This window comes from Hordeum vulgare, chromosome 5H, assembly GCF_904849725.1.
Source record: "Hordeum vulgare subsp. vulgare chromosome 5H, MorexV3_pseudomolecules_assembly, whole genome shotgun sequence".
Lineage (NCBI taxonomy): Eukaryota > Viridiplantae > Streptophyta > Magnoliopsida > Poales > Poaceae > Hordeum > Hordeum vulgare.
Genome location: NC_058522.1, coordinates 542,979,426 through 543,051,514, shown reverse-complemented (window position 1 = coordinate 543,051,514; position 72,089 = coordinate 542,979,426). Strand labels below are relative to the sequence as shown.

The 72,089-nt window shown below is 42.8% G+C and overlaps 3 protein-coding genes and 1 non-coding gene across 6 annotated transcripts; 2 read left to right on the top strand and 2 right to left on the bottom strand.

Moving 5' to 3' along the window:
- Positions 1–15,507: 15,507 nt before the first annotated feature.
- Positions 15,508–21,726, top strand: LOC123452605 (calcium-dependent protein kinase 11). Its single transcript, XM_045129285.1, has 8 exons — positions 15,508–16,345; positions 17,340–17,483; positions 17,585–17,737; positions 17,841–17,956; positions 18,041–18,208; positions 18,744–18,968; positions 19,041–19,169; positions 21,033–21,726. The coding sequence occupies exons 1-7, from the start codon at positions 15,523–15,525 to the stop codon at positions 19,161–19,163; spliced, it is 1,752 nt and encodes a 583-aa protein (XP_044985220.1). The 5' UTR covers positions 15,508–15,522; the 3' UTR covers positions 19,164–19,169; positions 21,033–21,726.
- A 297-nt stretch (positions 21,727–22,023) lies between these two features.
- Positions 22,024–22,095, bottom strand: TRNAC-GCA. Its single transcript has one exon. It is a non-coding gene; the product is annotated as a tRNA-Cys (tRNA).
- Positions 22,096–34,594: 12,499 nt separating this feature from the next.
- On the bottom strand, positions 34,595–42,891 carry LOC123452604 (casein kinase 1-like). 3 transcript variants are annotated; one of them, XM_045129283.1, is made up of 15 exons: positions 41,360–42,891; positions 38,553–38,834; positions 38,409–38,449; positions 38,177–38,246; positions 37,948–38,096; positions 37,404–37,499; positions 37,183–37,253; positions 36,635–36,696; positions 36,379–36,442; positions 36,202–36,286; positions 35,991–36,117; positions 35,798–35,874; positions 35,659–35,719; positions 35,453–35,586; positions 34,595–35,253 (listed from the first exon to the last, which is right to left on the bottom strand). In XM_045129283.1, exons 2-15 carry the CDS (start codon positions 38,626–38,628, stop codon positions 34,939–34,941), a joined length of 1,428 nt encoding a protein of 475 aa, XP_044985218.1. In that variant the 5' UTR covers positions 38,629–38,834; positions 41,360–42,891; the 3' UTR covers positions 34,595–34,938. The 3 variants fall into 3 exon arrangements, with proteins under 3 accessions (XP_044985218.1, XP_044985219.1, XP_044985217.1); XM_045129284.1 differs by lacking the exon at positions 41,360–42,891 and adding an exon at positions 38,983–39,286 and having other exon boundaries at positions 35,453–35,583; XM_045129282.1 differs by lacking the exon at positions 41,360–42,891 and adding an exon at positions 38,983–39,282.
- Positions 39,562–43,213, top strand: LOC123452603 (fasciclin-like arabinogalactan protein 16). Its single transcript, XM_045129281.1, has 2 exons — positions 39,562–41,181; positions 42,898–43,213. The coding sequence occupies exons 1-2, from the start codon at positions 39,819–39,821 to the stop codon at positions 42,969–42,971; spliced, it is 1,437 nt and encodes a 478-aa protein (XP_044985216.1). The 5' UTR covers positions 39,562–39,818; the 3' UTR covers positions 42,972–43,213.
- The last annotated feature ends 28,876 nt before the right edge of the window (positions 43,214–72,089 follow it).

Sequence of the window (72,089 nt, the reverse complement as noted above, 5' to 3'; positions counted from 1 at the left end):
CACTCTCTCTCTGGGCCATTGAGAGTTCGAGACCACACACACTCTCTCTCTCGACCATTGAGAGTTTGAGACCACACACGCACACTCTCTCTGGGCCATTGAGAGTTCGAGACCACACACTCTCTCTCTCTCGACCATTGAGAGTTTGAGACCACACACGCACACTCTCTCTGGGCCATTGAGAGTTCGAGACCACACACACTCTCTCTCTCTCGACCATTGAGAGTTTGAGACCACACACTCTCTCTCTGGGCCATTGAGAGTTCGAGACCACACATTTGGATAACTATGAAGCAAAATCAATCCAATCAGGTTGACGATGCTTTAAAGATACGAAACCTTCAAAAATCATGTAAGATTTCTCCGAATCAAAGGAGCCCTCAAACCTCTTTTTTTACTTTCCTACGCACAAAGAATAAGACAGAATCATACATCGCTTAACAACGTTAACTTCATTTTACTTTGCATATGGTTTGACCTTACTTTGACCATGCCCTTCTGGATTCTTGTGTCTTCCTATTCATACGAATGAAATGCCCAACTTTGAAGATTCACATGTTTTCACAATCATTTGTTTTGCACATGCAATCTTATCTAATTCCTGTATTTTCCTTATTCCTATGTTTTTGAGCTCCTGCAAATCAAAGAGGCCCACATGACATGCATGATGTTCACAGGCGTGTCATCGAAGATTCTGGGTACTATGAAGGTAGTATCATACAATAGTAACATATGCATGATACTACTATACTCCCCACTATGAGCAACCTAAAAACTTGCGTGCATACTCACACAAATGTAGTTCTTAATGCTACATATCATGAACGGCCGAAGACCCAGAATTAGCTTGGCAAGCCATAGCCCATAGGTAACTTTAGACGTACGGCCTAGTCGTGGCGACCGGATCCCTTTTGACAAAGTGACAAGGGCTTACTTTCTGCGACTTGAACACATGCATGGTCGCCCTCTCCACCTTAATTTGTCCACGGACTGCGTAAGTTCGTTCCATATTCTACGTACGTACCGCCGGCCGGCGCCGCGCGCCGAAGCTTGCAGCAGATCGAGATCAGGTCAAAGAACGCACACGAGACGACAGTTATAAATGTCACCCAGCGACGTCTAGTCCATAGAAACTTGAAAAGACCACGTACGTAGTACTTCGACCGGGAGGTTTCGGACGAAGAAGTCAGCCGACCTGGCTGCATGGAAACCGGCCGTCCGTCGTTTTCAGACTACGAGAGGCCGGCCGGCCGGCATCCTTCTTTGCTGTATTTTCTTGGCTTGGTGGCGCCGTCACATTGCTTGCCCGGTAGGACTAGTGGTGCTGTATTGGTAGTGCATTGATTTAGCAGCAATGACGGCGGCTGAACCATGGCAGCTAGCTACGAAATTGTTATTATATATACTAGCAAAAATGCCCGTGCGTTGCGACGGGGAGAAAAAGTCACCACTCATACACACTATCAAGACACCAGTAAATCCTTTGAAATCTTTGATGATGTGACATGACAAATAACATGTTAAGTGGTGTTGCGCACAAACAATAAAAATGGAATGATTTTTGAAGTATACTCAATATATTTTTAATTTATTGAACAACAAAAATATCTACCTAATTGGAGATATCTCATTACTCATTTTTTGCCATTCCTCCTCGTGACGCCCAACAAATACTTGCAGTACGATGAAAATAACATCGTACATTTTTTATACACATCAGAAAGTTTTGTACTCAAGATGTTTTTAATTTATTAGATAACAAAAAATATCTACCATTCCTCCTCAGAGATGCCAACAAATACTTGCAGTGCAATGAAAATAAAAAGTACATTTTAGTTATTAATGATAGCATATTTTTATCGTTTTTGTTTTTTCTTTATGTTTTCTTTCTTTCTTTGGTATATTTTCAGGGTTTATGTTATTTTTTACTTTCTTTGTTTTTTGTATATACCAAGAATAAATTTTATATACAGGATTCAGATTTTCCAAATATATAATTAACATTTTTGATAACTTATATTTGTATGTCAACTTCTCTCAAATACATCATACTTTTTTTGTATACATCCTTTTTTGATATATTTTATGTCTACTTATATTTTTATATATTTTGTGTCTACTTTTGTCATATATATTGTACATTTTTTAATTTATATATTTTTTATGTCTACTTATTTTTGTTATGTCTACTTTTCTCATATACATATAAGTTGTTTTATATACACATTTGACAATTGGAAAATACATGATTAACATTCTGAATATACACAATTAATATTTGGTAAAATATTTTTTATGCTTACATTCTCCATTAACATTGTACATTTTTGTATACTTTAAAAACAATTAGATGTACACATTTAACATATTCCAGTTTCATGGTCAACATTTCTTTTAAACATATAGTTTTTTTTGTCTAGTTTTCTTATACACATTCAACATTTCTTGTATACATCATGATCAAATTTAATACACACATTTAACATTGTCCAAATACATGATTCTTGAAAATTTATAATTTTTTACGTCTGCTTTGTTCTATGCACATTATCTATTTTTTGTATACACCAGAAACATTTTTATGACACATTTAACTTTTTTTTAAATGCATTCTTATCTTTTTTAGAAAGAACCGAAACTCGCATTATTATTTTCCTAATTTTATTTTCCATACACACTACCCATTTGCTTGTATAATAGTAAAAACATTTTTTTCTAGACAAGTTTAACATTTCTTTAACATATAATTAACATATTTTTAAATTTTTCATATATATTAATTTTTAGTAGAAATATTCGGAGTTTTTTCGAAATAAAACAAAAAGAAAGAAAACACGAGTCTAAGAAACCACAAAAAAAAAGAGGAAGGCCCATGCTGTGCCGGCCTATTTTTAATACAAATATTCAGAGTTTTTTCAAAATAAAACAAAAAGAAAGAAAACACGAGTCTAAGAAACCACAAAAAAAAGAGGAAGGCCCATGCTGTGCCGGCTCAATTGGGCAGCTGTCAATAATGAAAGCGAAAAGGTAGGTAGAAGAAAGAGGAAGAAATGGGAGTCAACCCTGCGTCTCTCGCGTGGGAGGGCAAGCTTCTAACCGTTGCGCTAAGCATCTACATGTGATGAAAATGGGCATAGATTCCAATTGAACAAGAACAGTCGGCTTTATATAAGAAAAAACGAATCGTTTTTACCACTTATGGATGGCATTGGTGGATAATTTGTGCCAAACTCTAGGGATATTTTCTATGACGTACGGCAGAAGCATTAGGTGTTTTATTATTAGGGAAAGACTTACAGGTTACAGCCAGTTTACGGAATTTTTGTTACGGACCTCTGCAAGAGAATAATCTTCCGTGGAAATTACGTTAGGTTGAAACCGTAAGAGGCTCTACGAAGATCGTAGAGATAATGCGAGGCTTGTGTTTGAAAATACACCTATATGATCCGGCTAGCCCAGGATTATCCTCTCTTTTTTTTCAAAATACATCTTTCTCTATTAATAAAGAAAGGAGTGATTCTGTCTGTCATCAAATTTACCACTAAAGTTTTAAAATACTAGACGATGCCCCACGCGTTGCTGCGGAAACATGTTAAGAAGTATATGGATAAATGTTAGAAAACTAATGTTAATGCAAAAAACCATTTTAAAAATGTTTTGCTTAATTATCTAGAAAACAAATTCATGCATGAGGGTATGTTTTGCATGAAGAGATTAATGAAAAAACTAACTTTTGACTAAATGCATGACTTAATGATGTGGCATTGTTGCATGGAGAGAAAAATTGGATAGTGGGTTCTAGCTATTTAAGAATAAAAGATTACTCACCAATGTCACCTATGAGTGGTAATAATGTTTCACACAGAAGGAACCTCCTATATTACGCTCTGCATGTTAGGAGAAGACACAATGCACCTCTTTGGGCCAGTCCGTGTATGAGCGGCCTGTTATAAAAATTTCATTTTTCTTTTTTTCATTGTTTTTCCTACTTTAAATAATGTGCAAATTCAAAAAAGTTTCGAAAATGAAATAAATGAAAATATTGAAAAAAATGATTAGTAATTCATAAATGTTTGTAATTTTAACAAATTGTTTGCATATTAAAAAAATGTTTGTTAATTTATAAACAAAAATTTGGGAAGTTAAAGTATTAAAATATGACAACGAAATTGAACAATATTTTGCATTTTCACAAAAAAACATGAACAGAAAAAAAAATCAAAAAAACTTTGTATATTAAAAAATATTTTACTGATTCATAAAATGTTAGCTAATTCAAAAAAGATCTTGCATTTAAATAAATCATCAATTTCGAAAATTGTTCCACCAATTTCGAAGAAAAAATGTCCGTCCACTCTAGACATGTTTGCAGATTCAAGAACAATGTTTACATTTAAAAAAATGCCGACAGTATAAAAAGTTCATGAATTCAAAAAATGTTACTGATTTTTGAAATGTTTGTGAATTTAAAAATTATTCACAATTTCAAATATGTTCAGGAGTAAATTGCATGTCTTTTCTTTCCTAGAAAGAAAGAAATTAACCAAATAAAAATAAAGAAGTTACGCCGTAATAAGAAGGAAAAAGAAGGAAAGGAAATGTGGGATTTTTTTTCGATTGACGGAGAAATGTAAGAAGGAAATTAACGAGAAAAAATTAAGAAGCTGCCCCGTGATAAGAAAGGAAGGAAAAAGAAGGAAAGTGTGGATTTCTGGTATTGACACAGAAAAATAAGAAGCCCATGTTTGCCCCGTTAAGAAGGAAAGTGCCTTAATATATGGAGAATTTCTGGGATTGACAAAGAAAAATAGGAAAAAGTGGGGTTGTCCCATTATAAGAAGGAAAAATAGAAAAATAAAGAAATTCGTCCTTAGGTAGCTAGGTCCATGGACGCACTATTTTATCTGGTCCACCACACGCTGTTGACATCAAATTAATTAGAGAGCAAATTATGTTGAAATTGTTGAAAACGTGCAAAAAAACTGTCTAGATCACAAAAGAAAAATATTCATTTATTGCCAGTCATGTACAATATTTTTCTGACAAGTATAATGAACGTGAGGACACTGGTTAAAATAGACAGTCATGTATTACTGCCCAAGGGCAAAAATTATTATTTATGGAGAACCACAAAAATCTGTAAATTAAAGAGGACGGCTCTGATCATTTTCATCCAACGGTAGATAAGGTGGTTTACGTTTGGTTTGCATCACCTGATTTTACGCGTAGGAGGATTTTCTCAAATGCGTACATGAGGGATTCTAGGTTGGCACGCAATGATTCATTTATTTTAGGACTTCATTAGAGAGCGCCGTCGAATTTTAGTCCCGAGCGGCGGCTAGCTTTCATTCATTCCTTGCATGCATGCAACATGACACAAGTATGGTATTATTAAATATTCTTTTGATTTTGCATTTAAAAAATATTTATTTTCTAAACCGTTATCTTAATTAATGATCCGCTTTCACCGTTGATTTTTTCGCAACGATATCTTCAAAACTAGATCCCGTGTCGATATGTTTCGATAACTTTTGTTTTCATCGGTACTTGTCAGATTATTATCACTTACTTGTCACATTATTTGTTACATAGTTCTCACATTAAATCAACTTGGTTATCGGGTTTATGAATGTCGATATACCCCACAAAAAAACTTGATCCATTGTACTTGTGCTGATTCATGCATTTACTTGCTTATTGTTAGTTTTTTAATACCCACTTTTTAGCTTCACATAACATTGCAATGCGTAAAAAGTATAAAAGTATTGTCCTGATAACTATGTACAATTTTTGTGACAACTATACATTCATAAGATGACAACTATGATGACATAAATATGACAACTAGGAACGATGAAAAAAAATCAACGAAACATGTCAACATGGGATCTTATTTTAAAGGTCTCGTCGAGACGAACCTAACGGTGAAAGCGAATCTCGAATCTAATTATTAATCTATGAGATAAATCATTTTTAAAATTCAAAAAAGCATTTAATGCGATGATGCAAGCATGAGATGAAAGATTTTTGCATGCACATGAGGCTGCGCGAGCCGCTGCATGGAAGAGATGTAGTGTGGGGCTTCTCTTTATAATTTCTTTTTATTTTAACAATATATAAGGACCAACAACTCCGTCTAATAATATATACACATCAATGTATTCTTGAGCTGCAAACAGGTTCTTCAAGTTTGACAAAAATTACATTCATACTTGAATCAAGCTCTTCCTATATCTTCATGTTCATATCAGCCATAGTTTTGAGATCATCTACGCACCGATCACACAAGTAACATTAACCTGCGAAAAGCAAGAAAACCTAAAAACTATTGCAAATTTGAGAAAGTTTTTCCCTAAAAAAACAAGAATCTAGTTATTTGTATCTTTTATTTTGATGAAACAATTTTACTTTCTCAAAGTTACTAGAGATAATTGTAATTGTCTTCGTGACATTTTTAGAATTGAGTACAAAAGGCGGCACATTGTGACACGCGCTATAGGTTTTATGTTTTATTCTGTCCTTCACCAAAGCACAAAGTGTTGGACTTGGAATCCATGTTGCGTGCGACACAAATTCCACATTTTTCTCTATTATATTAGTCATGGGTGAAGAATCTTTGTACAATGCTTCTAAATATTATTGGACATGAATAGTGCTACGCTACCCAGTCCCTCAACCTAGCTAACACAGGCTCATGGAAATTTATGTTGCCTCGATAGTGAAGCAAAGACATTGTATTAAAATGTTATTTATTACTTTTGCTATAATCTGATGTTCTTGGGCATCACTAAGCAACGCCAACAAAGGCGTGAAGAAATACTCGCAACAAAGTAGATATTTCTATGATTTAAATTACACACTCCTTTTATACAATTATGAATTATGTTCATGTTTATGTTTTTGCGTAACACGCCTTTTCATGGCAGCATGGACGATTTCAAAGAGTTTGTTGATGTCACCATGTCTAGCAGTGGGTTTTTTTCTCGAGGGAAGCCTCAATGGGTTATGAGGGAGGGGACAAAGGGATGATACATCTCCAACGTATCTATAATTTTTCATTGTTTCATGCTGATATATTATCATTTTAGAATACTTTTGGGGTATTTATTTATCAAATTATATTATTTTTGAGCACTAACATATCGACCCAGTGTTAGTTGTTGTTTTCTGCATGTTTTTTACTTTTCAGATTTTCCATATCAAAGGAAGCCCAATTGACCTGAAAAAAATTTGTGATTTTTTCTGGACCAAAAGAAGACCGATGAGTATCGGAATAAGGTTGGAGGCTGCACGAGGGGCCCACAAGCCAACAGGGAACGACCTGGGGGTCACGCCCTGATGGCTTGTAACTCCCTCATGCCCTCCCAACTCTGTTCTCTGGCTTATAAATTCTCTTATACCCTAAAAACATCAGAAGGAGTCCTGAAACACTTTTTACGCCGCCTTAAGTCTCTCTTCTGTCGGGAGGCCATCTAGAGCTCTGCTCCGGCACCCTGTCGGAGGGGGGGTCGATCACGAAGGGACTCTTCATCAACCTTGCTACCCTCACGATGATGTGTGAGTAGTTAACCATAGACCTATGGTTCCATAGCTAGTACCAAGATGGCAATCTCTCTCTCTCTCTTTGATCTTCAATACAATGATCATCGCATCTTTGCTTTGATCCACATGATGTAATTCCTTTTGTGCGGTGCGTTTGTTGGGATCCGATAAATTATGGGTTTTTTTTCAGATTATTCATGATAAATATTTGAGTCTTCTTTGAATACTTATATGATTCTTATGTGCATGATTATGAAAACTTCATATTTCTCTCCAATCTACTCAAATAGTTTGGCCAACTAGATCGATATTTCTTTGGTGAGAGAGGTGTGTTGTAGTAGGTTCAACCTGGCGAATTTCTATATCCCAGTGACAAAAGGGGACATGATGTGTCTTTGTGTTCCTGCTACTAAGGATAAAACGATGGGGTTTATTCATACTGCTTGAGTTTACTTTGTATACATCATGTCATTCTTCTTCATGCATTACTCTGTTTTACTTAATACTCTAGATGCATGCTGGATAGCGGTCGATAGGTGGAGTGATAGTAATAGGTGCAGGCGGGAGTCGGCATATTTGTTTATGGACATGATGCATATATACACATGATCATTGTCGTGAATATCTCATAACTATCTGTATTTCTGTCAATTGTCCAACAGTAATTTGTTTACCCGCCGTATGCTATTTTTCATGAGAGATGCGAGTAGGGAAAGCTATGCCCCCCGGGTCTAATCACAACATATTGACAAAACCTTTAATACATTGTTGCTATTTACTTGTTTTTATTTTATCTTGCTATCTAAAATTATCTACAGGCCTCACTTGCTTGCAAATAACAAGACAATAGGATTGACAATCCTCTTGCTCGCGTTGGATGCAAGTTGTATGTTTTTTTGTGTGCGGCCGCTGAAAACGTTTGTAGTTGATATAACTATTGGTTTTATAAACCTTGGTTTCTTTACTGAGGTAAATACTTACCCACAGTATGCTGCGATAACCCGTTCCACTTCATGGAAAACCCAACGTAGATCACGAGTATCAAAAAGGATTTCTAGCACCGTTGCCGGGGAATATCATCACCAACTACCAAGTAACTCCACACAAAACTTCATTCGCTTGTTCCTTTTTATTTACTCGTATATTTAGTTTGTCTCATAAAAAATAAAAATACAAAAATATTTACCTTTGCTTGTTTTTCTTGTCACTAGATTACATCTTCGCTCTGTAGTTTGTTGGAAAGTTGCTATCATGTCTGAGTTTGAAATTAGTGATGCCTCCGTGTCTAGTGCCGAAACCCTTGGTTTGCCAACTTCACCTTGCGATGAAAATGATAACATAAATTTGATGAAGTTGATAATGAAAAACTTGATAATCTTGTGAAGGATGATCCTCCTAAGGTAGAACCTATTATGCAAACTAAGAAACTCCACACTGGTAGTGGTATTATTATTAGAAAGAGTGTGATTCGAGATTTTTTTTCACTTGTGCGGGATCATTACCTTTTATAGGAGGTTATATTGTTGCTAGAACTACAAATTGTGTGTATGATATATATTTTCTTATAGTACAATTGGCGAGACAATTTGTGCACATGCATCCTTTTATACAATGGTTGTTCCTAGAATTCTCTAATATCCATGAAGCTTCCACTAAACAATTAGCTACTATATTCCTTTGTCAAGAATATAGTAATATCATACAAGAAGCTAAGGATATATTTTCTCATTATAGGGTTAACGCTGAGTGCCCATCCGTAGAGGGAATTATTTATGAGTAGGAAGAAATAAGAAAACTAAGATCCATGGATTATGTTGCTTATGATGAGAACCTTGGAAAGAAGGTACTACTTAATGTCTTAATTGATAAGATTTCTGAACAAAATGATCAATTTGCTATACAAAAAATTGGATTGGATTATGAGCTTCAAACAAAATTAAGGAAATACCTCCATAGAAATTTATACAATGAGGAACTAACTATTAGTTATGAAAAACCTAAGGAACAACCTCATGTTCCTCCCAAAGTAGACCTTTCGGATCCTCATGTTGTGTTATTTAGTCCCTTCAATTATTTTTGCTTACCTATGAGAAAGCTTGCTTCTGAAATAAGGTAATATGATTATATCATGATGGGTCATTCTTACAAAGATGACAACACTTGAAACTATGCAATCTACCTAGCTAGGGGCATAAAACAATAGCGCTTGTTGGGAGGCAACCCAATACTTATCCTTATTTTTGCTTTTTAATTTTTATTTGTTTGTGATAAAATGATTATTCCCTCTGTAAGATTGTGTTTTATGTTTAAATTAGTGTTTGTGTCAAGTAAAGCCTTTGGGGTGATTTGCATGATGAGTAGAATTGATACGGTGCAAAAACAAAAACTTGGACGTCGAGTGTAGAATTTTTCTGATTTTACTAAAACATCATCTTAAGCTAACTTTTGTATGCAGTATTGATGTACAAATTCCCCAGGTCGTCCTATTTTTCAGAATTGTTGAAATTACATAAGTACAGGTTCATTACAGTTTACTACAAACTGTTCTATTTGAGTCAGATTTTGTTTTTGCTTGCGTAATTTTCTTGTTTTGATGATGATATGGATTGTGTCGGGGGCATAAGCCATGAAGGAGTTAGTATACAGTCCCTTATACTAAAATAAAATAAGAATCAACTTATAACATCACCGGAAAGTATTTGATATGTTGTGTATACTAAAGGATCTCGCGAAATTTTGTTGAGTTTTATGTGATTGAAGTTTTCATGTTTTGGGTATTATCCCGATGGACAAAGGATCGAGGAACATAAAAAGCCTAAGCTTGGGAATTCTCAAGGCACCCCAAGGTAATATTTTAGGAATACTCAAGTGTCTAAGCTTGGGGATGCCCCGGAAAGCATCCCCTCTTTTCGTCTCAATCCATCAGTATGTCACTTGAAGCTATACTTTATTCATCACATGATATGAATTTTTCTTGAAGCGTTGTTTTCTTTTACTGTCAGTTTGCACAATCAATGTTTGATGGACACACCTATTTGAGAGTGATACCACATCATCTCAATTTGTTAGAATACTCTATGTGCTTCACTTATATCTTTTGAGATTAGTAGTTGCTCTAGTACTTCACTTATATCTTTTTAAGCACGGTGGCGTGTAGATTTTATAGAAATAGTATGCTCTCGCTCCTCACTTATATTTGTTTGAGATCTGTACAAATAGTGACGATAATTTGCATGGGTCATAAGACTAGATAAAAAATAATGGGTATTCAATGAGTGATAATTAAAACCATCATGTAGCACATATGGAGAAATTGTGGGTTCATGATATTGATGTGGGGATATGAAAAATGTGTGAGTGCATTATTATTAATTCAGAGAGGTGTGATATTAAGAGATGTTAAACTTCTTGTTCATCTAATTAAACTAAAAGGGCATGGTGATGATGTGTGAGTATTTCTATTCCTAGTTGAATTCCTAGTGTTGTTTTGAGTCGGAGTCGCGCGATTGTTAATGATGTCTGCTACACAACTTTATTCTTGTACACTATGTTGGGCCTCCAAGTGTAGAGTTCTGTAGGAAAGTAGTAATTTTCCCTCAAGTGAATGACCTAAGGTTTATCAACCCATGAGAGATGTAGGATGAAGATGGTCTCTCTCAAACAACCCTGTAATCAAATACATAAAATCTCTTGTGTCCCTAACACATCCAATACAATGGAAAATTGTATAGATGCACTTGTTCGACAAAGAGATGGTGATGCAAGTGCAATAAGAATAGTAGATATAGGTTTTTGTAATCTAAAAATATAAAAATAGAAAGGTAGCAAGTGTAAAACAGCGAGAAAAAATGTTGTATAAATGCTTGGTAATAAGGCCTATGGTTGATACTAAAATTTTCCACAGATTTGTCAAGATTTGAGGCACCCCATCCAATCCAAGTGTTCACAAAGGTTAGCAACATTTTCCTTTCATATCTCATTGCTAAATGCTTCATAATTATATAGTGATTTGTGGGTTTTAGTTTGGGAGTAATTATGTGGGAGTTTATTTGATTTATATGCAATTTGAGCTCAAATTAATTTCTTAGTTTGCATATGTGTAGGTGTGGTTTACTTAGTGCCTTCCCATCTTCGTCCTAACCACCGTTGATCGTCTACACCGTCTCGTCGTCGGCACCACTTTGGTGATCCTCTTGTTCTTATCCTTTTTATTCCAAAAAAAACTTATTTTTGTATAATTTAGATAGTTTTCTTACTTGTATGATTTTGGTATACATAGTGTCATGGTCTTGATATCCGCCCCCGTCGGTCCTCGTCTGGTTTATGATTCGGATGTGGTATATTATCTTCTATAACTATTTGTTGCATTTCTCGTTTATATGACAATTATGTCCATCAAGTTGACATAGATATTTTTTATCTAGGAGGTGTCTGAAGCGGAAATTGCAACCAGCCCTCTTGTCGAGAAGTTAAATTTAGTTGAAAAAGAAAATGAGTATTTGAAAGAAAATTGAAAAGAATTGAAGAAGAGAAGATGAAATTGGAGTTGTATGTTGTCGATGTCGTCGATGATCACAAGAACAAGATGGACGCAATGCGCTTGAAGATTAGAAGGATTAGAAAATATGCCCTTAATAAAGAGGCTTGGTATCACTACTACGTTGGATCAATTGTTACCTTAGTTGCGATCTTGATTGCATTTGTTGTTGCATTTAAATGCTTTAGCTAGAAACTCTTCTATTTTTTTATGAGAATAAGTGTGTATGAACCTTATGTGTGAACTTGTATTAATTTGGTCTTTTCGGTCTTGTGTAATAAAGATGAACCGACAATGGGTGTACGATGACCGACGCTCTCCCCAGTTCATTAATGGCTTGCAGAGTTTTCTGCGTGCGACTGAGGCAAACCAGCGAGATGGTTTTATGTGTTGTCCATGTGCTATCTGTAAGAATGATAAAACTTACTCTAAGTCAAGAGTCATTCATGTCCACTTACGTCTGGTTTCATGTCCGGCTATAACTATTGGACCAAGCACGGAGAAATAGGGGTTCTAATGGAAGAGGATGATGACGGCTATCATTCGTTCCCCGAATACGATGGTACTATAATGGGGGAAGAAGCTAAAGTAGAGGCACCAGATGAGCCCGTTGATGATCTTGGAAACTAAAGTTGAAACTGCGCAAGTGAAAAGGAGAAGCTGAAGTTGCAGTGCATGTTAGAGGATCACAAGAAATCGTTGTACCCAAATTGCAAAGATGAGAAGAAGAAGATGGGTACCACACTGAAATTGCTACAATGGAAGGCAGAGAATGGTGTATCTGACAAGGGTTTTGAAAAGTTGTTGAAATTGTTAAAGAAGATGGTTCCAAAGGACAACGAATTGCTTGATAGTACGTACGAAGCAAAGAAGGCTATCTGCCCGCTAGGATTAGACGTGCATAAGATACATGCATTCCCTAATGATTGCATCTTGTACCGCGGTGAGGATTACGATAATTTGAATGCATGCCCGGTATGCGGTGCCGAGCGGTATAAGATCGGCCGCGATGACCCTGGTGACGTTGTTGAGGTCCAGCGCCCCAGGAAGAGGATTCCTGCCAAGGTGATGTGTTATGCTCCTATAATACCACAATTGAAATATTTTTCCAAAACAAAGAGCATGCCAAGGTGATGTGATGGCACAAAGACAAGCATAAGAAAGACGGGAAGTTGAGAGTACCCGCAGATGGGTCACAGTGGAGGAAAATCAAGAGAGAGTGGCCAGACTTTGCAGATGACCCAAGGAACTATTGGTTTGGTTTAAGTGTAGATGGCATTAATCCTTTTGGGGAGCAGAGCAACAATCATAGCACCTCGCTCGTGACTCTATGTATCTATAATCTTCCTCCTTGGTTGTGCATGAAGTGGAAGTTCATTCTGATGCCAGTGCTCATCCAAGGCCCCAAGCAACCCGGCAACGACATTGATGTGTACATGAGGCCATTTGTTAAAGAAATTTTACAGCTATGGGATATCAAAGGTGTACGTGTGTGGGATGAGCACAAACAGCAGGAATTTGACCTATGAGCGTTGTTGTTTGTAACCATCAATGATTGGCCTGCTCTTAGTAACCTTTGAGGACAAACAAACAAGGGATACCACGCATTCACACACTGTTTAGATGATACCGAAAGTATATACTTGGATAAATGTAAGAAGAATGTGTACCTAGGACATCGTCGATTTCTTCTGATCAAGCATCTCTTAAGAAAACAAGGCAAGCATTTCAAAGGTGAGGCAAATCACTGGAAGAAGCCCGACCACCGTACTGGTGATCATATACTTCATATGGTCAAGGATTTAAAAGTAAATTTTGGAAAGGGTCCTCACAGACAATCGGTTCCGAATGACGTTGACGGACACGCACCCATGTGGAAGAAGAAATCTATATTTTGGGACCTACCTTACTGGAAAGTCCTAGAGGTCTGCTCTGCAATAGACGTGATGCACGTGACGAAGAATCTTTACGTGAACCTGCTAGGCTTCTTGGGCGTGTATGGGAAGACAAAAGAAACACCGGAGGTATGGGAGTACCAGCAACGTATGCACGAAAAAGACGACATGCATCCAAAGCAGTATGAAGGTCCTGCAAGCTACGCTCTTACCAAAGAAACGAAGGAAATCTTCTTTGAATGCCTACTCAGTATGAAGGTCCCGTCTGGCTACTCGTTGAATATAAAGGGAATAATAAATATGGCACAAAAAAATTCCAGAACTTAAAGTCTCATGACTGCCACGTGATTATTACGCAATTGCTTCCGGTTGCATTGAGGGGGCTTCTACCGAAAAACGTCTGATCAACCATTGTGAAGCTATGTGCATTCCTCAATGCAATCTCTTAGAAGGTAATCGATCCAGAAATCCTACCAAGGTTACAGAATGATTCGGTGCAATGTCTTGTGAGTTTCGAGTTGGTATTCCCACCATCCTTCTTCAATATCATGACGCCAACCACGTGGAAGGGTATTAGTCCCGGTTCATGGCAAACCGAGACTAGGGGGGGTCTTTAGTCACAAGTTAATAGTCCCGGTTGGTGAACAGAGACTATATGCCCTTACCAACCGGGACTATAGCCCCGTTTTCTACTAGTGACTATCGAGTTAGAATCTCTATGCCCATGAATTATGAAACATAGTCATCAACCGATTCATATATGTGGTTGCACAACCTTATCAAGTGAGGACCACTAGAACAATCTCCATACAATATATAGTATACACATGCTTATTGATACATATTAGTGATGATATTCAAGGACGATACAAATAACTCAATAATAGATTGAGAATTTTCATTGTCACATGATTACGCCTAGGGCATATCTCCAACATTTGGTGGTGTTCGGTTTATTGCTTAACAATGATGGCCACCAAAGGTGTTTGGTTGTACTGTTGGGAGAAAATAATTGTTTTCAAAAGGATAGGATCGAATAATATGAATCAAAGAACCCACGCAAAAATATTTTTAAGGATTATAATCCTCCAAAATTTCCTATAAAAGCTCGAACAAAGAGACCTTGCAAAACGTATGCATTCGCGCTTTAGGGTCCGTATTACTAGGAGTATATATATAATATAAAAAAATAACTAGGTTTATTTAGTAAAGCCAAAAAAAAAACGATTATTTAGGCGTTGGGAAACAAAATAGGCGCTGATCCGTGGAAGCTCCCGCCACCCTCCCTTGCCCACTGACAACCAGTCCTACAGGGCAGGGCAGGGCAGCAACCTGGCCAGGCCCACACGGCAGTCGCAGGGATCTGCCCCGCTGGGCCCACACCACATTTGGGTTCTCGCTCCGTCCGTCCTTTCCCTCCCCTTGTCTCTCTCTCCGCGCCTCTCCGATCCAAGCGAGCAACCGCCCGCGTCCTCGCGGCCCCTCCACCGCTCGTCTCCAATGCCACCGTCGCCGCCGCCGCGGCCGTCCCCGTAGGGTCTCCCGGCGATGGGGAACAGCTGCGTCGGCCCCAACGGCGCCGGCCGCAGCGGCTTCCTCGCCTCCGTCGCCATCTGGCGCGCGAAGCCCGCGGAGCCGGCGCCGGCCCCCGACGCCCTCCAGGCGTCCACCTCCGAGAAGAAGGCGCCCGAGCCCGTCACCATCCCCGCCGGCGAGCACTCCTCTTCGCATGGCGCGCGCTCCGCCGACCCGCCGCCCCCCAAGCCCGCCGAACCGTCCAGGCAGCAGTCGATGGCCCCCGTGGCGAAGAAGCCCGTGCCCAAGGTCAAGCGCGTCCAGAGCGCCGGCCTCCTCGCCGACTCCGTCCTCAAGCGCGACGTCAACACCGCCCGCCTCAAGGACCTCTACACCATCGGCAAGAAGCTGGGGCAGGGCCAGTTCGGGACCACCTACCTCTGCGTCGAGAAGGCCACGGGGAAGGAGTACGCCTGCAAGTCCATCGCCAAGCGGAAGCTGCTCACCGACGAGGACGTCGAGGACGTGCGCCGCGAGATCCAGATCATGCACCACCTGGCAGGGCACAGCAGCGTCGTGTCCATCGTCGGCGCCTACGAGGACGCCGTCGCCGTGCAGCTTGTCATGGAGCTCTGCGCCGGAGGCGAGCTGTTCGACAGAATCATCCAGAGGGGCCACTACTCCGAGAAGGCCGCGGCGCAGCTCACCAGGGTGATCGTCGGCGTCATCGAGGCGTGCCACTCGCTCGGCGTCATGCACAGGGATCTCAAGCCGGAGAATTTCTTGTTCATCAATAATCAGGAGGACTCGCCGCTCAAGGCCATTGATTTTGGGCTCTCCATATTCTTCACGCCAGGTATATATATTATATAGTCGCCTCAAATAATGCAATGCAATGCAATGCCGTGTATTCCCTGATATCTGTCTTTTGATGGTGCGATTCCTGGACGTAGTCGAATTTACAATTGATTTAGCGAAATGGGGATTGTTTATGCGAAAATTGCCATCTGCGAGTATCGGCTATGTATCATATAAGTTCGTAACGGAAAGGTAAAACGGGTGAAATGCTTGGCCTCTTGTTGTGCACGGGCTGCCATTGCTGCCGTTAGCATCATTGCCTTGGCCATGTTACTTTGGTGTCCTTTGGAGGTTGGGAGTAATCAGGATGTAAAATCCATTACATTGATCTGCCGGTTCCTTTGAAAAATTGACGCTTGTAATCATAATTTTATAAGTGAAATAGGCAGTGTCATGCCATTTTCCTATGAAAAACTGACTCCAAATCCAAATTCATCGGCTCTCCCATGATACAAGTTCTTCTCTGGGCTTTCACTGCACAACTGCCATTGGACAACCGACAGATTCGCATTCGAGATTTCTGTAGTACAATCCAATTCTATAGCATATCTTTATTGCTTTCTACTACCAAACATTTCAGTAAACTTAGAGCATTTTGAAGTGCCTGATAACAACTGTAGACCATTTTATTAGGCATCCTTTGGTCAGATAATGGAAGGTTGCTCCTTTGACCTTTATGGCCCACCGGGTGCCCATAACACAACCTGATTATAGGATGAAAAAAAAATCATTGCCAGTTCCTTCTGAGGCATGAAGTAGTAACTTAAGTAGATTTGCACCTGCAGATCCTTAACACTTTTCTTAGAAACAGGCTACTAGATATGAAAAGTGTGGTATAGATGTTATCTGTGTTCTGTCCCTGAATGACTGACTACAGAGAACAGACCATATGAATGTGCGATGAAGCCAATGATGCTCTCACACTCTTTACCAAATTATTTTCAAACGCTATTTTGTTTTTTTTCTGACGCATAATGTAATTGATTTTGCAGGTCAGATGTTTACAGATGTAGTTGGAAGTCCATACTATGTTGCACCTGAGGTTCTTCTAAAGAACTATGGACGAGAAGTTGACGTCTGGAGTGCTGGTGTAATAATCTATATCTTGTTGAGTGGGGTTCCTCCATTCTGGGATGGTGAGGTTATGTGTAACTGTTTCAGTAAAATGCCGCATTACGATTTCGCGTAATGTATGAAAGCTGCATCCGACTGATTTTGCTTGTGGTTTCTCGAGCAGAAAGTGAACAAGGGATATTTGAACAAGTTTTGAAAGGTGAGCTGGACTTTACAACTGAACCCTGGCCTAGTATCTCAGACAGTGCGAAGGATTTGGTCAGGAAAATGCTTATTCGTGATCCAAAGAAGAGATTGACTGCCCATGAAGCGCTATGTGAGTAGTATGGTAGTGCAGCTATAAGTCGGTACTAAATAATAATTACTTGTCATTACTCTATTTTCAAACAAATGTCCTCTAAGCACCCATCTTGTGCTAGGTCATCCTTGGGTTTGTGTTGATGGAGTTGCTCCTGATAAGCCTCTTGATTCTGCTGTCCTGAGTCGGTTAAAACAATTTTCTGCAATGAACAAACTAAAGAAAATGGCCCTTCGGGTGAGTATCGGTATCAAATTTGTAATTGGTGTTACACAATCTGTATTCATGTTGATTCTATTTTTACCTGACATACAATTGCAGGTTATTGCCGAGAGTTTGTCTGAAGAAGAAATTGCAGGATTGAAAGAAATGTTCAAAATGCTGGACACTGATAACAGTGGTCATATCACGTTGGAGGAGCTAAAAAGTGGCTTGCGGCGGGTTGGTGCTACTCTGATGGACTCAGAAATTGATGCTTTAATGGAAGCAGTAAGTATTTTAAGATGATCTCTGTACATTTGTTCCTCAATTACACAGGAATTATTGATCACTGTTCAAAATAATTTGTTCCTCACCTAGACAATCTCCTTACTCTTCAATTGAGGTTAAATAAATTTCTATCATTTCCATAAGTTGGAAATAAAATATATTTGTGGTGGAGATAGAAACTTTTTGGAGTTTAGGCAAGCACCACTTGGCCAAGAATCCTGTGCCTTAATCCTACTCAGCAGGCAGTGGCTGCCCCGGCTGATGCCCACGCTGCCCAAACGCCATCTTGATCTCACTTGAAATATGATTTTTTTTGTTAAACCTGCTTCATTTGGAACCGTGAGTCAGCTTATATTACATATATCATTCTGTGTAGGCAGAAAACAAGGGTTGTTAGGAGGCTTATTACTGTATTTTCAGATACGCAATAGTTGCGAAAGTTTATCAAGTAGTAACGGTTACTCTTACGATGACACTGTTTTCATTTTTGACTCTGCTCCAAATGAAATTCAAGCTCATTTCATGAATATGTCAGGCTGATATTGACAACAGTGGTACCATTGATTATGGGGAGTTCATTGCTGCAACAATGCATATGAACAAAGTTGACAAGGAGGATAAGCTCTTTGCAGCCTTCCAATACTTTGATAAAGACGGCAGTGGTTACATTACTCAAGATGAGCTCCAAAAGGCATGCGAGGAGTTTGGTATTGGAGACACCCGTATTGAAGATATTATCGGAGATGTCGATAAGGACAATGTAAGTAGATTCATTGTTCAGGTTTTAAATTGCCAACAACAGTTTTGTCTCATTGTCCACCACCTTTTGCAGGATGGAAAGATCGACTACAATGAGTTTGTCGAAATGATGCAGAAAGGAAATAATCCACTGGGTAGAAAGGGACAGCAAAGCAATGTGAACTTTGGTCTTGGAGATGCACTGAAGCTTCGGTAAACGAAGGTAACATATGGGTGTCTTCCCTGCTAATTGATAATATTATATATTCTTCCCGAGTTAAAATCGTATGGCTTTCATTTGCCTTGCCAGAGTTAGATGAGTTGTTTCAGTCTATGATCAGTTATCTGTATGATTGGATACAATCATATGATTGATAGCAATAACACTCATCTAGTTATTTGGATTATATTGTTGTATCAAATCATGCGTCTACACTATTACAGTTCCAATATAAACCATGGGAAGACAAAATTTCTGGTGAACTAATTGTGATGGTTGTGGTAGACTATTAGTGTGGTGAATGTTATGCGGATCCTCCATAAGCACTTCAAGCTGCAGTAGCCCAAAGCCCCAAAACTCTAAAGTCCATTCTGAATCCTGAACTATTGTGCTTGGTACGACTTGTACCCTAAAGTCCTAAACTATGAGACCATCTCTATTATCTCCTGAACTTTATAAAACCATTTTAAAACCTGGACGATTTTAAAAGGTGGTTTTGCATTCTAGCCTTTAAGAAAATGTGCAAAACCCAAAAAGTATAATGGATGAAGATAATGTTGTTCCATAACTCATATCGGTTGATGATTATTTTTTGTTCTTACTTTATAGCTTCTGCACACCCCTTAGTTGTTTCAATAGAATTTTAGAACCTCGGAATATGAACCACCCACCAAACCCTAACCTGGTTATTTAGGGTGAATTCAGTTTTTTCAAGATTTGGAAATGTTGAAATTTGTGAACACGGGGGATGCTACAGATGGGGAACCTGCAAAAATTTACTACTCCCTCTGATCCATATTAATTGATGCTGGTTTAGTACAAAGTTATACTAACCTTATACTAAACCAGCGTCAATTAATTTGGATTAGAGGGAGTACCTCTGTTTCTAAATGTAAGACATTTTGTCTGTTTAAACTGAATTGCCAAAATGTCTTATATTTAGGAACAGAGGGTATAATAGAAAAGTATAACAATTCATCTTTTGTAGGAAAAAAGACAAGGCAAATCTATCTATCTTTGTTGTTTTTGCACGACATAAATAAACATATCTTTTATGAATTGCAGGTTATAAATTGCTAACATTCTCTACGTCTGTTAAAAAATACATTTTTTGGAAACACTAAAATACAAAAACGAGCTATTTAACTTGAACAGTTCTAGAAAATTCACACTTTAATAAGGATAGTTGGTTTAACAATTCAGGGTTCAAATCGGACTTGACACCATAGTTCAGCGTTTAAAGTGGACTTGCTTCTGTTTGAGAAATAGATGAGAAAATAAGTTTCTGAAATACAAAAGCGCACATTCCAATAGGTTGTTAATGCCTTCAAGCCATCATTACATGAAGCAACATGCAGTGACTTCCACTATGTGGTAAGGTTACGAGCAATTTGTTTCACAGGTCTTGAAGTGTACAAATCATACATAGCCAGCAGACTTATACAGACATGCATATTTGTGATGATGAATAAATTAAAGGTTCGTTCTTCCGTTAAAAAAAAGAAGATAAAATGTGGAAGAAATAAGTGGCGTAAAGTGTTTGACATAAAATAAAGGGTACAGAAAATCATGATAAGCTTCTGCTATCATGTTGAGGTTTGTTTTGCTTAATAAATGTGCATTGTATGTGATTTCTCTGCACTAAATGGAATATTATGGGTTAATCACAACTGTTGTTTCTGTTCAGGTAAAATGAGATTCAAGTACATGCAAAACGAATACTTGCTGAACTCAAATAGTTTCCGCATTCTTGTCCTAGTTGGGCACTGGCTTACAGCATTTTCCGGTCGCAATACCTTCAGTTGCTAAACTGGAGGTGGTGAAGATGCGCCATGTGTGCTGACTGTTTGTTCTGGTTTGTTACAGGTGTAGTTAACCAAATTGCCGTTCAGCGACCCGCAAAAGGTAAACCCAGCAGCAGAGTAGCTCCCACAGCAAGCATGTATTCAGATGATCGGATCTCAAGATTCCACGGCGCCTCGGTCCGAGTTTTTGGGGGGTCTCTGAACTCTGAAGGCTGAAGCGAAGCCAATTTCGGCAGGAGTACCAAAAGCCTCCCACAAGAGCTGACATTAGGGTGTTCCCAACTTGACATTATACGATTCTCTTAATTAATTTTACATCCACAAGAGCACGGGCCGCCATCGCGCCGGTAAGAAATGCTGGGCGAAACCGCCATGTACACGTGTTGTAAGTAAAAGCATGAGAGTTGAGTAGGAGAGGTGTCCTTTTCTTCTTCAGTTTTTTCCCCTCGTTCTGAAACCAGCGGCAGGGAGACCCTAAGCTATGGGAGAAGGTGGAAACTCCAGCTGCTACGTTTGATTCTCTTCATCTGTATTATTGGATAGCGGCATAGTATGTCTTGGCTTTTGTAAGGGTAGGTTGTTGTCTCCGTGTGTGTGTGTGTGTGTGTGTGTGTACTGTAGGCAAAAAGAAATGTCTGACCAATGAAAACCGATCCTCCTGCTATTATTGTCCGTTTTTCGGCGTTGTAAGAACAGTGGTGGTACGGACTAATTAAAGCCTGATGATGATGACGACGGTGATTTTTATGTTGTTAGCCTGTGACCTATTGGTCTGTTGTCTGCCAGTTGCTCTGCCGGAGTACCTTTTTCGCTGCCGGCTAGGCTTAATGTTACTGATTCTTTTTCTGAAGGTGCTGTTAACTCATGCACGAAATGGTAGCAGTGGGCAATGGTATATGCCGTATTGCAGTCAGCCAACGCACAATCCCAAGACTAGAAGGTCCAAACTGCGGTGGGCGACCGTGGTGAACTGCACGCACACCTTTTTTTAGTTGTGATTAAGAGCAGTGGGCATCAAAAAATTGATAAAATAAAAATAAAAAACAATAGCAAGGGCCCAACCGGGTTCGAACCGGTGACCTATTGATCTGCAGTCAATTGCTCTACCACTGAGCTATGGACCCTTGGATGCTGGTACCCATTTAACAGAGAATATATCGAAGGATGGTTATGTTAAAGTTGTAAGGAACTGTAAACTGAATAGGTTCACTATAATTTCAAATAGACCACGAGGCAGAACATGCTTCCATACAAGATACTCCTACAAGAGAGGTTATAGCAGTACTTCGGCGCGGTAACACGACAACAAGTTATTTATGATTGTGGAAAAAAACATTTAGACAATCTGTGTTATAATAAAACATACCCCATAGATTTATTCTTTCTTGCTCTCTGCACCTTATTTGCAAACCAACTTTCTCGTCTCAACTTCTAGGTCTAACTTCGATTTGGAAATTTATGGTACTATCAGAACTTGTGCCAATTCTGAATTTAATGGTCCCCGTAAAAAGGTTATGAACTTAATGGAGTCAAGCATATATGGACCTCATGTGTTCTCAAAAAAACGTTTGCTTCTAGACCCGGCAAAATTCAAAATTGGCAACATTTAGAGGATCGATTGAAAAGTACCTTCTCGTGAAACCCTAGCCACCATAGAAGATCCAACGAGAGGAGCAAACAGGCACCATGGATTCTAGTGTCGTCGGGGTTCCCTCATCTTCGTCAGCTGCTACGGCAGCAATGGTAGGGAGGAGAAACCAAGGACCTTGTTTTCACATGCATTTAGTACTCTTGGTGCCTTAGTTTGGTCTATAGATGCCCATGGCTTCGACTTCGGCAATGGCGATGTCGGTGGTTAATAAGTTTCCTCTGAATCTCTCATAGAAGCAAATGACTCTATGGGCTATCGTTGTCGGATATGGGAGGTGTTGTCTACACCGTCTTGGGTCCTTCAGATCTAGGATGGCGCTTCATGTGTCTTCTTATTGGTGTTGAGCTAATAGTTTTCTTCTCCCTTCTCTCTACGGCTATGACGCTACGTTCATCCAGTGGCATCGAGGGTGGAAGGCAGGCCCTTGGGCATTGGGGTGACGACATCTACGATGTAGCGGCAGCGGCAACTCACCTTCGGCTCATTCTGAAAATTGAGTTTGTTTGTCTCACTTAGACCGCGTTGTGTAATCTCTTTTGTTTTTAGGATATCTTGTATCATGGAAAGCTATTGATATAAATCCAGAGTATTCACAAAAAAGTATAGTTTCTAAAGTGACACATGATAAATAAGAATGGCCTTTTGTTGCATTTAGCTTAAATATATTAATTTACAAAATCATACCTGTATTTGTATGTATCGACTTTCGCCAGATATGGATTATCTTTATGAGATCTTTTTCCATGGAAAGATCAATGAGTTCTTGTCCAATTGCTGAAGAAGCTTCGTTTAGACTTTAGAACATGGTTGGAAATACACTAGCCGCGCTCGTAGCACATGCTGCGTGTCATCCACTGCGAGTTGAATAGGGCACTTCCCCTGTTAGATAACCCTTTGTATTGTTTACTTTAATAATGGCTTAAATATTTTATCTAGTAATAGTACTACTTTTTAAAGAAGGGATAGTATTACTTAAACCAACATGTTGCCACAACAACCATGTTTCTCCACACAGGGAGAAACAACACACCACCCTCTGCCTCTCTTGTACAGAACATATATTTAAGAAGAAAAACGTACGTATCTTGTTGTTATGGGTAGTATTGAGCGTTGGAAAAAGAATTGGGCAGTTCCAAAATCACTGTGTTTAACAGAAAACTAACACTTTACATGGGACACATACATGCAAAGTAATGTTTTTTTTTAAATACGCCCAAAATCGTGGTTGATTCTTTTGTGGGGAGAAAAAGGTTCCCTCATGCATGGCTCCCTCAGGACTAGGTTAAAACAATATGCAGATGGATGTATGTGCGTTTATTTATTTATTTTGTGGGGAGAAAGAAGGTTCCCTCTGGACTAGGTTAACGCAATATGGTCTCAGGCACGTTCCAAACATGCGTGCATGGTTCCCTCGTCGCCATGATTTGGCAGCGAAACAGCAGAGGTCGAGAATCACACCATGTCCCACCAGCGGAACAGCTGCCCACGCACGCAGTAAACCAGGCGATCAAACATGCCATACTCCATGTGCACGCGCAGGTGATGCCCAGCTCAACCCAACCCAACCCCTCAAAAAAAACTCAACCCAACCAACAAAACAAACCCACACACACGTGCGTGCGCCCGCCCGCCCGAACATGAGAAAGAAATGCGCTACAAAAAAGAAGAACGTGAGAAAGAAATGTGATGGGAGAATGAGAGCCCCCGTATACTTAATAATTGGTCAAAGCCCGTCCCCGTCCCCGTCCCCGTCTCGATCGACCGACGGAAGCCAAGCCAAGCGTAGACGTGCGACCCGACTCCACCGACACCGACACCGACCGACGCCTCCGTCCGTCCGTCCGCCCGCGACACCGCACCGGACGCATGCGCTGCGCGGGGGGGCGTAATAATTAATAACAAATCAACGCGGCAGCGCATCCGCTGGCCTATAATAACAAAGCAAAACGACCCGGCGCCCTCCGCTGCTGGCTGCGTGCCGCCCACCCGTCCGTCGCCGTGCCGTGCCGTGCCCGCGCCGGATCGCTGGTCAGCCGGTAACAAATCCTGGCTGGTACCCACCGGCTTTTCCCCGTCTTTCTCCCCCTACCTTGCGGCCTGCGTGCGTGGGTGACAGTCACACGAGTGCAGGACTCGGCCTCAAAGTGGACGCCGGGTGTGTGTGTACTACTCTTGGCAGGCTGGTAGCGAGCCAGGAAGTAGTAGCATGTTTGTACATACAATGGCACGTTGATCACACGATTCAAAGATCTAGGGACAATTCCAACCGCACGATCCTAAGTAGACGTCCGATTTTATCCGGATTTCTTCCGTTCAATCATGAAATGAAGCCGTGTTGGATCGGTGCTGTGTTTGTATCGGCCGGACGCCCAAAGCACAGTTGCGTCTTCGACACTATCTCGTCCGCGTCATATGAACATGGATAGAATAAACGTTGTTGGACGCGGTCGTGGTTTGCACTAGTTCACGTCGGTCAGTAACACAACGACAGCCTACAAAATACTCATCCTACAGTCTCACGTCGGCATTAGAGCAAGCGGCCGGCACATGAGTCAGCCTTTAAAATGAACATGTTTGACGCCGGCAACAAAGTCAGTGGCCGGCACAGGAGCCAGCCTTTAAAAAAGACATATTTGACGCCGACAACAAAGTCAGTGGCGGGCACAGAAAACAGCCCTCAAAATAAACAAGTTTTCTACGCCGGCAACAAAGCGAGCGGCCACACATCACCCAACCTTCAAAATGAACGAACATTGTCCACGACCCGAGGTGTCACCTAGTTCAGGTCGTCGCGGGCCAATATCTTTTTTTGCCCATTCACAAACCAAGCCTTCCTCTCCGGGGACATGTTGTTCTTGTCCACGCTCATGAACATGAGTGCCACCTCTTTAGCTTTGATGCCCGCTATGGTGGCCTTGATCTCGAGCTTCTTGAGTTGAGCGACCTCCTCAATGTCAAGCTTCCTCCTCTTCGTTGCCTCCTTCATGTCAAGCTTCCTCCTTCCAGCGGCCTCCTTCATGGCAAGCTTCTTCGTTTCGAGCTCTAGATACTTTTCGTTTGCACCTCCTTTTCTTTGCTCCTCCTCTCATCTCTCATTTTATTTCGGCTCGTCATGATCTCCAAAGTCCCTTGCAAGACAATGGAAGACGCATCACACCTCTCGTCGGCCTTCGGACCTGTCTTGCCCCTCGACCTCTTGAACAAGTCTCCCTCATCAGCCACGACCTTCTTTCATCCTTTCTTCTTACGAGCAGCATATTGGATTTTGAACTTGGCACAATCTTTGATGAACACCCAACAATGCGTGAGGGTGAATGACTTGTTCTTGTGTCGTGACTTGAAGGCTTTCAAATATTGAAATGCCTACACAACATGAATGAACACAAAATGCCTACACAATAAACAACATGCCAACATGAAAGGACACAAAAAAGCGAGAGGTTCGTAGCAAGCCAACAACACCTAGGCCACTCACGGGACGGGGCTTGGATGCTCTCAAGCACGACACAATACGTATTGCACTCTTGTTGAATGAACCCCCGTCTCTTTTGCATTGAGTGGATGACGAGTACTCGCAAATTGATATGGGGCAAACTTCCTTCGCTCATGGAAGGTTTTGTGAACCCTGTTGGAATTATGCCCTAGAGGCAATAATAAATATGGTTATTATTATAATTCCTGTATCAAGATAATAGTTTATTATCCATGCTATAATTGTATTGAATGAAGACTCATTTACATGTGTGGATACATAGACAAAACACCATCCCTAGCATGCCTCTAGTTGGCTAGCCAGTTGATCGATGATAGTCAGTGTCTTATGATTATGAACAAGGTGTTGTTGCTTGATAACTGGATCACGTCATTGGGAGAATCACGTGATGGACTAGACCCAAACTAATAGACGTAGCATGTTGATCGTGTCATTTTGTTGCTACTGTTTTCTGCGTGTCAAGTATTTATTCCTATGACCATGAGATCATATAACTCACTGACACCGGAGGAATGCTTTGTGTGTATCAAACGTCGCAACGTAACTGGGTGACTATAAAGATGCTCTACAGGTATCTCCGAAGGTGTTAGTTGAGTTAGTATGGATCAAGACTGGGATTTGTCACTCCGTATGACGGAGAGGTATCTCGGGGCCCACTCGGTAATACAACATCACACACAAGCCTTGCAAGCAATGTAACTTAGTGTAAGTTGCGGGATCTTGTATTACGGAACGAGTAAAGAGACTTGCCGGTAAACGAGATTGAAATAGGTATGCGGATACTGACGATCGAATCTCGGGCAAGTAACATACCGAAGGACAAAGGGAATGACATACGGGATTATACGAATCCTTGGCACTGAGGTTCAAACGATAAGATCTTCGTAGAATATGTAGGATCCAATATGGGCATCCAGGTCCCGCTATTGGATATTGACCGAGGAGTCTCTTGGGTCATGTCTACATAGTTCTCGAACCCGCAGGGTCTGCACACTTAAGGTTCGACGTTGTTTTATGCGTATTTGAGTTATATGGTTGGTTACCGAATGTTGTTCGGAGTCCCGGATGAGATCACGGACGTCACGAGGGTTTCCAGAATGGTCCGGAAACGAAGATTGATATATAGGATGACCTCATTTGATTACCGGAAGGTTTTCGGAGTTATCGGAAATGTACCGGGAATGACGAATGGGTTCCGGGAGTTCACCGGGGGGGGGGGGGCAACCCACCCCGGGGAAGCCCATAGGCCATAAGGGTGGCGCACCAGCCCTTAGTGGGCTGGTGGGACAGTCCAAAAGGGCCCTATGCACCAAGGATAAGAAATCAAAGGAAAAAGGAAAAAAAAAAGGAGGAGGTGGGAAGGGAGGGGGACTCCCTCCCACCAAACCTAGTCCAACTCGGTTTGGGGGGGAGAGTCCTCCCCCTTGGCTCGGCCGACCCCCTTGAGGGTCCTTGGACCCCAAGGCAAGGCCCCCTCCCTCCCACCTATATATACGGAGGTTTTAGGGCTGATTTGAGACGACTTTTCCACGGCAGCCCGACCACATACCTCCATGGTTTTTCCTCTAGATCGCGTTTCTGTGGAGCTCGGGCGGAGCCCTGCTGAGACAAGGTCATCACCAACCTCCGGAGCGCCGTCACGCTGCCGGAGAACTCTTCTACCTCTCCGTCTCTCTTGCTGGATCAAGAAGGCCGAGATCATCGTCGAGCTGTACGTGTGCTGAACGCGGAGGTGCCGTCCGTTCGGTACTAGATCGTGGGACTGATCGCGGGATTGTTCGCGGGGCGGATCGAGGAACGTGAGGACGTTCCACTACATCAACCGCGTTCTCTAACGCTTCTGCTGTACGATCTACAAGGGTACGTAGATCACTCATCCCCTATCGTAGATGGACATCACCATGATAGGTCTTCGTGCGCGTAGGAAAATTTTTGTTTCCCATGCGACGTTCCCCAACAAACCCTTGTCCAAAAGATGGATCCCTTTTGCTCGGCACCTTTTATCGAATCTCCCCTATCTCAATCCAACTCTCGCAAATCAATTTATCCTCATTTTGGGTGTATGATCTCGTGTGAATGATTTGCCTCCTCTTTTGTGCCTCGACCCTTTGGGTGAGCTCATTGATAAACACCAATGGCTCTTGCAAAATATCGACCTCGGTTTTCTCATCTTCACAATACAAGTCATCACATGCCATGAGTTGCCATGGTCGTCCTCCTCTTCGTCATGGCTGTCGAATTCAGTGTCCTCATAGTGACCACAACCGTCCAGGCTCTGGGTCTCATCGGGATCGACAACCTGGCCTTGGCCGTCATAGTGGAAGGCCTAATCACGGCCCTCGAAGATGACGCTCTCCATGAAGGCTGAGCAATCGGGGTGGTCGGCTGTAGGTGTCGGTTGTGGTATTGCGTCGAACATCTTGCAGGGCATCGGCCATGGTTGTCGTCAGAAACGACTAGGGCTGCTTCCTTTGCGTCCCATCGGTCATGTGGCCAGCGCCACTGTACCCCAACGTCACATTGAGGTTGATGACACCCGCGGCCCCGCGAGCGTGGCCGGAGCGACCAAGTTGTACTCCGGCGACGTGGAGAACCGTGTCCGCCCATGGATGTGCGGAGGGCGACACCCTGGCGTCTCGGGTGTAGTGGACCTGTACTGTGGAGGACGAGCGGCCGATGATCCCTTGCTCGCCGCGGCCATGGAAGCGACCAAGAAGATGGTTGGCTATGGTCCTGCCAACCCTAGCATGAGTAGGGCCTACGCCTTGGAGACAATGGATTCCCTGTCGCCGATGCCGGCAAGATGCTACGCTTGATGCCATGCGGCGGCCTTGACGGCGTAGGCCGCAACCGCCTTCATCTCCGCCATTTTTAGAGGTCAGCCCCTTCTCTTCGCCAAGTCGGTGTCGATTTTGGCGATCTCCGTTGGTATGAGTACAGACCGAGGCTTCATGGGACCCTTCTTCTTCGTCGCGGGGGGGGGGGGGGGCACGGCCGCTGCCGCATAGTCGGGGTTCATCGCGTCGCCGTCCATGGAGGAGGGAGGGGAGGGGCGTGCGGGAGTGTTTGAGCGAAATGGAGGGAAAGTGAGAGGAATGTGTCCCCGACTGGCGGGGCAGGGGAGGACAAGGGTGCGCGTCCCGCCCGTCCGCGCGACGTCCATTTGGTTGCAAACGCGACCCAAACTTGGCCCTGGAATGATCGAAAGTGGACCGAAAATGGACATTCCTCCATTTGCTCGTGCGTGTTAGACCGCGGTTTGTATTCGTTTACCCTCAAACAGACGCGGGTGGATGATTTGGGGTCACGCGTTTGGAGTTCCCCTGAGAACAAGCCGGTTCCTTGCATCCTTTGGAAGAGATGATGTGAGTCGCATGAAATCCTCACGTGTGAGACGTGTTTGTAGAATCATACTCCTACTAACTAGGGGTCAAATTTCGTGTTTTGACCCTTTTGAATAAGTTGTTCGAGATCTGGCCTGGTTCAAAAAAATCGACATTTGACCATCTTGCTACCGCGAGGGCCTATGACGGTAGGGATATACAACCTACCGACAGGGCCTACGACGGTAGGCTAACGGCAATAGACATTTACTTAATGACCCTCATGACGACCTGGCATAGGCCTACCGTCAGGGATTGCGGCGGTAAGATGTGATAGCCTACCGCCAGCGCCTACGGCGGTAGGTTTGTGCATTCGCAGTTCTGCGCACTGTAACCTGGAATGACTTAATTTTTTCGGTAGGGTTGCGCATCCTACCGCCAGGGACTGCGGCGGTAGGCTGTGTAAACCTACCGCCAGGTACTCTGATGGTAGGGTCTGGTCATAGTGTATTTTTTGCACACAACTTATTTTTTGTCTTCAATTTTTTGTCACAACAATATTGCAGACATAAAAATATAAAATATCTTGATCAACACAATATAACATGTATCACACCTCGATACGAATAATAGTTCAACTAAGAAACATAGCACACATAGCAAATAGTTCAACAAATACCAAATAGTTTCATGATGCAAACATAAATAGTTTAACGATATCAACTTCACTTGCTCCTTACCGTCTTGGAGGTACAGTCCTTGTTGTTCTTTGAACAGGTGTCATCCACCTTCTCCTTGCGGAGACGAGGACGCGGTTTATGAAACGGGGACGGACTTGTCCAATCCTTCTTCGGTTGCTTCCCCCTCTTCTTGTCGTGGGTGGTCTCAGTTGGGTTCATCATGTCAAAACAAACCTATGAGTTCATTCCTTCAATATGCAGTATATCAAGATTTTTTTACATGAACTAGGGTTCATCATGTAGTTAATCATGAAAATACATACAGTCTCTCCAACAAGTAAATACAAGTTCATATTCAGCCCCATATAATATCTAGAATCAAACTAAAACAAACTAGGATTAAAAAGTTAAAATCTAGTTCAAAAATAGGGTGGATTTGAATCAAATAATGCATTGAATCGGAAGCTATTTGAAAAAAACTAATTGAAGGGATTGGAGGAGCTTACTTGTTTCGTTTCGAAGCCATCTCGGTCCACAAAAATGATGAAGAAACGAATGATATCCGAGGTGGGAGTGGAGGGGATGAGAGAGGAAGGAGGTGTCTGTTCTTGAGGCCGTCGCGGGGTGGGGTGGGAAGGAGATGGAAAGGGCAAACCAGCGTCCCGGCCTTATAAGTGCCCAGACCCTACCGCCGAACTCTGTGACGATAGGTTCGCACGTCTTATCGCCAGACCCTTTGACAGTAGGGTCGAGCGGAGCTCACGACGTGGATTAGTCAGCTATCGTCGGAGACCATGGCGGTAGCCTATACAATCCTACCGCCAATCTGGTAAGAAAAAGAGTCATGTCTCGAAAAAGTTTTAAATCAGGGCCAGATCCGGCTAAAGATAGCCAAAAGTTGGGTCAAAACACGAATTTTTGCCCTAACTAATGGCATCAGCATAACTAACCAGTAGTCCGGTACCCGGCCAAAAGACAACACAAAAGATTACATCATCCAAGTATCCAACAGTAGTAGTAGGGCGAAAGAAACCGGAGCTGGCGAACCTGGGTGATGCCTTTGGCGGGTAAGCTTCTGCTTGGCGTGGAGAGCAACCCACGTCAAGCAAAAGACGCCGACACGTCGGTCTTGAGGCCAAAAAGAGAGAAGAGAACCCTACAGAAAACCATCGAAAAAGCGAGACGTCTCACTTTGCTTTTCCCCCGATATACCTCCGGTCCGTTCTTTGCAAACGACCACGAGCAAGCCTTTGCCGAGAAGAAAAACACAGGAGGAAGCCCAAGCCGCGACCTGGTAACTAATCGACCGACGTGACACCTGCTTTGCGCAAGGCTAAGCAACGTTTTTGCGTCACACCTGCGATCAAATTTTGAGCTTTTTCTCGCGATTGAGTGAAAGCTAGCTAGCTAGCCGCTTAGGGATTAAAGATTGTGGCCGTACTACGGCCCTGCCCGGCTTAATTTGTGGCCTATTATTTTCTCTTTCTGGGTGCGGATTGATTACCCATTGTTGTTCGTGGTTGCGGCGTCAGCGAACTGGCCGGAGCACGATCCGGCGACGGTGACCACCCAACCAACTGTCATCGAAATCGTCACACAAGTGCTACGGAGCAGCGCCGGTTGTTTAGTTCCACGGTTCGAGCGGCATTTTCTCACACGAACTGTATTAAGATGCCAATAAGATATGGTTGGATTTTACAAAAAATAAATAACAATTGACATAGACCGCATGCCACTAGTCATTCCTGGATCTATGCATTAACTCTGACCTAGCTGTCTCGCGGGGTGTCTGCCCTTCATTTCCGCCACGAGCTAGCTAGCCAGCCATTTGACTACTCCTCCCGATTAACCTAATCAATCCTGATTAGTAACCTAATTGAGAACGATTCGATCCGCGCAACGATCCCCGCACATTCATTTGCCCCGATCCTCGTTGACCCGCCGCAACTTGCAAAAGCGAGCAGCACGAGGTGTGCAACGCGTTCCGGGAGCAGTTAGAGCATGGTTAATAGTATAACCAACTGCTGGCTATAAGTCATCTTATAACATATTTTATAGCTAACTTGTACTTCCTCCATCACAGTTTATAAGACATGAACGTGTATCTAGGTCATCAATTTGATTTATATAAAATATATTGTTTAACATAAAAATTATATCATTAAAAAATAGAACATCTAAAGTTTCTAATGATATATTTTTTGTAATATATACCTCTTATTAAGTTGATCAAATTGACGATCTAGATACACGTGCCGGACTTATAAACTGAAACGGAGGGAGTACAATAGTTAGCTATAAAAGAGTACTATTTTTATCATATACTCTCTCTGTCCGGTGAAAAGTGTATGTATAGACATTTTAGAACAAATTAGAAGTGGAGTAAAAAATGCATTAGAAAGGTGCAACACACCATGTCCCTCCTCTTTAATTACCTAACCCCCAATGAGAGAGAAATTAAGAAGACTATGGGTAGAATGTTATTGATCTTGATTACTGTGTGATGGGAGAGAAACACTTTTTATACTTTAAAGTACATTGAAAAGTTAAAAGTACACTCTTTTATGAACAAATTTTAAAGCCAAACGTACACTCTTCACCGGACGAAGGGAGTATGGTCCATCTTTCATTATCATAAAAACATTTCTTTTTATCTTCTCTTCTCTCTTATCCAATTCAATAAAAATATAGTATTTTAATTCTAACAACCTACTGACTGTATTTTATTATACTTGCTCTTAGCGAGTGCTCATGCTACCAAATGACACGATGTACTATCAGTGTGCTAATTGCTTAATAAGAACAGTGAGAAGGAAGGAAGGAAGGAAGGCACATGGCGCCTCTTGTCTGACCTGAAGAAAAAGATACTCCTACTAGTACCCCGGTCAGTCCAGCTTGATCGAACCTGGGCATTAGGTGGGTCGTTTAATTAAGATGATGGATCCGGTTCTGGTGGTGGCCACCGGCACCTACCGGGCGGGCGCGACCCCCTCATTATAGTACTATATTTCCTTTCGGCAATAACGAAACTGACCTGGAGTACCGCCAATTTTGATCTGCTTCAGATCACCACCTCCCTTCCCATCCACCAATTTTATGTGAATTATTGTGCTTGATTTACTACTTATTTTCTTTATATTTATATTATACAGTACTGTTTGAATATTTTTCCTTCTAACCGTGTCAGCATCTATTTTAGACTCGGATGCTTATTCAACAATTTAATGTAGGAAAGTAGTTATGGAACTTCAGATAAACTGGTTAAAAATATACCAAAAAATAGGCAAAAACTGGTTAAATAAGCTGAATTAACACTAATACAAAAACCGTTATTTGAGAAGATGAGCTCTATTATAACCGTCTTTTGAGGTGGGCGCGGAGGGCAGTGGCGTAGTTTGAACAAAAATGGAGTTTGTGTTTGTAAGACCATTTCTAATCGATCCTTAAGAAATAGAGAAACGTTGGAGTAAACCTTGGTGGAGTATATCAAATCCATTAAGATTTAGTCGGACCTAACCGATCCTTTAAATTTAGCGGAGTAGACATAAATTTAACATAAATTTGCATGCATTTAAACATAAGTTCACACTACTCTTGACAACCGAACATCAATTATAAATTCAAACTTTAAACTACACTAGACTACTCATTTTTTGCAATAGTGGAAGTCGAGCCAATATTGCCACGACAGGCCACCGCCAGCGAGACATGGGTCAGGTGGGATGCTATCATCGTCGTTGTCGGGGAAGATCCGCCGCCACTCCTCGACATTGTACTTAAGGGCGGCGAGCTCCGTCGTATGGAATGATTCGATCTACCTCCGCGTATAGGTCTCCCGGTTGGTGATTTCCACCACCCACGTCCACATGCACGCTGGCGGACGCTGATGTATGCCCTTTGCGGCTGCTGCGACTCTGGGAGGTCCGGGAAGTCGACGAAGTGGGCGGAGGCCGAAGGGCGGCGACTCAAGGATCCGCCGCTGGTGACGCGGTTCGCGTTGCGGACCGGCGATGGGGACCTCCGGCCACCGCATCCGACCATTGGGAGGAGTGGGGCGGCAGGGGGAGTCGCCAGCGATGGGGTTGGGAAGGAGAAGAGGTAGAGGAGGCGGAGTGAGATTTTTTTTACTCGGTCGCAGCTCGATGGAGTAAATATAGGGAGACACACAAGATCCGAGGATAATTTATCATTCTCTACCACCGATTGGGGATCCGCTAGGGTCGGTTTGAGGAGTAAAACCAAACCTCTAACCGATTATTGGGGATCGGTTAGAATGACCTAAGTTAAACCTAGGACAAGTTCATGGGGTAAAGTAGCTATCTCTTCAATTGGGATTGCAAGCATGAAAAACTCCTGAATTTGATGGTTATTGCAAATATTCAGAAACAAATACTATATGTCGGATGAATAATATGAGAAAATACCTCAGTCATGCACAAATGAGGGGAACAGCTAAAATTTGAGTGGACACCAAGATTCTTATGAAGCTATGATCATAGAAGATCGATATATATATAACTTTGGCATCCTCTTCCCTATGATTCAAAGTCCTATGCTGGAAGAAGAGGGGTACACCTCAAGCCGAATTTGCCGTTGAAAAGAATTACATACTTTTAGCCCATGATCTTATATGACAAACATCTCATTTGGAATTTGAAGAAAGAACATGCATGCATGGCAACCAGGACACCGCTCCTCCCTGGTGATTCTGCTTAACCATTCCTTGTCAAGTTGTTGTTCATGTCTGCTGAATTCTTGTGAGTGCACAAATCGACGGATGTTAAATTCTTGGCAATTGTCATCGCCTCCATGGCCGTCGATCACTTCCTTCTGTCAGCGCTGATCGACAGGCGTTCGAAGCTCCGGAGTGCCGCGTGGCTGTCCCGTCGGCTTGCTCTCCCTGGCGCGTTCCGAGCGACGGGTGAAGACGAGCCATTATCCGCACCGCTGCCTCCGGATTGGTGGAGCCTTTGTACGGTCGATGACGATGGGCGGCTGCTGCTGCCGCCACTTCCCGAGAACAACCGACCAGTGCAGTCCCCTGAAGAGGTCGGCCGGCTGGATGGCGTGGCAGCCATCTTCGATGAGCTTCCAGTCCGGGACAAGATGTGTGTTTTCTCCGTATCAGCAGCAAGCTACATCATATAGGGTAAAGTAAGCTACTACTTCCTCTGTACCTAAATAACTGTAGTTGAGGAGAACTAAACTAGGAGATCTCAAGCATAAACGTAATAGTTGCTTTTGCCTCCTTTCCGTCAGTCTTTGGTGCTAAGTGAACAGCTTTGGCACTTGGTTATCAATAATTAAAACTTCACAATGGACTGCAATACTTACAGCTTCTCTAGATGAACTGAAGGAATCCGCGATGCTTTTGTGCCTTGAATGGTCACCATGGCGACCGGAGCTTGAGTTTCTTCTGGCAAATGCTTCCACGGCACCGGTGAATCTATCCCGGATCTCTTGTCCTACTGGCAGAATAGACATGAATTAATCAGGTTATTGAACTCGTGTTTCATATGATCAACTATAAGAAGGCAAACCTGAAGGTCTTTCTGTTCTCTCAACAGATGGCCCAATTCCAGCCAATCTTCCACTTGGTTGCTGGATATGGACAAGATAAATAGTTCAATCAGAATGTAAAGAAAATAATAACAATTGATAAGGTAAGATAATACATACTCGAACAAGCTTGTTACTGGAACTCATATGAGGATACTTGAGTGCGGTCCAGTCAAATACATAATCAAATTGATATCCTACAAAGGTAGCGCATAATTAGACCACTTTTCTCAACATTAGATTATAGAAAATTTCCAGTGGATAAATTAATGGACAAGTGTAGAAATAAACTTCAAAGAAGAAAAATGTATACCTTCACGAACAAATACATCCCGAAATAGTTTCTTCAAATAAGAGTAATCTGGTCTGTCTTCGAATCTCAGGGAACGACAATAGTGGAAATATGAGATGAATTCCGATGGATAAGATTTGCACAGAACCTGGACAAATTTATATTTAGGGAATTAGTACATCTAGGGGTTACCATAACAGGATGAGGAACTCCATGACCGCAACATCAGTACCTCTGCCGGGGTAAGCATTTTCTTTTCACTAATTCTATCATACTTTTGTTTCTTAGTGCCAGCTTTAAGACCCTGCCATGGGAGACTAAGAATAACACCAAAGCATGCAAAGTCAGTGCTCACATTATCTAACAGAAAATAGGCAAGATAATAAAGTACTAAATCACCAGGCCTAACCTTCCTCTCAAAAAATACAGTAGAAGATAACCAACAGACTCTAGATCATCTCTCCTGCTTTGTTCTGCAAGAAACAAACACATCCATATGTAAGATAATATTTTATTTTTTATTTATTTTAAAAATATGTATACCACATAGCTGCTAATACACCCCATGATATTCAGTTTATAAGTAAGCTTAAAATAATTCAGTGCCATGATTCTAGTATCATTTGGGAAAAGTTAGCAAGATTTGATTTGCTTATTGTGCTCACCAATTCCAAGATGAGTATTCACACTAGCATAGCGCGCTGTTCCTGTCAGATTTTTATTCTCCCTGGACAGACAAACAAATAACTATAAATATAAGAAAGTACAATTTGAATACATCGGCACGAAGAGGCATACAACTAGATAACACATTCGAGTTTGAGCCTAACATGTGCACTGGCCAAGACAAAGCACTGCAATATTTGGATGCATAGCACTAGAAACATGTATTTAGAGGCTAAACCATATTTAGATCTTTTACATTTCAATAATAATAAAATAAGAAGCAAACTGCATAGGCTCACAAGCCTATATATACCATAATATGATATATATACACAATTGTGTATAGGAAAAAGATATACTACTAGGAAGTATCACATACAAAAATATATGCCAGTATGCTAATAATTAAATAAAAACATGGGGGTATTTTCCGACATAATCTGGGGAGATATCTGAATTTTACCATCAGAAATACTTGAGACAACAAAACCTATATCAAATCTAACTTCCATATCTGAAGAAAGAAACTTCATAAATGAGTATTCACCTGTAGGGGATGTGTTTATGAGTCTGGAGGTCCTTGTATTTCTTAGCAAGCCCATAGTCAATTATGTAGACCTACAGATTTAAGAACATATCTTCTAATGTGTTGTTCATTTATGACTAAAGACATTGGGAAATTGTTAAAGTTTACAATATAAAGGAACTCCCTGCTCCTATTAAATTTATTTGGAAAAGAGGTCAAGCAACTATTTTGACAATGCTAACCTGATTAGCTTTCCGGCCTAAGCCCATAAGGAAGTTGTCTGGTTTGATGTCACGGTGAAGAAATCCTTTGGAATGCATGTATTCCACCCGTGTTATCTAAAAAAAAGAATCATCAGAGAAAATCCAAAGAGAAGTATAAAACCACATTTTTAAAACCTCATGCAAACACCAAGCACAATTCAAATAATCTCAACTAAGCACCAACTTTTATTCTCTCAGTGAAATCTAAACTTAAATAAGTGCCCTGGTGATGTTAATTGGTTGATGGATGGCCTCATAGTAGTTGGGTTGAGATCCAGTAAAGGTTAAAACTCTGGTGGAGTTTGTGGATTTCACATGTCGTCTACCACCAATTCATGAATTATGGTTTACCAATTTGGATTTTCCTTCACCAAGTAAGATAACCATTTCTTAAAAGATCCTTACAGAACTTTGATAAACCAGATTATACAATTTTTTTACTGTGATCAGCCTCGATCATATGGACTTGTTTCATAAATTGATGGGTCCGCACCAGGTAACCGATGTAGAGGAACAAACTTACTAGTTGATCAGCGAGCATAAGGGTCGTTTTCATAGTAAATTTCCTGTTGCAGGAGTTAAATAAGTCCTCCAAGCTTGGGCCAAGAAGATCAATCACCATAACATTGTACTCTCCCTCGACGCCATACCACTTCAGATGTGGGATGCCATCTAGAACGAAAAAAAGAGGAATCAAATGAGCAATTCAAGACATGATTGGTAAACGAAACATAAAGGTACAACCCACTTACTTCCACCCTGCATCAGCATGTAAACTTTGGATTCATAGTGCAGCTGTGGATGTTTCGATTTCACAGGTTCCTAACACAAATCAGAATGAGGGAAATGTTAGACATTGAGCGGAGCATTTTAACCATCAAAGGTGGGATAAGTGTCGAAGTGCAAAAGCCGCTGATGTATGTACATTACAATTTATAAGCAGATCCTCCAATTGAAATTACAAGAGAGTTTGTCAGCACTTACCAACTTTATCCCCACTTCCTCACCGTTCTGTATGTTAATACCTGAATCAAGAAAGGGCACATAAAAAACCATAAACAATGACATATGCAGGTTAACTAACGCAATGCCAACCATTTTTTGCGTGTAAGCTGCAATGAAACCTACCAAGGTATAGCTCCCCAAACGAGCCACTCCCAATCTTCCTCCCAAGCTTGAACTTGCCCGCGATAATATGCTCCATGGCCACTCTGCAGTTGCTTGCCGCGGCGGGCGCAGGAAAAGGCACCAAATCAAAGGGAAACCGCTCCTCTTCTTCAGATACAACCACCCTGAACTGTTGCGCTTATCAAACTAGCTGCCTATATCGCCTCAATTCCACCCCACAGAATCAGCATTCCATCCAACAGTAACCCAGCATGATCAAAACAGTAAAGCCAAAATCGTTCCCTGCAAGCCGCAGAAAACCACAAAATTAGATGCCTGCCGCGTCCCCCAATAATCTCTAAGGCCGAACACCCGCAATGCAATGCATTACGAGGAAGGGAAGAAACATGGGAGGAAAACAAGAAGGAAGCAGGAGGGCATGGGAACGAACCCTCGATGGATCAGGACCCGGGGAACTCCCACGCAGGACGGCGGCGCCCCACCGACCCCGGCCGCGCCTCCCAGTCGCCGGACGCGAGGCCGCCCCGGTCGAATCGCATCGATGCCGATGGCCGGAGTTTTTTTCTCTCTCTCTCTCTCACTCTCTCGCTCTCTCTCTTGCGGAAGGGAGGGGGCAGCGGATGGCTGGAGTTTTTTTCCTCGCCTGGGTCCCCCGAGAATAGAAATCCGGTGGCTGGATTTTTGCCTGCGTGGGAGGTGGAAAGGAGGGTGGCGAGCCGTGAGCGGAGGCGCGGGAAAGACGGCAGGCCTCACCTCACGCCCGAAAAGCTTGCACACGTCGCCGCCGCTTGGCACGCACCGCTCACGACGTCCCAACCGAACCCAACCCAACCGAACCTTGTTGTGCGGTGCGGATGCGGCTCGGTGGCTAGAGCCAGGGGCGCACACCGACTGACCGACACTTGCTGGGGCCGGGCCCGCCGGCCAGCCTGTGCCCGCCCACCAACTACGCCGCGTCTTCCTCCTCCTCCTCTCCCCCTCTCTCTCTTCGGTTATAAGCAAGCTCACTCTCCCTTTCGCTGTCTGGCCGGCCGTCTCTCGCTCTCTCTTTCTCTCTCTCTCTCTCTCTCCACACTAAACAAAAGAGGGAGAAAGAAAAGCTCACACCACCCAACACCATATAGTTACTCCCCCTCCCCCATCCCCTTGAGCTAGCAGCAGCTAGCCACCACCGCAAATCCAAGAACCCGCCGCATCCGCCGCCGCCGACGAGCAGCAGCAGCAGCAGCTGTAGCGGACCGCAGAGCAGCAGGGAGGCCCTCCGCCATGGGTGCGCCGGCGTACGGCGCCGTGCTCCTCTTAGCCCTCGCGCTGGCCGTGGCCGCCGCCGAGACGGCCCGGCCGGAGCAACCCACATTGCCCGCCGCCGGCGGTGGCGCCGGCGGTGGCGACGGGGCGGTGACCGCGTCCGTCGTCAACGCGTCCGGGGCGGGGGTGAACTCCAACTCGGTGCTGGTGGCGCTGCTGGACTCGCACTACACGGAGCTGGCGGAGCTGGTGGAGAAGGCGCTGCTGCTGCAGACGCTGGAGGACGCCGTGGGGCGGCACAACGTCACCATCTTCGCGCCCCGGAACGAGGCGCTGGAGCGGGACCTCGACCCGGAGTTCAAGCGCTTCCTGCTGGAGCCCCGCAACCTGAGGTCGCTCCAGACGCTGCTGCTCTTCCACGTCCTCCCCGCGCGCCACCCGGCGGGGTCGTGGCCGGCCGCGTCCCACCCCACCCTCTCCGGCGAGGACGTCGAGCTCGCCGCCGGGGCCAACGGGTCCATGCGCGTCGCCCACGCCGCCGTCACCCGCCCCGACGCCGTGCTCCGGCCCGACGGCGTCATCCACGGCATCGAGCGCCTCCTCGTCCCCCGCTCCGTGCAGGAGGACTTCAACCGCCGCCGCAGCCTCGCCGCGATCTCGGCCGTGCTCCCCACCGGCGCGCCCGAGGTCGACCCCAGGACGCACCGGCTCAAGAAGCCCGCCCCGCCCGTGCTCCCCGGCGCGCCCCCCGTGCTCCCCGTGTGGGACGCCATGGCCCCCGGCCCGTCCATCGCCCCCGCGCCCGCGCCCGGCCCGGGCAACGGGAAGCACCACTTCGACGGGCACAGCCAGGTCAAGGACTTCATCCAGACCCTGGTCCTCTACGGCGGGTACAACGAGCTGGCCGACATCCTGGTGAACCTCACCTCGCTGGCCACCGAGATGGGGCGGCTGGTGTCGGAGGGGTACGTGCTGACCGTGCTGGCGCCCAACGACGAGGCCATGGCGCGGCTGACCACGGACCAGCTGAGCGAGCCCGGGTCGCCGGAGAACATCCTCTACTACCACATGATCCCGGAGTACCAGACGGAGGAGAGCATGTACAACGCCGTCCGCCGGTTCGGCAAGGTGCGGTACGACACGCTGCGGCTGCCGCACAAGGTGGTGGCGAGGGAGGCCGACGGCTCCGTCAAGTTCGGCCAGGGCGAGGGCTCCGCCTACCTCTTCGACCCGGACATCTACACGGACGGCAGGATCTCGGTGCAGGGCATCGACGCCGTGCTGCTCCCGGAGGACGACAAGAAGCCGGCCACGCCGGTCTCCACCCCGGAGAGGAAGGCGCCCGCCGTCACCGGCTCCAGGAAGAGCAAGCTCCGGCGAGGTCAGTACACCCCCAGATCTGAACTCACTCCGCACCTCCCCTCCCCTCCCCCATTATTAAATCGGCATCATAACTACCAAACTGCTTAGTACCACCACATCATTGCCACCGAAAATTTACAGCCCACATCCTAGATTCTAGCGGTAGATGAACTTGCCCAATTGATTGATTAATTAACCTCAATGCTGGTTGAGCCGTTGACGACGAGAATATTGCCGGTGAGGGTACCGGCGAGCGCTGCGCGGCGGGGATTAATCTAGTATATCGATTGGTTGGTGGTGAGTAGCACGGAGTCGAGTAAAGACGATGGTGTCTCGTGAGCAATTAGGGTTCCGTCCTTTGCTATACTCATGGCCCTGTCGGTGCCAGTTTGGGCACCTCCCCCACCATCATGTGCCATGTAGTACCCAAAACTGCAGAGGATTTCCCTTGGAATTTTATGCAGCCTGCCACAAATTTAATACTCCAGCGATTTTGATTGCACTGCACTTGTGATGGCCGATTGGGCAGTACATTGGCAATTTTTATTTAGAACAGCCCATTGGCATCAACGCTGTGGAAACTTGGACGGTGTTGGAAAGAATCCATTGGAGTAGGATAACTGAGCTGAACATCACGAGTCACCACGCCTGTGGTGTGGTGTGGTGTGGTGCGTTGGTGGGTCACTGTCTTGTTCACCGTCTCCTGATTGATGCTCTTACCGGGGCTGCAAGCAAGACCAGCTCAGATCTCTAGCCTGTGTCTTCTTCACGTCCTGAGCATGAGCAACCATTTTTAGCTTTCCCAAAGGCACCAATCCGAAGCCTGATGCTCAAGCCTTGGTCATTCACATCCTTGCTGTCTTACAAGTTTGGTGTAGTGGTAGGCCCGAATCGTTATGAGATGAGTGTCTGGCAAGTGGCAAGGGCCGAACCGTGCGCCTTTCTGAGTTTATTGGCACATGATTAACACCCTGTGCATGTAACCAATAATTTTTAGCATATACTCCTATGTTAGGATCAAAACTTGGTATAAATAAATAACTCATGTGTGGCATTGGTGTCAAGACCCCTAGGCACCAATGATTTGGGCCATTACTTGTAGACCAAACCTTGATTTCGTAGTATTACCTGCAAATAGCTTCCATTGTGAAATCAGACGACCGACTATTTAGAAGACCTTTGGACAGATTGGCTGGACAAAACTTCGTGTTAAATTTTAGTCTTGGGGTGATAAAGCGAGCAAGAATATGCCATTCCTTGTACTCACTCCTTTTCATAGCCAACCATTGTTCTTGACTGGGAAGATATCATACAATTCCTACAGCCTGTGAATCACGACCTCTCCTGATTTTCCTGCGATGTCGACGTGAGAGGCCATTTCACCTTGCACACAAAATTATTCCTCTTCTTTTCTATAGCTATGCTTCGAAGCTAGGTTACCTGCAGCCGTTGCCATGTCCTTAGCAAAGCATACACAAGATGTCAAAACCCGCAAGTTCCTTTCGCGTGAAAATTGCATAGGCAGGCATCCGATGCTGATTTGATAGCGCGTTTGTTAACGCAAATCTTCTTTGCGAAATGTTATACTAACATAATCTTGATATGGATGCTCCAACTCCCGTACCCATATGCTACCGTCGGTGCTGCACTGCTGTCTGTCGCTACGTGTGAACCACTCGTTTCGTGCTGTTTCTTCAACTATCTTATTATGGTTCCCATTTAAAAATTGGTGCAGGCAAGCTGTTGGAGGCAACGTGCAGAATGGCTGGCGTCTTGGGTCAGCGATCGCGATTAGCGAGCTGCCAGTAGAAGAAGGAAGGATGGAGGAAGATTTGATCTCATGATTGGTTGACACCGAAACACGGCCCGGAACGAGGTGACGGCGGGGCTGTGCTCTACACTTGCCTGAAGCCAGCCGTCCATGATATTGTTTGCTGTTCTGTTCTTTTTTTGTTTATTACTATTATACTACTGTGGAATAATGGCGGGGAATGTAAAACTGGTGGTTGTTGGTGTGTCCAAGGAAGAAGAAGAAATTGTTTATACTCGAAGGCTAAGATCTTCTGTGTATAGGAATGGTTTTTTTGTTTTTGTTTTTTGTTCGTCAGTTCTTTGCGTCTGTTTATTTTGTGCTGTCAAATCAAATGGGGTCTCGAGCGAAGATTTCGTTTGGATGGGGTAAAAAAGATAGTGTTGTAGGGAAATGGTTTTGGTACAACATATACCTGATGATTCCTTGTTAAAGGTCACTACTAGTGAAGATTTCGTGCTTCTTTCTCGAGACGATCTTGGTACATTCCTCTGCTTAAAATATGAGGTTGTGAGCTGTGATTTGTCTTGCGTTCTCCTGGTGTAGGCCATGTGCAGGCATTTTTCATGTAGACAGCTGTGCGAATCAGCCCAAGAACGGACAAAAGGCAGGTGTATGTATAGAGTAAACAAATTACATAGATGCTTGCTCCAACTATGTAGTACTCCAGTAGCAATTAAGCAGATCGTATTATCATATCGACCCAAGGGGTGTGATTTGACTTTGCTTGGCATTGCTTTATGGTCGATGCCTCGATGGCACACACCTCACATGAGGTTGCTAGTTGATGCTGAGTACGGTAGTTGGTAAAACAGCAGCATGAGCGTGGCAAAATTGACAAAAATGATCCTTGGAGAAAGAACTCACGGAGTGACCCCTCGCGGGAAATATTTCACCGGCCTGATCTTTTTGTGTGGCGTCCGACACCTAGGCGCCACACTACACTGTGTGACGCCTAGCCGTTCGACGCCACACCCCCCCGATCACCTGGCAGGGAGGGCCCACCCCCCAGGCCGTGTGACGCCTAAGCCTCAGGCGTCACACATTGTAATGTGTGGCGTCGAACGTTTAGCCGCCACACATTGACTTAACTGGCCACGGGCCAGCCCCCCTCCCCACCCCCTCCTCATTCCCCTCCCCCAGCCCCCTCACCCAGCCACTGCCCCCTCCCTCAAATCCTTCTCTAAATCACCAAATCTGAAGGTTTGGATCGGGCATTTGTTGTCCAATCACTCCCCTAAGGTAATCCCCACCTCTCCCCTCATTCTCATCCAAAGAAAAATCTTTTGTGTTCTTTTTTTTTTGCAAATTTGAGGAAACCCTACTTTTTCATGAAATGTGGGATGTATATGATATTGTTGTATTTGTTTGTATGTTAGGATAAGGGGTATGATGGGGTTAGGATTAGGGTTGTTTGGATGTTTGCATTATGGTTGTTTTAGGGTTAGGCTAGGATTAGGCTATGGTTAGGCTAGGGTTAGGGATGTTTGGTTGTGTTAGGGTTATGATGGGGTTAAGGTTATTTGAAAGTTAAGCTAGGGTTATTGTAATTGTATGATTGCTTATGAAAAAGGTTCTATGCTTTGTTGTTTAGGTATGGGAAGAACATGTGTTTATGTTCATCACGTGGACAAGGATGCCTTTTTAAAAGGCAATATTGATCCGGACCCGGATGAGCTTAACATGGTGTTCGATTTGTGTCCTGGCTATGGTGAATTGTTGGAACAAGTCCGAAAGGATTTGAATTGGATGGACCCTAGTGATGTAGTTGAGTTTGATGGTAGGCATAATGTGGGATTCGGAATGCACATACGTTGGAAGACCATGCGTGTCAACTCCGAGCAACGTTGGCTTGCATATAAGGATACGGTGGCCGAATCACTAGACAAGGCTCTAGAGTTATTTGCCATCAAAACAAATGTTCCTAACTTGTTGGATTTGAACCGGGTTGCCTCTTCGATTGTTGAAGCTATTCCTGCACCCATCAACGAAGAGGCCAACATTGAACGTGAACCATTGGTAGAGGCTAATGATGAGCACGATGATGATGAGAATGATGGTAATGTTCTTCATGACAACAATCTTGGTGATTTGGACGAATATAATTTGCAAGAGACAATGGACCATTCTATTCCGTACTCACGTGGCTATGCCTCTGAGTCTGACGATGAGGGTCCCGATGAAGAAGTTGATGAGGAAGGGTTCACGGCAAAGGAGGCTGAAGTTTTCACGAAGGTATTAAAGCGTGATCACCGGACACCATTGTTCGAGGATCTTAGCCTTGCGGATGAAGCCGTGGTTGACGGAGGCGAAGGCATATTGTTTGGAGTTAGGCCACCTTCTCATCGGGACACACATGGGAAGAATATTATTTTGCCGGGGTCAAAGTTCAAAACATTCTTTGAACTGAAGATGTGGTTGGATGAATATTCTGTTACGCATTATAGGCCACACAAAGTTGTTCATTCAAACATGAAGCTGCGTTACACGGTTGCATGTGAGGATAGAGGGTGTCCTTGGATTGTCCGTGCAAGACCATGGAAAGGAGGGCCAGGATGGAACATTGTCAGTTGTATGCCTCACATGTGTCGAGGCAAGAGGGTTGATGGTGCCCTTTCGTCGCAAAGCCATAGACAACTCACCTCCGAGTTCATCGCTTATAGGCTTTCCAACTTCATCTCCTCTCTTCCTACAATGAGCATAAAAAGCGTACAAGACCTTGTGAAAGCCCTCTTTCACTACGAGGTGAAATATGGTAAGGCATGGAAAGCAAAGCAAGCCGCATTCAAGATGTTGTATGATGATTGGGAGGAAGCATGCAACCGCATACCTAGGTTGTTGGGAGCTATTGCCCACACTAACACGGGCATGGTTCATGTGGTCGAGCCGTATGGGGAGAAAACAAGGATTCTCAGTGGAAATAGGGTCCGCGTATTTAGCCGTGCATTTTGGGCATTTGAGCAATGTGTGAGGGCTTTCCAGCACTGTCGTCCTGTCATCTCCATCGATGGCAGGTTTTTGACCGGACAATTCAAGGGCACTTTGTTGGTTGCAATAGCAAGTGATGCCAATAACCGGTTGATGCCTTTGGCTTTTGCTTTGGTTGAGGCAGAGAACAATGTTAACTGGGAATATTTCTTGCATATTTTGAGAACCAAAGTATTACCGTTTGAGAGGGAAATATGTGTCATATCGGATCGCCATCAAGGCATACTTAACGCGGTTGACATTGTCATTCCCGACCATGCTCCTTTGCATCATCGATGGTGCATGAGGCATTTCTATGCAAACTTCTACCGGGCATGTGGTAGCAAGGAGTTGGCGGATGATCTTCAAGATTGTTGTCAAGCATTTTCGGACAAACGATTTGCAAGATTGTACAATGCTTTGCTTGTAAACAAAAAACTTGATGCAGGTGGGCTTGAGTTTATTAACAGGCACATTGAACTTCGGGCCAAGTGGGCACGAGCTTATGACGAAGATGGCCGAAGATATGGTCAAATGACAAGTAACATGGCAGAATGCTTCAACCGGGTGTTGAAGGGTGTCCGTGCGTTGCCGGTGACGGCAATAGTTCAATACACATTCGACAAGTTGAGAGCATACTTTCTAAAGTACTCGCAAGAAACAGATGATCAGATTGCGGGAGAGAACAGGAAAAAGTATAAGTACCAGTTTCCACCAAAGGTTGACAAATGGATGGTATTTCAATCACGGAAGGCTGACTCCCAAACGGCTACCCTGTACAACAACGAGGATTGGACATACGAAGTGAATGAGCCCGGAGGAACGACAAACGATGGCCAGCAACACGGAAACAGGGCGTTCAAGGTATCTTTATCCTTGTGTGATTGCTCTTGTGGGAGGCCAAGGTTGCTTCATCTCGCATGCTCGCATTTGTACACGGCAGCTCGCAGTAGGAATGTGGACGTCAACCATCCACTAACCGTGGGGGAGTCCGAGTTCTCGATCATGACCACGAAGCATACATGGGCTCCTAGATTTGAACCATACTTTGACCAATCACAATGGCCGGAGTATCATGGAGTACAACTATGGCCCGACCCAGAGTGGAAGGTTGTGAAACTGGGAAGAAGAAATACAAAGCGTTTTAGAGGAGACATGGATGGATGGGGCTATGGTGGTGGTAGAGAAATGGGGAACAACCAATTCCAAGAGCCTACTGAGAGATCACATTGTGGAGATTGCGGTGTAACAGGGCACAACACAAGAAGGTGTACGACGCGAAAGAAGAAGTCCAAAAACAATGATTCCAGGTCAAGCCAACCAAGTCCTAGCCAACCAAGTCCTGTCCTAGCCAACCAAGTCCTAGCCAACCAATTTCAAGCCAACAAGGGACGGGTCAAGGAAGCACGAGCCAACAAGGGACGGGTCAAGCAAGCACAACCCAACAAGTTCCTACTCAACATGTTCCTAGCCGACTTGGGCTTACTAGAGGACGTGGTGCTAGAGGAAGTGGTGGTGGTAGAGGCAAGGGTGCTGCTAGAGGCAGGGATGGGATAGGTCGTGGTGGTGCTAGAGGCAGGGGTGGGATAGGTGGTGGTGCTGCTAGAGGCAGTGGTGGGATAGGTGGTGGACTTAATAGGATTGGTATGCGTGGATACCTACGAGGAGCATTTCCGTATGTCACATATTTGACTTATCTTTATCATGTTGTCTTTCATGCTCCTTTGTGTGTTATTTTACTAACTATGAGCTTTGATGCCTGTTTTGTAGGTATGGCCGCTTCTCAACCCAACAAGGCAAAAGCGGAGTGGGGGGAGGAGAAGGATGCAGCCAGTGAGGAGCAGCGGTTGATGGAGAGGGCTGCAAAGAAGTTGAGAGAGGAGGATGCAGCGGAAGCGTGAAAGAAGAAGGATGAGGAGCATAAGGCAAAGATGGATGAGGAGTGGCAAATGTTCCTTGAGCATAAGCGATATGAGGCTAGGATAAAGGAGAATGACAGGAAGACGCTAGAGAAACGTAAAAAAGAATATGAAGCTAACTTTAAGAAGATGTGGGCAGAGGGCGCAGCAACGAGAGAGCGGTAGCATCAACGCTTCACGAAGAGGGTTAAGGAAGAGGCTTCAAAAATGCGCAAAAGGGAAGAGGAAGAGGAAGAAGAAGAAGGGAAAGGGGCCTTGCTCGACCCAATAGAGCCGGATGCTTCTATTCTATGTGTTGTTGAACCCTATGTGTTGTTGAACCCTATGTATGTTTGAACTCCACCCTCTTTGTGTTGTATGTTTTAACTCTAGTATTATTGTGTTGTATATTTGTGCATATTTGTGATGTATATTTGAACTCCTCCACCACTATGTGCTGCAGTTTTCAGCATGACAGAATATGTGGCGCCTAAGCCTTGGGCGTTAAGCATGACAGCATGACACAATTGAAAACCTACTGGCATCCCAAATGTAGACTTTCTGTTACTCTATTTCACATGTGTGACGCCTAAGCCTTAGGCGCCACACATGTGAAACAGAGTAACTTGGCTACTCTTTTGATGAGTAATGCTCATCCTTAATCCTTATCCTTTTGTTGGTCTTAGTAACTTGGCTCTCAAGTGCTGGTACTCTGTTTTACTTTGTTCTCATTTTGTTGGTCTTAGTTTCACTTTGTTTTCATTTTGGTCTTAGTTTTACTATGTTGGTCTTAGTTTCACTTTGTTCTCATTTTGTTGGTTTTAGTTTCACTATGTTCCCATTTTGTTCTCATTTTGGTCTTAGTTTCACTTTGTTGGTCTTAGTTTCACTTTGTCCTCATTTTGGTCTTAGTTTCACTTTGTTCTCTGTTTCATCAAGACTATGTTTCTCATTTCATCAAGACTCTGTTGATCCTTATCCTTATCTTAGTCTTCTCAAGTGTTGATACAACTTGCTGAAATTAAGATACAACTTGTTGAAATTAAGATACAACTTGCTCATAGAACTTCGTGAAATCTACTAAGTCCAACATGGATATTTTCCTTTTCCACCACTGGCTTCTTCTGCTGCCTTGGCCGCACGAACTCTTTCTCTCCCTCTCAGCTTCACGGGCCTGTTCCCGCTGTCTGTAAACCTCCTCCAGCCGTAGTTTCTCTTCTTGGTTTTTCCTTATCATCTCATCAAGAAAAGCCCTCTGCTCCACACAGTACTCTTCCCACTCTTTCTTCTGCGCTCCTTTCTCCTCTGCTTCAGCCTTCTCGCGGCGCTCTTCCAAGTCCCAGCTAGCCCATGCACGGCGACCTCTTTCACGAATCTCGCTCACCGTCCAGTCCGGCATTTCCGTGTCAATCCAACGATAGTACATGCAGAGAGGAGGAGGAGACTACCAGGAGGATCAGATTTAAGTAAACAATAATATCAAGTAAACAATAATCTGAATGACTTGAGCATACCGGAGGCCTGATGTACGCAGAAATAGATTCGGGTGGATCAGATTCATAATTGGCGCACATGAAAAACTTCATGCCCAACCAATCTGAAAAATCCTCCACCTCCTTCACCTTGCAGAGATCACCGCACCAACATCGAACTGCTTCCACACCCCGAGGCAAACTCGCACTTTTCATTTTCTTAGGCCTGATGCTTTGATCCGAGCAAGGCAAACTCATATTGACTAAAGCGGTGGTAGTGTTCTCAAGTGAGGCTGGATGACGGAGGAAGGCAGTCCAATGCCTCCTTTTATAGACCGAAGGAGGGAAAGGTGGCGGGAACGGAGGAGGGAAAGGTGGCGGGAAAGAAGATGTGGAAATTTTGGCGGGAACGGAGGAGGGAAAGGTGGCAGGAAAGAAGACGTGAAAATTTTGGCGGGAACGGAGGAGGGAAAGGTGGCGGGAAATAGTGTGCTTTGAGATGCCAGTAGGTTTGCACATGTGTGACGCCTAAGCCTTGGGCGTTGCACATGTGTGGCGCCTAAGGCTTAGGCGTTGCACATGTGTGGCGCCTAAGCCTTGGACGCCACACATGTGAAAACCTGCTGGAAGCTTTATTTTGACAGCAATACATGATTTTTGACAGCAACTAAATGGTTCACAACAAGTGCAACAACAACATCATATATTTAGACAACATTTTTGACAGCATCATCATCATCATATATTTAGAGAGCAACTAAATGGTTCACAACAAGTGCAACAACAACTAAATGGTTTACAACTTAAAATAGTTCACAACAAAAGTAAATGGTTCACAACACAAGTGCAACACCAACTCCAAATGGCTCCGGTTCACATCTTGGGGCCTCGTCCCCTCTTAGAAACTAGCTTCTTTCTTCTGGCAACCACAAATTGCTCCGTGTCATCCGACTCATCGTCATCGTCATCCTCATCCTCATCGTCCATGCTTCTCATCCTTGACAAATGAGAGCCCCCGACGACCGGGTTCTTTCCTTTCGCATAATCATCCGGTGAGTACCGCCTAAATTTCTTCCTAGGCTTCAACATGTAAGCGAAGCGTTGGAAAGCCTTCAACGTCATCCCGTCCGCAACCTAATACATATGGAGGTTGAAAGTTCAAAGTTGAAGGTTCAAAGTTGAAGGTTGAAAGTGCAAAATGTTTTATGACTATGTCATACCTCAGGAGTGTCAACATCATCCTCTACAGTATTTTTTTGGGTATTAGCTGCCGAGATAATGTCACCATCGTCCATACGAGCGCCCGAAGAAGCCAAATCGTCTAGAGTATTTCTTTCGGATGAACCGGATCTCGAAGGGGAAACATATTCAGGGTCACGACAACCTAAAATGTTGGATAGACATCGTAACTTCTGGCCCTGTTCCTGTTAGATTCAAATATAAATGACATATATAAGGTAACCTATAATGTTGCATTCGTGGACAAAATAATAATAATGACACAACACCTTTATGAAAAGACGAAGTGCAGATTCTCCCTTTTTTCCTCCAGGTGGGCCCTCCCTGCCAGGTGGTCGGGGGTGTGGCGCCGAACGGCTAGGCGTCACACAGTGTAGTGTGGTGCCTAGGTGTCGGGCGCCACACGAAAGGATCAGGCGGGTAAAATATTTTCCGCGAGGGGTCACTCCGTAAGTTCTTTCCTCAGGGATCATTTTTATCAATTTTGCATATGAGCGTCGATCTGGCGGTGTGTGTTTTGGCACAAGCATCTACCTGTAGCTGTGATCAGTATTCAGTGGATGGACCACCGGTTTGTGTCGTCCTGGACAAGATGTCAGGGGAGGGAACGCAACATATCTCGAGCAAAGCGACGGTGCCTGAGTCGATCCCAGCGTGCATTCGGGTCGTCGTGTGTTGGGGCTGGATGGGGTCGAGGCACCGACACGATCTGTGTCCCCCTTCACGTGTCCGTGGTTCAGCGCCGCGCCGTTGGTTTGCCCTGGCCCCTCGGCTGCTGATGGAGCGGCGGCTGGCGGCGACGGAGAGTATTTTTTATCTATCGCCGGTGCCTGTCGCCCAGCTCGTGGCCCGTGAGCGACCCAACGCGTGGGCACCTGGAGGCTGGCACAAGTGGTACGTGTAGCAGGCAACACACGCGACGGCAAGCAGGAACGGGTTCGTCGGTGGAAGTAAACCAAAAGCGAGCCCCGAGCTGCGTTTGTTGGTTGAAAATGAGTGAAATGGCGTGGGCGTGGGGGCCGGGCGAACGTGCTCGCCTCTGCCTGGCCGGATCGCGACGCGGGCAAGCAACCTGGGGTGGCACCCTGGCAGCCAACCCGCCGTCGACGCCGCGCGGGGTGATGCAGCTGCAGCCTGCAGTGCCGTGCCGTGCGCCGCGGTTTATCTTTTTTTTTTTTGAAAAGCGCGGTTTATCTTTGGTTGCCCTTCGAGTTGAACGAAACGCGCACCGGACCGGATGGGAGTTCGCCGCGGACCGTTCGGGCACGGGGCTCGATTGACTTGCTATCCCAGTTTAAATCGAACCCTGACAAATTTCAACCGAGATTTATCTGATGGGTCGCCCCGCTTTAGTCTTTTTGTTTAGAAAAATAAAAAATTTATGCACGATTGGGCCGGTCCATCAATGCGTACGTAGCTCGCGTGCACATCGTCGTGACCGAGTGCTGCGCTGGTGCGTACGCGTGCGGCTCCTTTTGTCGTTAAGTTCTTAGTTCTCGATCGTCGTCATCAGGGGTTGTACAATAGGCATTTTTCTTTTTTAAGGGGTTGTACAACACGTAGTAGTAATGACCGCAGCTATTAGATTTAATTGACATGGACCCAGCCTCTCGCCGTTCACTCATTCTGAATTCGTGCCGGCTGGTGCGGTGCTGAGGCATCAAGTCCGGCCATAAGGTCATGGATCACGGTAAGTATTCTGCTATTTATATTTTGATTACCTGATCAAACACATATTTCATAGCTACATCGTTATACACAAGTTAGTAATCAGCAGCTACTGCTGTTAGTATTGTTTCGCTTAATTACAACACTCTTATCTTAATTACTAGACACTTGCGTATAAGGTAAAAAATATTAGTTTACTGATCAGATTTGTCTGTTATTAATTTACTATGCACTACATTGTTTCTGTTATTAGGAAATAAGTAGCTGCAAATGTCGCCTGTGTGGGGTTTTCTCTTCTTAAAATGATGTGTGGTGGTCATAGAGGTACATTTAGCATAATATAAATGTATTCTTTTGTGTTTCAAAAAAATTGTACAATATAATATGATGTATTATGTCGTAACTTCTATTTCATGAACGATTATTTTTTATTTTGCCTCCCTCCGGCTCCGCCCGTGGTTGTCATGTCCGTCGGTCGATTTCCATTAGAACCGCAAGCCATCGTTATTGGCATGCACGCGTGCATTCGACCACATGAAACGCGGCCAAGTGCCGATGAGCTATTGCCGGATGGCGGTTCATTTCGATGACACATTTTCTAATATACAATGTACATTTGGATGACACACAATGAATTTGGTATAATATAGGGAAAAAGAAACAATAAAAAGAAAAAAATAAATCATAAAAAGAAAAAAATAGAAACAGAAATAGAAACAGAAAAGAAAAATTAAAACGAAAGGAAAAAACCAGAAAAGAAAAACAAAGAGATAAATTTAAATGAAAGGAAAAAGAACCAGAAAAACAAAAACAGAAGGAAAAAAGAACAAGAAAAAAAACAGAAAAGAAACACAAAAAATATAAATTTAAATGAAAGGAAAAAAGAACCAGAAAATAAAAACAAAAAAGATAAATATAAATGAAAGGAAAAAAGAACTAAAAAGGGAAAACAAAAAAGATAAATTTAAATGAAAGGAAAAAACCAAACAGAAAGGAAGGAAAAAAGAACTAGAAAAGAAAAAGGAAAAAACTAAAGCCACAACACACATCACGCGCTTCCGTGCACTGGGCCGGCCCAATCCCGATCATTTCGTGCCACGTCGATAATCCCTGTTCGAAAAATGACCAAAAAGTTTGATTTAGACCGAAATTGCATAGTTCACCGTACAATCGACCGAAATTTTAATTTAGGGGTTCATTCCGCCTGACCTTTATGAATTCAGGGTTTAAAATTGATGTTTTCCTGAATAGTATGGTAACTTGTGTCGAGTGTGTACTTTTGGTGGACGGTGTTATTGGAGGACTTTATTTAAATAAAAATAAAAATGATACTTTTATGTTAATAAATTGAAAAAATAAATATATGAAAACTTATACACATTTGCAATGGATTTGTACGTTCAAAAATTACTATTTTTGCAAGCTGCACAAAAATAACAAAATTCTAGCCCAAAAACAACAAAAAAGGACCCATTTTCATTTGTGTTTTTGTTTTGTATGTATACGCCATATATGAAAGCATATCATTATGAACTTTTTCCTCAACGTGTTATATACGTATTTGTGTATGTATATATTTTTTGACTTTTTTATGATGTGAAAATATGTTTTTTTAAGTCCTTCCTAAAGTCCGGGCTCTATTTGTACTTTTCGAACTTGTCTCCCTCTATACATCGTCCGATAAAAAAACTGTGGACAGATGAACAGGCAACAGCGACTGAGCTACACTGCTAGGTCTACGAGAACTCATCTACGGCACGTTCTGCTACAGTGGTTCCCGCACAGTGCTTTTGCTGCAACATTTGATCTTGTTTGTTCATTTTTCATCCAACGGCTGGCTTCCCGTGAGTTACGGCGTAACTTGCCACCACTCACTGGATCCTTCTCACACGGGTCTGTGCCGAAGGCTGGGCCGGCCGAAGCAGACGCATCACGACCAGTTGGGTTGTGTGCCTTAACAAAAAGTAAAAAATAATCTGAAATTATTTTTGAAATAAAGTTGACCTTTTATTATACTTATAAAAAACAATTTACGAAAAGAAAATTATAGTTTGACTTCTTTTCTGAAATGACAAATTTTTGATCAAAATAGTACGAATAATGACCTATAATAGCAAATAAATTTTGTCTTTTTTGTCAGAAGTCAATGTTGACTTTTTCGTGAAAATTTATATAATAGTGTAAAACAAAGTCAAGTTTAATTTAAAAATACTTTGAAACTATTTTGACTTTTTAATTAATTATTAAAAAATCTTCATATACGTTGCATATACAACTGGAAATCAAAGTGTATTTTCCGTCATTAAAGCATCTTCAATATTATGTGGGTATTTTATGTCTATATATTTATATAGACAATGGCTTAAAATAAATACTTTATATATACGTTTTATTTTACATAAGAACGTCTATATATATGGATCATGACCCGTGGGCGGCCGTTGGAGAAAGGGAGAAATCGTGGTTGTAGTGAGTTTAAACCACGCCTTCACATTATTCAGGCATGGACATTGTTGAGGTTGATTTGGAGGATGTGCATGTTTGGACGATCATATAGACAAACTGCTCCATGTCTATTTTGGACTCACGTGGTGAAAAGCGAATATAGACGTTCATATAGACAAACTATTGAAGATGCTCTTACAAGTCAGACTTAATTACACCAATGGTACATAAACTTGTCTCCGGTGCATATTTAGTCCACAATCTCGCAACACGAAAAGCGGCTACATTAACTTGTTAAGTACGCTCGGTTTAGACTACCCACAATGGAAGTAATATAAGTAGTAACATAGATGCCACTTAAGTAAAAAATATGATGTGGCAATTAATAAATGAGAAGAGGAAGGAATTGAGTAACTTAGCAAGTTACTCACACTAGGGGGTGTTTGTTTACAGGTACTTTTTGGTGTAGGGATTAATAAAAGTCCCTTTTAATCCTATCTAAACCAAATATGAGGAATTTTTAGGGACTAAAAGTGGATATTCAGGACTAAAGAAAGAAGTATTTAAGGGAGAGTCTTTTGGGGACTTTTTTCAACAGTGCCCCTGCTTTTACCATGTCATTTAATAATCTCTAGTCCATTAATAGGGGTAACATGGTCTTTTAGCATGTCATTTAATAACCTCTAGTCCATGTTTAGTCTCTGGAACCAAATAGGTAGGGACTAGAGACTTTTTAGTTGAGACTAAAAAAAGTCCCATGACTTTTTAAACAAACAGGACCTAGGAGTAACATAGCGGATACCAAGGCAAGATGAGTCTATAGGGTAATAAATAAAAGGCTTAATGCTACTACCCCTATGTTACTATCCACTGTGGATGTAGTAACTTAGACTAGCAACATATATATGTTACTACTCTATGTTACTCCCCATTGTGAGTAGTCTTAGGCCTTTTCCAATGCTCCACCTTATACAGGTGCTAAGGCTACCACATAAACGAAAAATTTGATGTGACAAGGTAATTAAAAGAAAGAGATGAGTATAGCAACCTTAGGAAGAAACAATGCCAAGCGAGGAAACCTAGTCAAAACACTTACATGAAAGAAACCTATCAATGCATGAAGAACTTTAGTTTCTAAATCATTAAATGAATGATGCTTAGCAACAATAATTTAAACACCTATGCATTGAAGGCTTTTATTGTTAAGTTTTTTAATGTGCTTAGCATCTTATCTTAATACTTTATCTTAGTAAAAAATAGCATAAAGGATAACGGAAGCCGCGACATGGCATGCTCAGTCGGCAGTTATCTCTACTATTAAAGGAGGATCTGCCGTCGTCGTGATGGTTCAACCTCGTACGATCTCCACCTCCTGCCGCTAGCACTTCCACCGATTTTTTTCAACCCTCCATAAACCAGACGATTAAATAAAGAAAACAACCGGTTCACTAAAAAGCCCACTACCTCCCCACCTTGTACATTGTTACGAAACGGTAACCCCCAGTCCCCCACCACCCCGCGCATGTCTTCCCCATCGCTCAGCCCCGCGCTCGCCCACCCCCGCACCCGCACCCGCCCCCGCCCCCGCCCCGCCCACCCCGACCCCCTCGCCACCGGCAAACCCAGCCGCGCCGAAACCCACGCCACGCCGCCCAGAAAGCTAGATTTTGTCCAGCGGCGACGTCCCCGACCCGCCTAGCTCCGCACTCCTCCACCGGCTTGCCCTCGCCGGCTCGATCACCACCGGACTACCTAAGCGTGACGCTGAACGCCTCCACCCCGCTCCATACGTCGGCCCGAGGTTGTCCATCATGTACCCCGGTGGACGGACGCGGGCTCCCCTCGCGAACATGGGCTCGTCGCTCTTCTTCCCAGGAGTGACGCAGAACCGGTGCGACATGGCGGGGCTGGCGGCGAGCGGGACGCAGCGGTAGGAAACCTCCGCGTAGATGCCGGCGTCCACGCACACGCTGCGCCGGAGGCCATTGGTGGTGACGCGGAAGGTGAGGTTGAACTCTGGGCGGGCCAGCGAGAAGTCTGTTGGCGATGGCGGGTCAAGGCCGGTGGAGGAATCGATGGCGATGGAGTAGAAGGTGTCACCGGGTATTACAAAGACAAAGAGTAGGAAGAAGGCGACGATTGAGATGAGCCCTGCGACGATGAGCCATACCCAACACGGGCATGCGCGGGTGGCTTCCATGGTCATGGTCGTGGTTGCTGATCTGTGATTCTACCGTGCATAATAATTGGTAGCAGTAGCTGGTACCTCTATATTAAATATAACTGATACGGGAAGTTGGTTCTATTTGCAAAGTTGTCACTCAGGCATCAGCTATGAAAGGTACCATATGCAATTTTCATTGTTTTCTTCACACATGACAGTGCAAACAATTTTTTCCTTTCTCCATTTTTTTTCCAATATGTCCCTATTTACTGAATTGCAGATATCAAAAGGCGCATGGAGAAGGATGTTAATGAACTGACAAAGGTTGCCCGGCTCACAAAATCAAAACTACAACAATTGAATAAAGAGGTGAGTTAATTTGCGTTACTGTAACTTGCATGATGCATATGCTTTGACAGCGGTAGTAGATGACAACACGTTTGAGTTCTAAGGATCTTCACCTTTATTTGTCACTGACTTAATGGAGACATGTCTCTACTGGCACCCGATATTTCTACTATTGAAGGGGAAATGTGCTGTCGTCGTGATGGTTACCCTCCCACCCTTGACAAATTTTAAATAATAATAGCAGCAGTTGGTATCTCTATAATAAATTTTAGACCATGTAATATATTGTTCTATTTGCATCTATGTAATATATTCATCTCTATTCAACTCTAGCTTTCTGAAGTTTTGTCTAGCTCTTCTGATCCCGACCAATTAGTTTAGGCTATAACTAATTCGTGGACCCTATCATGGATAAACAGCTAGAGCTGAAGTTTGGGGAGTTGTTCTAAAATAACTTCAGAATTTTATAATAAAGTTTTGGCTAGAGCTCGTGGGCTTTTGAACATCAACTTTTGTTTCCTTCATTGAGTTCCGTCTATTTCAAGATGCTGCTTGGAAAAAAGAGAAGAAAAGCAAAGGAAAAGCTCTTCCAACAACCGTGGATATGAAAATGAGAGAAATATAAATATACCTTTGCCGTATATGTTAGTTTTGCAAAGGCCTTCATTGTAAGGCAAGCACAGATTATGTGCTCCTTTTTTATTTAATTTTACATAAGCAACACTTCCATTTCATGCAGAAAAGTTGTTTAATAAATTTTCTAGAAACAAAAAAGTTCATGTTTTATTACAATCAAGCAAGCACATATATGTATGACATCGCGAAGAATTCAAAAGAATAGACTTTCTATAGAAAGAAGAAATATCCATGATGACATCTTATGTTCTCGTATGCTCTCAAACACTCTACATCTGCCCACAAGTATGTTAAATTTGTCACCTTTAAGCATCACTATGCAGTCTATACACGTACTTTTCTATACGTAACTGTAGCTTCACCCATTAAGTGATTCTTCGAATTATTCAGTTAACACCTGCTGTTTTCCGAATGTTGCCTGGATCCAGAAAACTAAGCGATTTCCTAATTGTGGCTCCATTCGTAAAAATGCTTTATATGTTCAATACATGCATTGATGCTTAGGATTTTTAGTTATGGATGATCTATTGTGTGGTTCTCGTACTTGTCCTTTGTGTGTGCGCGCGTGTGTGTGTGTGGAGATTTAGAGAGGAGAGGCTGCTGCACAATTGTCTAATTATCATAGGTTTGCACATATACATTTCGTGGAGTACTAGAGAGGAGAGTGAGAGACTGATGCGCAACAGAGTGGAAGAGTTCTAGCTTGCCTGCTCAGCGGCAGGAACAACAACTATTGTGGTGCTCATCCTCATCCGACATTAATTGAAAAGGTACTGTAATAACTTGCATCTATAGGACTGTTGTGTGAGAGTCATAGATTGGCACATGAATGGAGAATAAGTTTCGGTTCTAGCTTGTTGTACTGATCATGGCTCTGTTGTGGAAGAGTTCTTGCACGCAGTGTTCGCAAACACATCCACTCACGACCTCTCGCATGACGCAAATGCAGGTTAGTAACTACTCAGGCACATCCATTTGGCACCTTTTGTATATAAAGCAACGCCTTTTTGTTTGTGTAGATATCAAGTTGAGCATGCACTAATTCATTATTCATACAAATTTCGTGTAACTAGCTTTCTGAAGTTTTGTCTAGCTCTCCTGATCCCGACCAATTAGTTTAAGCTATGACTAATTTGTGGACCCTATCATGAATAAACAGCTAGAGCTGAAGTTTGGGAAGTTGTTCTAAATAACTTCAAAATTTAATAATAAAGTTTTAGCTAAAGCTCGTGAGTTTTTCAACATCAACTTTTGTTTCCTTCATTGAGTTTCGTCTATTTCAAGATGATGTTTGGAAAAAAGAGAAGAAAAGCAAAGGAAAAGCTCTTCCAACAATCATGGATGTGAAAATGAGAGAAATATAAATATATCTTTGTCGTATATGTTAGCTTTGCAAAGGCCATCATTGTAAGGCAAGCACAGATTATGTGCTCCTTTTTTTAATTTTACATAAGCAACACTTTCATTTCATGAAGAAAAGTTGTTTAATAAATTTTCTTGAAACAAAAAGTTCATGTTTTATTACAATCAAGCATGCACATATATGTATGACATCGCAAAGAATTCGAAAGAATAGACTTTCTATAGAAAGAAGAAATACCCATGATGACATCTTATGTTCTCGTATGCTCTCACACACTCTACATCTGCCCACAAGTATGTTAATTTCGTTACCTTTGAGCATCACTGTGGAGTCTATACACGTACTTTTCTATACGTAACTGTAGCTTCACCCATTAGGTGATTCTTCGATTTGTTCAGTTAACACCTGTTGTTTTCTGAATGTTGCCTGAATCCAAAAAACTAAGCGATTTCATAATTGTGGCTCCCATCGTAAAAAATGCTTTATATGTTCAATGCATGCATTGATGCATAGGATTTTCAGTTATGGATGATCTACTGTATGGTTCTCGTACTTGTCCTCTGTGTGCGCGCGTGTGTGTGAGTGTGGAGATTTAGAGAGGAGAGGCTGCTGCACAATTGTCTCATTATCATAGGTTTGCACATATACATTTCGTGGAGTACAAGAGAGGAGAACGAGAGACTGATGCACAACAGTTTGATTATGGTAAGTTTGCATATAGACATATTTGGTTACAACTTCTATACTGAACTGTCCTCTAGATTCCTGTGCATATTCATGAATGATTTTTTCCTTCAATTTAATTCCAGCAGGTTAAATACGAGTAGCTTACTCGACGGACAATTTCATGTATTTGTATTGCTGTTGCCATGAAGAATTAGGTGCGTCATATGTTAAGGCATGTGTACTGAAATATATTTTTGTAGTAGCTTTTTAGAGATGATTCCTAGCAGTATTAGTGAAAATCAAGCTGCATACATCATTATTGAAGGTTAGTTTGTATTGTCCACAAGAGAATGTTTTAACAAAATTCACACTTGGGAGTATTGTAATGCTAATGCATGGAGTCAGGTTATTTTTTCCTTTCTCCGTTACTGGTACAGATTGTGAAAAGAACATCTTTGTATGGTTGATGCATGCGTATTAGCAACTGATATCAGCATTGTGAGGGTGTTCAAGTCTGCTTTAATATTAAATAAATATTGTAGTTCTTGTAAACTAACATAGTGCCCTATATACAAGATAGATGAGCTGTTAGTATTAGAAATCATAGCCTCAGTTACTTCTGAAGTATAATAGTGTCTTCTGTATATTTTTAGTTTATCCATTTTTTAAATACTTATTTTCTATGCAGATACTACTAATCTCTTCCTTGGTTTATATCTTCTCTATAACATGTTCGTTCTTTATGTTGCATCTGCATACGAATATACATCAATCAGAGAGGGTATAGTCCTAATGTTGTTTCTTGTAATTTTAGGGGTAATTGTGAGGCACATTTTTCTAGCAGCAGCAACGGTACATGCTATCGCTGTTTTTGAGCAGCCTGGTGCGACCGTCTTGCCACTTTTTTGGAGAAGATTGGATTGGATACCTATGCTTTGGAGTGAATAAAACCGTGAATTCTACATTCTATGTTTTGTGCACAGGATTCTTTCAACTTCAAGTTCAACACAAAATTATTGGTGGCGATGATTCTAGCATACATACTTAGTTTTCTCTTTTACTATAAAATATAATAGCATTTCTTTGTGACTTATTTTTCCATTGGTTATTTACGATGTTGGCAAGTAGGTGATTCTTATCCATGGCGAATCATTGATTGACTCGGTAAGTTTACTCATTATCTAGACTTGCATGTTTCACAGGAAAGTACAATCTTCTTCCTACAATATATCTCGTAACATAATACACGCGGTAGGGAATGATAGTTGTTTCTTACGTCATGCTTTTTATGTTGTTGTTTCATTTTTGTTTGATCTTGTTACTAATAGTGCTCGGTATGAACATGTTTGGTCAAAGAAAATGTCATCTATGAAGTCATTGCAAAGGTTATCTATAATATAAGGTTGTTTGTACTTTTTTATTATTCTCGAGTAACTCGTTGTTATCCTACTTCCTACACTATCAGGGACACTTAATTTGTATGACATATTTGCTTGTATTGGCTCAGTTTCTACCCCGGCTATAAAAAAGGATGTATTGTATGTGAAAATGAACACACGATGTTTATTATCTAAGACAAAATGCAAATTCGAATATGCATAAGTTTTTTTGGATTGAGATGCACGAGTGTTCACTACACAGATGATAATACCTTTTCCTTCAGAAGGGAATTGATCGATTTTGTATTTAAAGATTACCATGTCCCCCAAAAAATAAGGTTGTGGTTGCCATGTGACATGAACACACCTTCCCCAAATCTGCAAATACGGCATCACATTATAAAGTTTATTTGTCTGTCATGATTAATTGAAACATACTCTCCATTCAAACATATATGGTGTATTCATTATTGTGGAGTGCGCTTCGTACATATTATAAGATGCCAATACGACGACTCTACTAGAACACGATGACTCTAATAGAGTTCCTCTAAATTGGTTGTTTCATAGCAATGCGCGAGCATTCAACTAGGGTATTCAACTATTATTAAAGGGGAATCAGACGTGTTATATTTGTTTGATTATATATTTTATTGCTCCATGACAACGCACGGGCATACAACTAGTTTTCTTAAAAGAGTTAAATACATCATGGTGCCCTAACTTATTCGTTGTTGTTAGTTCAATATCCAAACTTATAAAATACACAATTTGATGTTATAACTTATCATACGGTGCATATACGGTGCCTCGGCCGTTATGCCACCGTATGTGATAGTTCGCGTGGGGCGACATCTGATGGCTGAGCGTTGTGTGCGCTGCATGAAATGCGTAGAGTTTATTTTTGTAGGAAACCCTCTAAAATTTAATTACAGGCATAAATAAACCATTGCTATGTATCGCTAATATCAGGAAAAAAATAATGTCTTTGAATTGGTTTTCACCCGGGGACGTCTGGGTTAAATAGCACCCACCCTCGCCACCGAGGCTAATACTACCTTCGTCACGGTTTAGAAGGCAAAATTAGATTTATGTGTATTTCCACAATAGACAAGGTTTAAGGCACAATCCACTGGTCAGGCCCCCACGCAAGCTCTCAGGCCGAGTAAATTTCAAAAATTCCAGAAAAAATCATACTAGATTTTCAGAACCATCGGAGAACTTTTATTTTCGAGGTATTTTTCTCCGGGACGCTAAAACAGAAAACAGGAAAAACTAAACTAATTCTATCATTTTTCTTCTAAGCAACAGAAAATGAAAGCTCAAAACAGAGGTATGTGACTCTTTGATTCATCCATTTCATGGTCATCGAAAGAAATCCGTCAATGTGGTTGATCAAGTCCTCATGAGAAAGCCTTCTCGAATCTCAAGAGAGAACGAAGAATTTTTGAATAGCCACTAAGTTACCTCAATGGGGATATGTATCTCCCCAACAAGCAAATCATACTTCATCTTGACACGAGGAATAGTGCATTCAAAGCTCCCAATAAGAATCGATGAAGTCTTTTCGATAACATTGATGCAATGTACTTGATATCGTTTCTTTGGAAAGTGCACGGTGTGCTCATTACCGTTGACATGGAAAGTGACATTGCCTTTGTTGCAATCTATAACAGCCACTGCAGTGTTTAAAAAGGGTCTTCCGAGGATGACAACCATGGCATCGTCGTCGAAAATATCCAAGATAACAAAGTCTGTTAAGATAGTGGTGTTAGCAACCACAACAGGCACATCCTCGCAAATGCCGATAGGGAAAGCAGTTGATTTGTTGGCCATTTGCAGAGAAATTTCAGTGGGTGTCAACTTATCAAATTCAAGTCTACGATAAAGAGAGAGCGGCATAACACTAACACCGGCTCCAAGGTCACATAAGGCAGTTCTTACGTAGTTTCCTTTAATGGAAGAAGGTATAGTGGGCACTCCGGGATCACCAAGTTTCTTAGGAGTTCCACCTTTGAAAGTGTAATTGGCAATCATGGTGGAGATCTCAAGATCTGGTATCTTTCGTTTATTAGTCATGATATCTTTCATGTACTTGGCATACGGAGACATCTTGAGCATCTCAGTTAACCGCATCTGCAGAAAGACGGGTCTTATCATCTCAACGAAGCACTCAAAATCCTCATCATCCTTTTTCTTGGATGGCTTAGGGGGAAAGGGCATAGGTCTCTGAACCCATGGCTCCCTTTCTTTACCATGCTTCGTAGCAGTGAAGTCATTCTTATCGTATCTCTTAGGTTGCGGGTTATCAGGATTAACCGTAGGTTCAATCTCCACATCCTCGTCATTGCTAGGCTGAGCATTATTATGAACATCACTGTCCATATTGTCACCAGGTTCATGTTCATCACCAGATTGTGTTTCTGCATCAGACGCAGAAATATCATTAGGTTCTTCAGGTGTGACAGTATTTGGTGAACTGGCATGTAGGTTTCTATCATCCTTCTTCTTCTCCTTAGGATGACTAGGTGTATCAGCATTGATTCCTTGAGAATCTTGATCAATTCTCTTAGGATGACCTTCAGGATACAAAGGTTCCTGGGTCATTTTGCCTCCTGTAGTAATGACTCTGACAAAGTTGTCATTTAATTCATTGAGCAGGTCATTCTGAGCTTTAAGTACTTGTTCTACCTGAGTAGTAATCATAGAGGCATGTTTCTCAGAAGCTTTAGATCATTGACATTTCTGTCTACACAAGCACTTAAATGGCTAAGCATACGAGTACTTTGTTCCAAATGTGTGTTAACATAATCATTGAAACTCTGTTGTTTGGCAACAAAGTTGTCAAATTCATCAAAGCATAGGCTAGCAGGTTTATCAAAAGGAATATCACTCTCATCAAACCTACGCAGAGAATTCACTTCTACTACTTGTATCGGGTTATCGAGACCATGGATCTCTTCGATAGGTGGTAGATTTTTGACATCTTCAGATCTAATGCCTTTCTCTTGCATAGATTTCTTGGCTTCTTGCATATCTTCGGGACTGAGGAATAGAATACCTCTTTTCTTAGGAGTTGGCTTAGGAGGTGGTTTGAGAATAGTCCAAGCATTATCGTTGATCAAGATGTTATTCAGTAGGGTCTCAGCTTGTTCTACAGTTCATTCCCTAAAAACACAACTGACACAACTATCTAGGTGGTCTCTAGAGGCATCGGTAAGTCCATTATAGAGGATATCAAGTATCTCGTGCTTCTTAAGAGGGTGATCAGGCAAAGCATTCTGTAGCTGGACGAGCCTCCCCCAAGCTTGTGAAAGACTCTCTTCTTGGACTTGAGCAAAGTTGTATATTTCCTGCAAGGCAGCTAGCTTCTTATGGGAAGGAAATATTTCTCATAGAAGTAATAGACCATATCCTCGGGACTACTCACACATCCAGGAGCAAGAGAGGTGAACCAGGCTTTAGCGTCATCCTTTACAGAGAAAGTAAACAACTTAAGGATATAGTAGTGGCGGATATTCTCCTCATTAGTGAAAAGGGTGGCTATATCGTGTAGTTTGGCAAGATGGGCTACGACCGTCTCAGACTCATAACCGTGAAAAGGATCAGATTCGACTAGAGAGATTATCTCAGGATCGACAGAGAATTCATAATCCTTATCGGCGATAAAGATAGGTGAAGTGGCAAACTTCGGGTCGTATTTCATCCTAGCTTTCAAAGATTTTTCCTTCCACTTGAGAAGTAATTTCTCAGCATCATAAGCATCCTTACGCGCAAGAAAATCCTCAGCTATCTCTCCCTCCATAACGTAACCCTCAGGTATATCATGCAATTCATATCTAGGAGAGCTAGATCTAAGAGGAGCAAAAGCAGGTTCTATCTCAATAGTATCGGCAGTTTCAGAAGCATCACGAGCATTGGCAGTAACTCTAGCAATATGAGCATCAAGGAATACCCCTAGTGGAACATCAGGCAAAGTAGTATCTCTAGCAGTATCAAGCATAGCAGTATCAAGCATAGCATCTCTAGCAGTATCAAGCATAGGATCATCAGGCATAGCATCTCCAGCAGTATCAGGCATAGTATCTCTAGCAGTATCAAGCATAGCATCATCAGGCATAGTATCAAGCATAGCATCTCTAGCAGTAGCATCATAAGCATCATCAAGCACAGGCGACATATCAAGATTTCTAGCAGGAGGTGATGTCGCAAACTTACTCATAACTGAAGGTGAATCAAGTGCAGAGCCAGATGGCAATTCCTTACCTCCCCTCGTAGTTGAGGGCAAGACTTTGGTCTTCGGATCCTTCAGATTCTTCATAGTGATCAGCAGATATAAATCCCAAGTGACTCCGAGAATATAGCAATACCTCCCCGGCAACGGCGCCAGAAAAATGCTGACTCCGTAACAACAGACCTTTCCTTGCAACGACACCAAAAGAATGCCGCTAGCACTCTCCGGCAATCGAAACTAGAAGAATGTTGTTGACGACCCACCAGCGCGTGGGATCGTAGCAGTTTTCGAGGGTTCGCCAGACAGGAGGTGAGAGGATACTCTCGAGTATTAGCAGCTGAATTTATCAGATTCAACCACACCTCAAAGATTAGTATCTGCAAGCAAAGTAGTAACATCAAAGTAGTATGATAGCAATAGTGTTATAAACGATCTGTTGACGGCAGACTATTCCTAATTGTCGTATCAATGGCGCCAAGTTGCCTCATTGACGGAAATTGTGAGTTACCGTCAACGACCAGCGAATCAAGATTGTAGCAGGTAGCAGCAGTGTAACGAGCAATAGCAGCGGCAAGGAACAACAGTAGTGACAGCAGTAGCAAGTAGCAACAGTAGCAAGCGACAGTAGTAGTAACAGTACCAGCAAAGCAAGACAAGTAACAGCAGCAGTAGGACAAACTCGTAGGCAATGGGTCGGTGATTTGTTTGGATGATATTCATCATGCAACAGTTATAACACGGAGAGATATGTGGCTAGCTCCCGTTCGTCAATGTGATGTAGGCATGCATTCCGTGTGTCATCATACGTGCTTAGGGAAAAGAACTTGCATCACATCTATTGAGAAAAAGTCCTATTTGAACCTTGAATTTGTATTGATCGAACGGAATAAACCCTCAACTCGAAATTCCGGTCGATTGCACCCTGAACTATGCAATACCGGTCTAAATCAAACCCTCGCACCATGTCAACCGGGATTCATTTTTTGCGCCGGCCCGTTTTAAAATCACGAACATATTTAATATTTTTAGAACATATTTCGAAACGGACAACACATTTCCAAACAAATAATTTTTTCATTGAAACACGAACATTTTTTATAATATGTGAACCATTTTATAAAATCTCTCAAAAATAGAAAACGTGATTTTTTTCAAAATCAGAACATTTTTCAAATTCGAAAATATTTTTTGGATGCGCGAACATTTTTTCTTGTAGTTGTGGAGTGATGCATGCATTTGTTCTTGTAATTGTGAGTATATTAAGACTATAGCGTAAGCTCTACCTGGTCAACATTTTTTTAAATTTGTTAATCTTTTTCAAAAATGTCAAATCTTTTTTCAAATATTTCTTACAGTGTGTTGGGACAAATCCGGTTCGACGATGAACGCCAAATAGCCTACAGTTACGCATAATACACACGTACATGCACACGTAATATACAATAAATATTTTGACGACACACAATGAACTCTATATAATATAAGAGAAAATAAACAGTAACAAAAAAAGCAAAAAAAGAAATCAAAAAATAAAAAGTATAAAATATAAATTGAAACAGAAAATAAAAATAAAAATAAAACGAAAGGAAAAAAAGAACCAGAAAACAAAAATATAAAAAACAAATAACAAACGAAAACCTGAAGCAAAACAATGCGTAGCACGCGTTGCCGTGAAAAGGGAGCTTCATTGTTCGAAACTAATGTGTCGGGAATGTACACGGTCATTAATTGATGACTGTAAAATAATGTTAGAGCCAACGACCTAGCGCTGAGGTTCAAAATATATTTTAAAATTATAAAAATATACATGTGTGTAATTTTAAAATTGTTGCATTTGGAAAATGTTCATACATTTCAAAAAAATGTTGGGGACAATTCAAAAAATGTATATGATGTATTATTATTTCTAACATGTATTCTAAAAAAAATGTTAATCATATGTTAAAAACTATTTTAAGGTGCTCCCTACGTACTATAAATAACCTATGGACTTCACAACGTTTTTGAAAATCCCTGAATTTTAATTTTGAAATTCCATTTACTTGTTTTCAAAATCGTTGAACTTTTTTTATATCCGTGGTTATTTCTTCAAAATTCATGAACTTTTTTTCTCACTTTTTTTAATTTCGTAAATATTGTGATGTCCGATAGCGAGATGAGCCTGACTGGTGTGGCCCAGTCTTTTCTGCGCGTCCGCAGCCCAATCTCGGTCAAGTCAGCAATCCCAGTTTGCCAAACGAATCCAGGGTTCTTTTTAGACCAGGATTACATAGTTCAGGGTGCAATCGATAGGGATTTTGAGTTGGAGGTTCATTTCGTCGAACATCTACAAATTCAGGGTTCAAAATGGACTTTTTCCCATCTATTGTCCATCCCTCCCGTGGCAGCGGGGTCCAAAAGGAAACTACGGAATATTCAAGTTCTCTTTTTAATAAAGAACCGGACCAACGCATTAGCGCTTGGTGAACACATGAACTCCTCAAACTATGGTCATCACCGGGAGTGGTTCCGGTTATTGTCACTCCGGTATTGCCGGATCATAACACATAGTAGGTAACTACAACTTGCAAGATCGGATCTAAAACACACATATATTGGTGACAACATAATAATTTCAGATCTGAAATCATGGCACTCGGGCCTAGTGACAAGCATTAAGCATGGCAAAGTAGTAGCAACATCAATCTCAGAACATAGTGGATACTAGGGACCAATCCCCGTCAAAACTAACTCGATTACATGATAGATCTCATCCTACTCATCACCGTCCAGCGAGCCTACGAATAGATTACTCACGAACGACGAAGAGCTTCATGGAATTGGAGAGGGAAGAAGGTTGATGATGACGATGGCGACGATTTCCCCTCTCCAGAGCCCAAAACGGACTCCACATCTGCCCTCCAGATGAAGAACAGGTTGTGGCGACGCCTCCGTATCGCAAACGCGACGAAATCTTCTCTTTTTATTTTTTCTGGGACGAAAGTGAACTTATAGAGCTGAGATTGGGGGCGACAGAGCCGTGTGGGCCCCACAAGCTTGCCCACCGCCACCAGGGGGTGGCGGAGGCAGGGCTTGTGGCCCACTGGCCCACCCTCTCAGGTGGATCTTTGCGCAGGTATTTTTCATATTTTTTCCAAAAATGATCTCCGTAAATTTTCAGGACGTTTGGAGAACTTTGATTTCTGCACAAAAATATCACCAAGGCAATTCTGCTGAAAACAGCGTGAGTCCAGGTTAGTTCCATTCAAAGCATTCAAATTAGAGTCCAAAACAAGGGCAAAAGAGTTTGGAAAAGTAGATACGATGCAGACGTATCAGGTCCTAATGGAAACTACGGGATATTAAGGTTCTCCTTTTAATAAAGAACCGGACCAACGCATAAACACTTGGTGAATACATGAACTCCTCATACTATGGTCATCTCTGGGAGTGGTTCCGGCTATTGTCACTCCGGGGAGTGGTTCCGGCTATTGTCACTCTGGGGTTGCCGGGTCATAACACATAATAGGTGACTACAACTTGCAAGATAGGATCAAGAACACACATATATTGGCGACAACATAATAGGTTCAGATCTGAAATCATGGCACTCGGGCCCTAGTGACAAGCATTAAGCATGGCAAAGTAGTAGCAACATCAATCTCAGAACATAGTGGATACTAGGGATCAATCCCCGTCAAAACTAACTCGATTACATGATAGATCTCATCCAACCCATCACCGTACAGCAAGCCTACGATGAGAATACTCACGAACGGTGAAGAGCATCATGGAATTGGCGATGAAGGAAGGTTGGTGATGACGATGGCGATGATTTCCCCTCTCCGGAGCCCAGAACGGACTCCAGATCTGCCCTCGAGAGGAAGAACAGGAGGTGGCGGCGCCTCCGTATCGTAAAACGCGATGAACTCTTCTCCTTGATTTTTTTCCACACGAAAGAGGCTAAATAAACCCGAGATTGGAGGCGGTGGAGCAACGTGGGCCCCACAAGCCTCCAGGCGCGGCCAAGAGGGGCCCGCGCTTGGTGGGCTTGTGGGCTCCACGCTCCACTTCCTCCATTGATTCTTGCGCGAGTATTTTTTTATATATTCCACAAAAATTCTCTCTAAATTTCCAAGTCATTCCGAGAATTTTTATTTGTGCGCAAAAACAACACCATGGCAATTCTGCGGAAAACAGCGTTAGTCCGGGTTAGTTCCATTCAAATCATGCAAATTAGAGTAAAAAACAAGGGCAAAAGAGTTTGGAAAAGTAGATACGATGGAGACGTATCAAAGTACATGAGCATTGGTATGGCCTCAACCTACGAGGCCATGATCACCTTGCACAAGTGAGTTGGCCCACCATCCTCATGGTAGTGGCCATAGTTCTAGTGCTTGTTGCTGGGGGGCTTCTCCGGCATGTCTTCGTCCATGAGCGGTCTCTGGACGGGCGTCACCTCTAAAGGTGGCAGCACGGCCTTGCCCTTTTCCCGCTCCATTGGTGGCATCACCTCCTTGCCCTTGTTATCTGTTTTGATTTGCTATGAAGAGCAAAAAAAATTAAAGGTTGATCGGCATTCAAATGTATCACCCAGAGCCCCTTTATTTACCCAGCCTAACGATCAGCAGTACCCACCACCTCACAAACCATACTTGCAAACACTTCGAGTGACTTGACTATCGAGGATGCAACAACCTCCTTGTATGCAACCTAATGCAAATTGGACTACATAGGCATTGTCTTCATTCGACACTTGTGTGCCGATCCAACATCATATCTTCCTAATAATTCAACTTGGTCACTTGGATCAACCCACTTCAATCTTATCTGTGTTTCTTCCACAACCTCTTCATAAATAGGACTCTCAAGAAATATCAACACTTCCTCATACTTGTGAACAATATCAACATTCATGAATGCCTCTTTGTCAACATAATGAGTACTCACAATCTTGTCCATCTAAAAAGGGAACAAAAGTACAAATGCTAAGTATAGCACATTCCTAGCAAAACAACTAAGAAATATCTATGTCCATCCAAATTAAGTTTTACCGAAACCCTAACCCTAAATCTTAACAATAAGCGTAACCCAACCAATACAATGCAACATTATTGGAACAACTATACTCATTAGTATACACTAAGAACATCATATTTTGGAACAATGTTCAAAACTAGGGTTAGAAAACACATGAACAAAAACCCACCCAAATAGACAAATCCAACCAATAAAAATTTGTGAGATGAAGGAGATTACCTCAAGGAACGGAAATGACACCGGATCCACGGACCAAACCAATCCTTTTGGAAGGATTTGAGAGGGGGCAAGTGGGGGAGACAAAGAGGAAAAGGGGGTGGAGCTTGGGATAGATCAATGGGGATAAGAGAGTGAGTGGTGAGTGGTAGGTGAGGCTGGCCCCTAATAAGTATCTCAGGCAGCAATGCCAGGGACCATGGCATTTCACGAAAAAGTAGAAACGCCACATAACTTGGTGTTTCCAGGAAGAAGAAATGTAGAGTAGTTCGGCGTTGCTATCGTGTGGAAACGCTGGGTAGAACAACGTTTCTTAGTTGACCAGCAACGCGAGGTAGATCGGTGTTTCTTAATTGACCAGCAAAGTTGCGGGATGTGGCATTTCTAAAAGGGTGAGATCGTGAAATACTTTCCCGATGAGTTCATTTTGTGCAATTATTTATGTATTAAGGTCGGAACGGTGATTTTGTCCCTTAGCCAGTCTCATATTCTTTGATGAGCTCGTGCTGATGCCCCTTGGCCCACGATCTTGTGGCACATATCCATGACTTCTTGTTGGGTCATTTGTATACTTGGGCCTACCATGTGTGTTTAACCCGACAACGGCCCAAACATAGAAGTTTCTCATCTCTCTCTCTCCCTCCCTCCCTCCCTCCCTCTCGCGCGTTCAATTCCATATACGACACAAGGTTGTCGCTCCTATCTAGTTCTCCGACCGCGCTCTCATTCTATATGGCGAGGCTTTATCGGCTCGTTTGTTCCCTATGTGTGGATACCTATGGAGGCATGATAACCCACAAGTATAGGGGATCGCAACAGTTTTCGAGGGTAGAGTATTCAACCCAAATTTGTTGATTCGACACAAGGGGAAGCAAACGAATATTCTGGAGTATTAGAAGTTGAGTTGTCAATTCAACCACACTTGAAAGACTTAAAATCTGCAACAAAGTATCAGTAGCGAAGTAGTGTGATAGCAACAGTAGCAACGGTACAGTAGCAGCAGTGACAGCAGTAGCGGTAACAATAGCAGCAGTGACAACAATAGCGGCAAAGTAACATAGCTAGGACCAGTAGGAAAAACTCGTAGGCATTGGATCGGTGATGGATAATTATGTCGGATGACATTCATCATGCAACAGTTATAACATGGGGAGATATGTAACTAGCTCCAGTTCGTCAATGTAATGTAGGCATGCATTCCGTATATAGTCATACGCGCTTAAGGAAAAGAACTTGCATGACATCTATTGTCCCTCCCGTGGCAGCGGGGTCCTAATGGAAACTACGGGATATTAAGGTTCTCCTTTTAATAGAGAACCGGAACAAAGCATTAGCACTTAGTGAATACATGAACTCCTCATACTATGGTCATCTCCGGGAGTGGTTCCGGCTATTGTCACTCC

What these genes read in the sequence shown, in the direction of transcription:
- LOC123452605 (XM_045129285.1), top strand. Translation starts at nt 15,523, where the DNA reads ATGGGGAACAGCTGCGTCGGCCCCAACGGCGCCGGCCGCAGCGGCTTC. An exon ending in CTCCATATTCTTCACGCCAG is followed by an intron (nt 16,346 to 17,339) that starts GTATATATATTA and finishes TTGATTTTGCAG; the next exon opens with GTCAGATGTTTACAGATGTA. An exon ending in GACTGCCCATGAAGCGCTAT is followed by an intron (nt 17,738 to 17,840) that starts GTGAGTAGTATG and finishes ATCTTGTGCTAG; the next exon opens with GTCATCCTTGGGTTTGTGTT.
- LOC123452604 (XM_045129283.1), bottom strand. Translation starts at nt 38,628, where the DNA reads ATGGAGCATATTATCGCGGGCAAGTTCAAGCTTGGGAGGAAGATTGGG. An exon ending in GAATACTCATCTTGGAATTG is followed by an intron (nt 36,443 to 36,634) that starts GTGAGCACAATA and finishes TGTTTCTTGCAG; the next exon opens with AACAAAGCAGGAGAGATGAT. An exon ending in GAGAACAGAAAGACCTTCAG is followed by an intron (nt 35,587 to 35,658) that starts GTTTGCCTTCTT and finishes CTATTCTGCCAG; the next exon opens with TAGGACAAGAGATCCGGGAT.
- LOC123452603 (XM_045129281.1), top strand. Translation starts at nt 39,819, where the DNA reads ATGGGTGCGCCGGCGTACGGCGCCGTGCTCCTCTTAGCCCTCGCGCTG. An exon ending in GAAGAGCAAGCTCCGGCGAG is followed by an intron (nt 41,182 to 42,897) that starts GTCAGTACACCC and finishes AAATTGGTGCAG; the next exon opens with GCAAGCTGTTGGAGGCAACG.